Genomic DNA, 72,089 nt, shown 5'->3' with positions numbered 1-72,089 from the left:
TGCTTATTTCTAGCCTGATGGAATCCGAACGTGCTGGATGTATCATTATATTAAGAACAAACTGACATGACTTTGATATTTGGAATGCTACAAAACACTGCCTGACTAATATATTTTATCACTGTGGGAATGATTTAAGATACATTTTATTCTTTGTGGTGATGAATATCTTAATGATTTACAGCAATTGATTCATATGAATGGATACCTATATACAAAGAAGCTAGAAAATTATTTAGTCTGTCCTAAATGCCAGTACGGTATTAATTTTGTTATGTAGAATATAAAATAATCTTATTGCTGTGAAATTGATACATTTTGGTACAATGTGCTGCCTTTTTTTTCAGCAAACTCATTTAGCTTTGTAAATGCAAAAAAAGAAATAGGTAAATGATTTCAATCATTTCTAGTGGCACATTTTGCTGTTTGTCAGTAAATTGTTTTCTCCTGTTAAAACATGTGAGGTGTTTATGTATGATACAATGACTTTTTGGAATATTAAAACTATATTGTAGAATCATGTTTTTCATTGATGTGAGTCTTATAGTGTGAAACATAATTCTCACCTTCAGATGCAAGCACTACCCCTTATCTATGTCATCCATTCTTATATAATGTAGTTAACAAATTTTTACTCCAATTGATAAGGTGTCATTAACAGTGCAATGATGTATGTACACTTTTGATTGAATAGCAATGGATTCTGAAATCTCAATTTAAGTTGTTACTTTCCTTTCAATCCATCATGGCTTCTCTGAGATTTAACAGTAATTCTTCTTCATAAAGCAGAGCCTGTGCTGTAAATGAAGTTTGCATAATATCCCAGCAGTTAAAAAAAAAATGCTAATGATTCTATAAAAGCCAACTTGTCTCAATAAAAATCTCCCACAGTCCAAAAATGTACAGATTAGGTGGATTAGCCAGGCTAAATCGCCCATAGTGTCCAGGAGTGTGCAGGCTAGGTGGATTACCTATGGAAAACACGGAGATAGGTTGGGGAGGAGGGCAGGGTAGGTCTGGGTGGGATGCTCTTCAAACGGTTGGTGCAAACTCAATTAGCCAAATGCCTTCTTTCCGCACTGTAGGGATTCTATAATTTGATGATTGAGGACTTAAGGTCAGCATCTTCCTTCATCCTGTTTTGCAATTCCTTCTCCAAAAGATTATAGTGATTTTTTTGGCTGATCTCTTTAATTAAAGAGGATTGCTTTTCCAGGATAGTGCTTAAAGAGATCTCATTTCTCTCACTTATGCCTGTCATTTTGAGAGGTAAGATCATGACTTCTGGTTTGGAACAGAATGTTTTTCTCAGTTATTAGTTCAAAGTGATTTTTGAGTTATGAATATTTCAGGAAATGTAAGGCTGTTTTTCCTCTATCAAGATATGCCTTTGATGTATGAATCATGTTGCTCGTGATGTTCTTGGTTATTATTGTAAATTTGTTTTGAACCTCTCAGACTTCTTCATTATTGATTGAAGATCCTTTTCCAACTCCATAATCTGAGATTTATGAGATATTATGGACACCGTACTGTATGCAGAAAATCCAAAAGCTCAGCTAGTATTCATTTGTGACTAAAGGACTGTAAATACCTCCTCAGTAACTCTCCCTTTAACTATCTAGATAGCCATAATTCCTTGCTCTTCTTCCATGAAATCATCACTGTCAGTGGCTGGGTATCAGAAAGCATCTGTAATGGGTTTGCTAGATCCCTGAAAATAATTCATCCTTTTCTTCTTTACCATTTAAACTTCAGACACTTACTGCTGTATCTGTTTTTAACTCTGGTGCTGTTAGTGCACCTGCTGTTTTAAATTGCAACCCTGTTTAAAATAGTTTTGAGGATTCAGCCAATCCATTGCCTGGCTGCAACTGTTCTTGTGTGCACTTGCCATTGATGGGTTTTCTAGGTGTTCCTTCTTTTCCCATCCTTGTATCTTCAAATTTATTGTAAAGTTTTGCTCACTATGGTCAATTGATTTTTCTCATTACTTGTCCTTGAGGTTTCAGTTAGTTCAGTTGGCTGGACAGCTGGTTTACAATGCAGAGTGGTGCCAACTGCGTGGGTTCATTTCCAGCACTTGAAAAATTCTCTTCTCAGCCTGTCCCCTTGCCTGCAGTGTGGTGACCCTCAGGTTAAATCACCACATGTCATCTCTTTCTAATGGGACAACAGCCATATTGTCTGGTAGGAAAATGCTCACTTTACCTTTTACTAATACTTGGCACATTGTCTTTTGTGGATCTTCTACTTTCCTTTTCCAGCTTTATGCAAGATCTTCTTTTCTGCGGTTCAATGACTCAGTAGACCTTGAAGCCCGTGAGCCACTGGTCATGAACCATATTGTCACTGATCTTGTCTTCAGGCTTCTCTTGGATTTGGACTGCTGGACTGGTCTTGTGGTTCACTATACTGTTTCTGGATGTCAACTTGGGCTCACTGTTGCTTGCCTCCAATCCCATAGGTCTGGTCACTGGTTACTGCCATGTATAAAGATGTGGTTAACACTCAGCCGAGTGAACTTTAACATATTTTATGAAAATACTTATTTATAAGAGATAGCTTTGTTATTTTTTGGTAAGAGAGGACATGCTTCTGCAGTCTTACAAACATAGGCTACAGTTCCATGGGAAGTGACATAATGTTGCTTCTCTTGCACATGCTCAGTAGCTAATCATCGAGTAAAGATATAATTAATCTTTACCCTACACTTGTTAGAAAAATTCAAAACTAATGTCACTGCCCTAACAAATGCCTTTGGGTGTATATTTTCCTCTGTTTCTTTTTAATTTATGTAATCTCTTTTATTCTCTCCATTGATAATGCTTTGCCCTCAAGGCTTTAGTCCTTCATCACAGGTTCTTTTAAACATAACTATGTCTTGTTGATATTGAAAGCAAAGGGGATCAAACAGTAGATGTTTCAAAATCAGTGAAAGACAGTATGTGATTTCATTCAATCAGATTCCAGAAAACTTTTTCTTGTGATGGTTTAACTTCAGCAAGCATACCTCTTTTTCTAAAATCAAAACAAAGTTCCATTTAAAAATGGTGTATTCTCCCTTTGACTGATTAAGCAATAAGTTTTTCTGTGTCCACTTAATGATTCATTCAACCCCTTTTATTTTATTACTGGAATGTCCAACAATGAATTCAACTGATGAAGCAGAAAAATTTAAAATAAAGTTCATGAAGTACATTTACAAAGGTCATTATACAAACTAAAGTTAATAATGTTACAGGAAATGTTAAAAAACAAACACAAGAGCAGCATGTAAAATCAAGCCTGGCACCTGTGACTTGATCAATAAGCATCCATGCACTACTTTAGTAAGATTCTTTTGAAGAAAATTATGGTCTGATAGGACTCTGTTTTGTTACAAAACTTTAGCTTCTCTTTATTATTCAATTAATAGTGTCTGACATTAGGAGTAGATGAAATAATCCTATTTTTGTATTTACACATTGCACCTGCTTTCCACAAAATATATAATTATTGCTTATTCATAGATTTTTCTGTCAGCTTTGGTTTGGCAATAGCTGACTTTTGCTGTTAGATGGATTTAGGCTTGTTTCTCTTTAACTTGTTTTAGGTATTGCTATGCATTTTGTCATTGACTAGGCATCGTCCTGCAAATTCAAATCTGTTTTCAGACAAAGAATCTCACTATGCAAATAACAACGTGTAGAGCTGGATGAACATAGCAGGCCAAGCAGCATCAGAGGAGCAGGAAAGCTGACGTTAAAGCTAACTGGGGAGTTAGGGAGGGGATAGGTCGGTCAAGGGAGGACGGACAGGTCAAGGAGGCGGGATGAGGTTAGTGGATAGGAGATGGGGGTGGGGCTTGAGGTGGGAGGAATGGTTAAGGAGGCGGGGATGAGCTGGGCTGGTTTTGGGATGTGGTCAGGGGAGGGGAGATTTTGAAGCTTGTGAAGTCCACGTTGATACCTTCGGGCTGCAGGGTTCCCAAGCAAAATATGAGATGCTGTTCCTGCAGCCTTTGGGTGGCATCATTGTGACATATAACTCCCCACCTACAATCATCTTTACTGGTTCCAACGCCACCTCTTTGACCTGTCTGTCTCTTCTCCACCTATCTTCTCCTTTATCCATCTTCTATCCGCCTCCCCCTCTCTCCCCATTTATTTCAGAATCCCCTTCCCCTCCCCCATTTCTGAAGAAGGGTCTTGACCCGAAACGTCAGCTTTCCTGCTCCTCTGATGCTGCTTGGCCTGCTGTGTTCATCCAGCTCTACACCTTGTTATCTCAGATTCTCCAGCATTGGCAGTTCCTACTATCACTATGCAAATAGTTTTGCATCACACTACAAAAGTAATTGATATTAATAATGTGAGGTGACATGTTAGGAATGTTCATAGCCTAGTGGCTGATTGTTGTCATTGACATAAATATCTCTTAATGAGATTTTCCCCTTTTTTTTTCTCCTGGATGTTTGTAGTACATTAAACATATTTATATTTGTAATCTGATCTCAAAATGATTCAGCGTGATAATCAAATTATATGTAGCCAAGCAGAACACATATCACTATTAAAGAAAGAATGTTTTAATGCTTCTGTCCTTTGTTACAATCCAGTTATGGGGTTGAACTGACTTTCTTTCCTTGCCCCACTTCTACACTGGTTGCAACAAAGTTTGTCAGACTGTACATAGCTCAACGTCAGAAACAAGTCAGCCAGGTTCCTTAAGCAACAAATAAAGAACGTGTTTCCTAAAAAAAAAGGTTATTCATGAAAAGATGTAAAAATGTTCAACAAAAGCTTTAAATTGTGTAAATATATACAACCACACTCATTGAGATATAACATACGTACATCTTCCAAGTCTGCACAAAGTTCTGCAACTTGTTTTCTTAAAAATAGTTTGGCCAAGTAACAATTAAATTCAGGAAAAATAATTATTCACAGACAGTCCAAATGTTGGTCAGTAATGAGGTCACTTTTCACACATATTGTTGGTACCAGGGTGTCTTCTATATGTCCTGAGTGCTGTTGGAGAGGGAGTTCCAGGGTTTTGATCCAAGATCAGTGAAAGAATCTGATGAAGAGTCATCTAGATTCGAAACATTAGTTTGCTTTCTCTCCACGGATGCTGGCTGACTCACTGTGATTTCCAGGATTTTTTTATTTTCAGTAATGATTCCAGCATCTGCAGTAATTTGCTCCTACAACAATGAAAGAATGGTCATATCTTTCTAAGGTAGCTTGGACAGGAACTTGTAAGTGGTTGTGCTCCATGCACCTGCTGCCCTTTTCAGGATTTCAGAATGTTGCGTAAGTTAATAGATATGAAAATGTTCATTTGAACTAAGCTGAAAGTCCACTCACTCTGATATATAGTACAACCACTGGGTGGAGCATTGGACAGACTGCAGTGGAGTCTGATGCAGTTTCTTCATGGAGATGTATTGTTCTTGCCTACCTCTTGCTGGTAATAGTTAATATGTCTAACAGTTAAAGCAAGGTAGATATAACTATTACCACATAATAAAAATTATTCCATTGTCTAAGATAAGAGCCTCTTTTATGGAGTTACTCATGGTTCATCCTTCACCACAGATTACCAGAAAGATCCCAGTCGGGCATAAGGAGGAGGATAGGTGGCAGCATTCTACACCAACTACAAATGTTTAGTACATTCTCGTCACTGTTATAATGTGCAGGCAGGATGGACACTGATATGTAAAATCCTAAGGAGACCAACAGTAAAAGGAACCCAGAAAAAAATCTAGAGAAAGGAAGAGAGAAATTTCTCAAAAATTTGAGTTACTACTTTAAGTATATATGACCCCTGAGTTAGTAATTGAAAGTATTTAAATGGGCATCAGTCAGCACAGACTTGAGGAAGCTGTGAAACCTAACAGGTGCACTTTAAGCAGAAAGGCAGCCAGACTTGGGGATAAAAGCATGAAAAAGCTTTCCTATGTACATATAGTCTATATGTGTAATAGGCAAGCAGATGAAGCAGGAATCTGATGAGGTGTGATAGTACATTGAAGTTCCAACATTAAACAAGAGCTCTAAGGCAAAGAGGTTGAAAACTTACATGAATAGTGCCAAACCTAACATGGATGGCTGGCGAAATAAAACAGGAGTACTTACTGGTAAGAGATAGTAAGAACTACCGATGCTAGATTCAGAGATAACACAGTGTGGAGCTGGAGGAAATTTCTGAAGAAGGGTCCTGACCCAAAACATCAGTTTTCCTGCTCCTCTGATGCTGCCTGATCTGTTGTGTTTCTCCAGCTCCACATTGTGTTATCTAGTACTTACTGGTAAACTGAGTTGTATTGCAAATGCAACTTTCAGCTACAAATATAGACTGAGTCTATATATTGAAGTCGGGAATGTCAGAAACAAATTTAAACACTGTAATTCATTGCCAGAGAAAAGATTAAGATCAGCAAAGTATTTCAGAGGCAAGAATAAAATTATATGAAATTAGATGTCATTTGCTAGACCACGGTTTATTACCCATTCCTAACAGCCCTGCAGAAGGTAGTGGTGAGCTGTCTTCTTGAACAGCTGCAGTCTTTGGGGTGTTCGAAAATTGTTATTGCTATCAGGAATGTACAATTTTGTGAGGGGTAAAGAATCATTACGGTAGTAAGGGAAAAGGGTGCAAACTCTCCATTTTGTTCAAAATGGTGGTAAATTTCCAAGGACAAAGCAAAAAGGCAAGAAGCCTCCATTTTGATTAGTAAATCAAATCATTGGGGTTGGCACGGTGGCATAGTGGTTAGGACTGCTGCCTCACAGTGTCAGGAACCCGAGTTCGATTCAATTTTGGGAAACCATCTGTGTGGAGTTTGCACATTCTCCCCATGTCTGCGTGGGTTTCCTTTGGGTGATCTGGCTTCCTCCCTCAGTCCAAAGATGCGCAGGTTTGGTGGATTGGCCATGCTAAATTACCCATAGTGTTCAGGGATACCAAGGCTAGATGAATTGGCCATGGGAAATGTAGGGTTAGAGGGATAGGGTAAGTGAGTGGGTCTGGGTGGAATGCTTTTCGGAGGGCTCATGTGGACTCGATGGGCCAAATGGCTTACTCCCACACTGTAGGGATTCTATGATTTTACTAAATTCTCAAAAGACATACCAATACCTCACAACAAAGTATTTAACAGAATCTATAAATTTTGAATTTCAAAGACTGGTGAATAAAAGACAAACTGCAAAAATACCAGCATGCTTTACCATAATTTAAAGCAAAACTGCATTCCTGAAGGCAAGCTTATAAAGTGTCAGATTTAAAACAACACTGAAAACATACAGACTTAAAATGCTTTCACAGTAACAATAAAATTGATCGGCACATTTGAGAAGAATGGAAATAAAAAAGCACACAAAGTCCACAAGCAGGTACACAAAGAAACACATTAAACAGCAATGTATAGTTGTTACAGCATTGCAGGATGCTGCAAAGCAGAATGCATTCCTCCAAGTAGATTTAACAGACACACTTAATAATTGTTGATACATGTTCAGATGTAAAAGAATCACTAAAACATAGGATGAATTAAGGGGGAGGCAATGGCCTAGTGGTACTATTGCCGGACTGTTAATCCAGCGATCCAGATAATCTTCTGAGGACCTGGGTTCAAATCCTGCCATGGCAGATGGTGGAATTTGAATTCAAAGGTGGCTCAGTGGTTAGCACTGCTGCCTCTCAGCACCAGAGACCCAGGTTCGATCCCACCCTCAGGCAACTGGCTGTGTGGCGTTTGTACATTCTCCCTGTGTCTGTGTGAGTTTCCTCCAGGTGTTCTGGTTTCCTCCCACGCTCCAAAGATGTGTGGGCTAGGTAGATTGGCCATGCTAAATTGCCTGTAGTGTTCAGGGATGTGTAGATTAGGACGGTTATAGACGGATGGGTTTGGGGGCTGCTCTGAGGGTTGGTGTGGACTTGTTGGGCCAAAGGGCCTGTTTCCACACTGTAGGGATTCTATGAAATCTGGAATTAAGAGTTTAATGATAACCGTGAATCCATTGTTGATGGTCAGGAAAAACCCATCTGGTTCACTAATGTCCTTTAGGGAAGGAAACTCCCTCTGGGCAATTAGGGATGGGCAATAAATGCCGCCTAGCCAGCAATGCCCTGATCTGTGAATGAAAAAAAATGCGCTGTTGTTGTCATAATTATCAGATTCAAGTTGACTATATTTGAAATCATGTATCCCCGGTGTCCATTCTTTCTGATTCTGTAGAATGCCTGAATCATGACCTTCTCCTTCCTCATCATTCACTTAAGGCTCTGGGATCCATTGCAACATGATTTAAAGGATGAATGCCTGCTGCTCTTCACTACAAGGGAGTAAGCATCACCAGTACCCTGTATGTTACTCCTGACTGTTATTTCTCTTTCTTAATCGTACATGCTTCTGCAGCTTTGAATAATCCTTATTGGACAGCTAATGAGGTAAAACAGTCCTGACTGGCTGTTCCCATGCTATACAGGGTGCAATAGAGGAGAGGTTAATAATATGACCTAGGAGAATGGGATGGTACAGACAAAGAATTCCAGCAGGAAGATACAATAAGATTGAAGATGTCAAACGGATTGAAATCCAGGAGCCATCGTTCGACGTACAAGACAAAGAAGAAATTTTGGTTATTAAGCTAAGAGTTAAGATACCACAAGTTGAAGACTTAATAGGGCTTCCAAGATTAACAAAAAGAAAATTGAAATGCAGAAATAATTTATTTTGGTGTCTGAGATTTATTTCACATTATCAACACTGGAAGATAACAGAAATTTGACAGGGCTACAGAAAATGTTTTCCATCCTTATTACCACTGAAGAATCATCAGAGGATGTCTATCAGATTTGACACCGCAACCAAATACTGTTGCTAAAATTAAACAATGCAGTCTATCTGAGATCACTGGTGAATTTTTAATCCAAACAGTGCCACCAGCACAATGGTTTGTAACATCCAGTGGTGAGACAGAACAGTCAATATCATTGATGACATTAGTGCAAAAGAAATCTGCTACTCCATGATAAAGAACACTTGGCCTGATGGAAGACGTCCAACATTTCTAACTTCTTGAAATAAATCAGTCAGATGTCTGTTATGCAGTACTGAAGATGGAGCTATTTCTTTGTTTTTTCAGCACAATTGTCTTCCATAAAGGAAAGTCATGAAATCAAAGGTCCTTAATCCAGTTTAGGGATTGGGCTATCCAACAGGAACAATGTCAACAAGGTTAACCTTAATCTCAGCAGAAGATATTTGTGAGTTAAGCAAAGAATAAAAGCAAGAAAAATATTAAGGGCAACAATTCTCAATTCATCGACCTATCATTCTCTCAAGTCCAAGACAACAAAGTTTTGAAAGAATTGTGAACATTCCAGATCACTAGAATTTGTGAAATCAAACTTGGAGTTGGAAGTGAGGACAAAAGGTAATGGTAAGTATAATACAGTTCTTTAAGCCATTTGGTTAACTAAAGGGAGAGGTTGTATCAGCAGTTAGGCACTTTGGGCAGACAGCAGAGGTCTGCCTCATCTCCACATGGACACATATGTTTTAACTATCTCTTGTTTGTAATAGTGAAATAACTGCACAGAGGCTGGTATCCCATCACCAAGTCACCTTTTATTTACATGTGCATAGTACATTGACTGTGGCCAACCAGCTCAGATTCAGTCCCTGAACTGAGGTGATTCTGAATCCCTGTTTATATTAGTTAGCCAGGACTTCCTGATTGGCTCAGGTTAACAACCCTAATCAAGGATCTCACAGACAATGAGATCCGCCTGGTTCTAATCACTACATCACGTAACCCGTATATAATTACTGTGATGTAATAAATCTTGTTTTCTTTCCCAAATAAGTACCTCTTATGTTGAGAGTTACTTGTGGCTCATTGTTCACCACAAACTACTAAAACCCCCTAGAGTAGCATTGACAGAAATACTGATGGTAGCTCTATATCCCAACAACAAATTGTGGAAACACAGGCCTTCTTACCGTTGTTATAACAGAGAGGTGCTATATGAAGCTTTGGTGACTTGCTGAACTGCTCTTTTATAGACGGTACACTCTGTTGCTGTGGTGTGTAAATGGTGTAGTGAGTGAATGCTTAAGATAATGGCTGTGGCACCTATCAAGAAGACTGCTTTATCCTCAATAATATTGAGCTCCTTTGTTTAGTTGGAGCCGTATTCAACCGGGCAAATGGAGAATATTTCATTATACTCCAAATTTGTGTCTTGTGCATGGTGCATAGGCTTTCGGAATCAGAAGGTGAGCAGAAGAGAGAATAGCCCAGACACACCAGCATCTAAAATAATGGGAGAAAGATCAGTTTCCAGATAAAACCATGAAATGAGGTGAGCATAAAATCTGAGAAACATCCCTGGGAAATGATGAATTGATTCAGTATTGAGCACTACTGTTAGGGAGTTAGTTACAACTCTAGCAATTTTCAAAAGCATAAAATTGTAAACTAAAATAGGAGAAGTAAGAATTTATAGGGACAGCTGATTTGTGAGGCAGGACAAAGAATTTCTACTTTTGACTAAAGGCTGGAGATTAATACATAGTACACGAAAATGAGTAATTATGTCTTTTTAAATATTTCTGGTAATGAGATGTTCAGAAAAAATAAGAAGAGCTCTGGGATCAATTGGAATTGGTTACCTCATTTCTGATTTTTCTTTGCAGTGGTGTATATATAGGGTCTAATTCTAAGTGTTTATTGATGACCTTCTTGGTGGAGAACCAGGCCTCTAGAAATTCCTGTGCTTGTCTCTGTTTGGCCTGTCCTAGGATCCTGATGTTGTCCCAATCAAACTGGTGGTTCTCCTTATCCATGTGAATTGAGACGAGTGAGTACTGGTCGTGTCTTTTTGTTGCTAGTTGGTGTTCATGTACTCTTGTGGCCAGTTTCCTTCCTGTCTGTCCAATGTAACGTTTGTCGCAGTCTTTGCATGGGATCTTGGATATCACGTTGGTTCTGTCCATAGTGGGTAAGAGGTTTTTGGTTCGAGTTAGCAGTTGGTTTAGGGTTGACATAGGTTTGTGTGCTACTCTGATGCCCAGTGGCTGTAAGAGTCTTGTGGTTAGTTTGGATATGTTCTTGATGTACGGTAACGTGACAAGTGTGTCAGGGCGTACTGTGTCTTCCTGTTGTTGTTTGTGTGACAGGCTTCATCGGACCCAGCTGTTCGGCTATCCGTTGTCCTTAAATACTTGGTAGAGGTATTCTTCTTCGTTTTGGTTTAGTTCCGGGTTGCTGCAGTGTGTTGTCATTCATTTAAATAGTGTTTTTACGCAACTTTGTTTGTGAGTGTTGGGATGGTTGCTGTTGAAATTCAGGACTTGATCTGTGTGTGTGGCCTTTCTGTGTACCTTTGTCAGAAATTCCCTGTTGGCCCTACGTTCTACCATGACGTCCAGGAATGGGAGCTGTTTGTTCTTTTCTTCTTCCTTGGTGAATTTGATGCCAGTAAAAGTGTTGTTTATAAGTTGGTATGTCTCCTCTAGTTTGGTCCATTTGATGATGACGAAATTGTCATCCACGTATCAGATCCATAGTTTAGGTTGGATCTGCAGAAGGGCTATGCTTTCAAGTCTCTGCATCACTGCTTCTGCTATTAGTCCAGAGATAGGGTCATCATTTTCATCATCATCAAATGGACTAAACTAGAGGAGACACATCAACTTATAAACACGACTCTCACCAGCATCAAATTCACCAGGGAAGAAGAAAAGAATGAACAGCTCCCATTCCTGGGTGTCATGGTAGAACCTAGGGCCAACGGGGAATTTCTGACCAAGGTACACAGAAAGGCCACACACACAGATCAAGTCCTGAATTTCAAAAGCAACCATCCCAACACTCACAAATAGAGTTGCATAAAAATACTATTTAAACGAGTGACAACACACTGCAGCAACCCGGAACTAAACCAAAATGAAGAAGAATATCTCTACCAAGTATTTAAGGACAATGGATAGCCAAACAGCTGGGTCCGACGATGCCTGTCACACAAACAACAGGAAGACACAGTATGCCCTGACACACTCGTCACGTTACCGTACATCAAGAACATATCCAAACTGAAAACAAGACTCCTACGACCATTGGGAATCAGAGTGGCAGATAAATCTACGACAACCCTATACCAACTGCTAACTCGAACCAAAGTTCCCTTACCCTCTATGTACAGAACCAATGTGATATCCAAGATCCCATGCAAGGACTGCGACAAACATTACATTGGACAGTCAGGATGGAAACTGGCCACAAGAGTACATGAACACCAACTAGCAACAAAAAGACACGACCAGTACTCACTCGTCTCCATTCACACGGATAAAGAAAACCACCAGTTTGATTGGGACAACATCAGGATCCTCAGACAGGCCAAACAGAGACAAGCACAGGAATTTCTGGAGGCCTGGTTCACCACCAAGAAGGCCATCAATAAACACATAGAATTAGACCCAGAATATACACCACTGCGAAGAAATACTGGAAATGAGGTAACCAATTCCAACGGACTCCAGAGTTTAAATACCAGGTGGGAAAACACAACAACGCTTTATCGGAGCCTGCACTGATGATGTTACCCAGCAGGGTAATGAAACATCTGCGAACTAACAAACCAGCTCGGCGAGACAACCAACAACAGCATCTACAACCTGAGCTACAAATCTAAAATAAGAAAAAGGTAAGAAGGAGGAGGAGGTGATTGCTTTTGCTTAAGGACAGCATTACAGTGAGATAAGATGTCTGAAAGGTTTCAAGGACAGAATTGATTTGGCTAGAGCTGAGGTGAAAATACATTGTGGAATCTACAGACCACAAACTACTGGGAAGGATTAAAAGGAATAAATCTGTGAAGAACTTAAAGGCAAGTGAAAGCATCATAGAGTACTTACAATGGAGGACTTTACTTAGACGTGTATAAACTGGGATAATGGAGGTGTAAGGGGAAGGCGTTCCTAGATGGTATTCAGGAGAATTTCTTACAGCCCAGTACATATCAAGTCCAACAAAAAGATGAAGCACTGGTATCCTGATTCTTAAAAATGAAGGGGGCCATGTAGATCAAATGACAGTGAGGGGGGATAGTATTTATTCTGTCACCAAGGTTTAGGATGACAGTGGAAAATTACATTAGCCAATCTAGAGTAAGCATGATCAACTAGTGGAGAACAGACTTCAATGGGACAGGAACAAAGCTGGACCAGATTGTCTGAAACCAAAAATTGGTGGGAAAAACAATAGCGGTAGCAAATAGGAGATGGTTCCGGCACAGTCAAGGTATGTTCCCTGTAAAGGGAGAAGTAGGATAAACGAATCTGCGTTCACTGGATGAAAAGGAGATAGAAATTAAGATAAAGCAGAAAAAGTGTACTTATTACTGGTTTCAGGTAGAAAATGGAGTCATAGAGTTATACAGCACAGAAACAGACCCTTGGGTCCACCTCGTCCTCGCCAACCAGATATTCTAAACTCATCTAGTCCCATTTGCCAGCATTTGACCCATATCCCTCTAAACCCTTCCTATTCATGCAATCATCTAGATGCTTTTTAATTGTTGTAATTTTTACCTACCTCTTTTGAAAATATAATTGAAAACTAAGCTGAACACATAACATTCAGAATGGAGGTGATAAAGCAAAGCAGGATTATGGAAAATAACTATCTGCTAACCTAAAGGTCCAAACATCTTCTGGAAGCAGATTAATAGTAAAAGGCTGGTGAAAGGAGGAATATTGCTGATTAGGAACCCAAAAAAATGGTTTACAAATGGAGGTGGGAAGCATGACTGAATTATTAAATTAATACTTTATTTCTGTCTTTATTTACGTGACAGTTCTTACCCAGGGCATGGTGACAGAGGAGGAAACTTGAACGGCTTAAAATTGACAAGGAGAGGCATTGAATAAGCTTTCAATACTTAATGTTAATATTGCACCAGGACTGAATCAGATCCATCTAACAATATTGAAAGGAATGAGTGAAAATTGCAGAGATATAGGCAATAATCTTTCAATCTTCTCTGGACTCGGGGTTCATAATAGGTAATTGGAAAATTGCAAACATTTTGTCCTCATTCAACAAAGATTGTAAAGGTAGGACCATTAACTACAGCCCTGTTTAGTTTAATCTTGGTGGTCAAACTTCTATAAACAAAAATCATAATTAATAGTCATATGGAAAAATGCAGGTTAATTTGGAAGAGTCAGCATAGAATTGTTAAGGAAAAACAGTTTTTAACTTGCTGGCATTTTTTGAAGAGATAACAGAGGGCTGATGAGAGCAAGGCTGTTGATGTTGTGTCCATGGACTTCCAAAAGGCATTTGATACAGTGCCACACAACAGACTTGCGGTGAAAGTAATGGGTCATTGAATAAAAGGGATTGTAACAATTTGAACTCAATTAGGCTGATTGATGGAAAACAGAATAATGGCTAATGGATATTTCTCAGGCAAAGAAGGTTTTCTCGTGGGGTTCTGAAACAAAAACAAAACTGCTGGAGATGCTCAGCAAATCTGGCAGCATTTGTGGAGAAAAAACAGGGTTAATGTTTTTGAGTCCAGTGACACTTCTTCACAACATTTCCTGTATACTGTTCTTTGTTTTTTAGGCAAAAGGTTTCTTCAGTTTAGAAAGGTGTCATATGTCAACGTAGGCTTTGTGGGCTAAAGGGCCTATTCCTGTGCTGTACTGCTCTTTGTTCTTTATTGTTTAGATGCTGCCAGACCAGTTTAGTTTCTCCAGCAATTTCTGTCTTTGCTTCAGATTTCCAGCATCTGCAGTTCTTTATTTTGTTTTATTGTGGTGAGGTTCCCCAGGGTTCAGCATGGAGACCCATATTTTTCCTGATATATTTGTATACAAATAATTGGGATCTTGGTGCACAAATGACAAATTTAAAGGTTATAGATGATGCATAACTTAGAAGTGTAAACTGTGAGGAGGACAGTGTAGACAGAAGGTCATTGGTGGAGTGAGCAGATAGATGGCAGATAAAGCTTAATGCAGTGAAGTAGGAGTTGATACACTTTGTTATAAAGAAGACAAAGAGACTGTGGAAAGTAAAGGATACAACTGGAGACCAAGTGAGGATTGGTAAGCATCTTATTGGTAATCCCTTAAAAGCAATATTGGCTATATTTTCCATCACTTTGACGAAGTGTAAACCCAAATGGCAGTAATTGGCTGGGTTGAATTTTTCCTGCTTTTTGTGGAAAGGACATAGCTTGGCAATTTTCCACATTGGCATATATGCAACAATGTTGTAATTGTGCTGGAGGTGCAGCTAGTTCTGGAGCACAAGTCTTCAGCTGCATAGCTTGAGTGTTTTCTTGCCCGATAGCTTTTGCTATGTTATGTGTGCTTAGTTCTTTCTTCTTACCACCCAGAATGGATCAAATTGGCTGAAGACAGTTTCTGAAAATGTTGAAATGGATCGTCTACTTGGATTTCTAGCTGAAGATGTTTGCAAATGCTTCAGCCTTGACTTCTGGTTTAACCTGCTGTGCTTTGTTGTCACTGCAGATGGACTATTCATAGAACCTCTTATTCCCCTCATGTGACTAATTTGTTCTAAAAACTGTTTCACTAACCATTTCAAAACCATCTAATCCTTTAATACCCTTTTAGAACTGTCAATCAAAATGGCTGTATGGCCCCTTGCTGATATGACTAGCTCTGTGCCTTTTGAAACTCAACCAAAAATTCATAATGGGTTTAGCTACAATAGCAAACCCTACCAACTCTCAGACAATGCTGTCTATTGATATAGAAATAAAACTATTTTTGCAACAAATTATGTCAGATGGCCTGTTAATCAAAGGGTATCTGTTTCCTTACAGTCTGCAGCTTTTACTTAAGGTATTTTACAGGGCTAAAGATTTAATTCACTTCAGATTGTAACATTTAAATGGACCTTATATTCACCCTTTATAATTTTTTTTTAATGCTCTCACAATAAAATTGTGGTTTCCATACTGCAGGTTAAGGCCATTGTTGCAATGAAGATTAGGAGCATTTGTTGACCAGTCAAATCAATTTGCCCTGCTGAGTTTGAGTTGTCCTGCCTGGGGATTCACATTCACCTCTCATCTTCTGTTTGAATGATATCATCTCTTATTATTCTAAATTTCAGAGCACATGTTCATTCTATTCAATCAATTTTCATTGAATGACTCCTTGATATCTGAAATCAATCTAGTATGCTTTTGTTGTACCCCCTAAGGCTCACACATCCTTTCATTTGTGTACTACACAGTACTCCAAGTGAGGTCTCACTATTGCAAAATGCATTCATAGCAAGACTTCCTTAGTCTTATCCTCCAGCATGTTACAATAGAGACAAAAATAGCATGCCTTCTTAATTGTTTGCTGTAGTTGCACATTTATTTAAGCTACACTGCAAAGAAAATCAAAAACTAAAACTCGACTGCCCACCTAGCATCAATCTAGGCTTCAAATATATAAAGGCACACTCAGCCAAGTCCTCCTCATTAACATTTGCAATCTGGTACCAAAATATGGAGGTTTCCCACAAAATAATTAAGCAATTGTCTCATACGGCCATAATCAATGATAACTTTTGGCAAGCGTTCCAGTCTCTTCCGACAGCAATCCTAGTTATATCCTATTCCACTGGCAGGTTATGCTATAATGGCATATAGTTGAGACAGAGTAGGGCTGGGAATCCTCAACATTGACTCCAGAACCCATGGAGTCTCATGCCTCTAGGGCCCTATGTAGCTGACGAATAGTATTTCATTTTAAGCATTACTTGGAAGAAACGTTATGGGTAGCATGGGCATACAGCATACTCTGGGTATGGCACTTCAGTATTAATCATGAAGACTGGTGCTACTGAGCCAAACTGATTGAGTCTTGAAGGGCATATCAACCAGATTGGGCCTGTGGGATATTGGGAGAGAATCAATAAGTGAGAAAAATCTAATTGACTTTGTTCTCACTAATCTACCTGTTGCAGCTTTGTGCAAACATGACAGTATTGATAAAAGTGACCATCACAATGTCCTGGTGAAGATAAAATCCAGTCCACAGATTAAGGACACTGCAACGCTAAGGATGATAAACTCAAATCTGGTCATCTCGGAGCAATTATGGACAATCAGCAGTAGAAGAATAGTATTCCACCAAATTTATAACCTTGTGGTTCAGCAGATTTCTCACTCTATCATTGAAACTGAAGCAATGACGTACTGGTACTGTCGCTGAATAACAATCCAGTCCAGGCTGATGTTTTGAAAACTTGGGTTTAAATCCCAGAATGGCAGATAGTGAAATTTGATTTCAGTAAAAATCTGGAGTAACAAACTCATGGTGAGCTGATTGTTGTAACAATGCTGAAGGCATTGGTTTCCCATATTTGTGCACGGTTTGCTCATCTGCATATGCAGCCCCAAGCCTCTTGACCCTTATTCTGCTATTATTGCTCCTCCCTTTCACTCTTCCTTTTCAACCTTCTTCTTCTCAGTTTTATCCAGGTTAGTATTAATGCTGAGTTTACGGATTAGAACATAGAACTGTACAGGATGATGTACGATGTTGAGCCAAACATGACACCAAATTAAACTAATCCCTTCTGCCTGCCCTTGGTCCATATCCCTCCATTTCTTGCATATTCATGTGCTTTTCTAAAGTATCTTAAATGCCGCTTTCATATCTGTCTCCACCCCCACCCAGGCAGCACATTCCACAGTCCTACCAATCTCTGTGTAAAAAACTTGCTCCTCACATCTCCCTTGAACTTTCCCCTTCTCACCTTAAATGCACGGCCCCTAGTTTTGGACATTTCGACTCTGGGAAAAAGATTCTGACCGTCAACCCTATCTATGCATCTCATAATTTTACAGACTTCTGTCAAGTCTCCCCTCAGCCTCCACTGTTCCAGAGAAAACAACCTGAGTTTTTCTAGCCGCTCCTTATAGTTCATACCCTCTAAACCATTCAACACTCTGGTCAACCTCTTCTGCACCCTCTCCAAAACCTCCATATCCTTCCTGTAATGTGGTGACCAGAACTGAACACAGTACTCTTAATTGTGGACTAACCAAAGTCTTATAAAGATGCAACACGACTTCCTGGCTCTTATACTCAGTTACCTGACCAATAAAGGCAAGCATGCCATATGCCTTCTTCATCACTCTATCTACTTGTGTGGATTCTAACATCTGGCATGGAATTACTGATCTTGGAGTAGGTATCTTAAAGGAAATATATGATTTCCATTTGGAATGTTTATGTAGTCATTTTGCCCTTTTGGCATTTATCAGGCTGCTCCTGTCTTGGGCAAATGCCTGCTCTGCTGCCACCTGGTCATGGAGAGATGCAATCTTCACAACCCATAATTGGTTCTCCTGTTTCCAGAAGCTGGCAAGTACAAGATATTTATGCAGCTGTCTTAGCATTGTGCTTTCTAGCACATGTCTGGAGAACATGGATTTGGAAAGCTCATTCTGCATAGCTGTTGCATTCCCATGTATTTAACTTGCATATGCAGTGGCCTGTGGATGGTCCTGCAGGGTCATTTGTGCGTTAGCTCCCACATCATCAGCATTGCTATAGAATCTTAGCTGTCCTACTTGTGAAAAGTTACTGAATGATGGGACATGGCTAGCAGCTAGTCAGTTTTAGTTTGTAAATATTATTGGCCTTCAGTTTACAGCAAGTGTTTGCCTTCAATGCCAAGGCCTTAGCAGACTGCTCACAAAATCACTACATCCAGTTTTATTTTTAATTTTCTCTTTTCAGTGTGTCTTCACCCTGTATTTAAACTTCTGGGGCCCTTCCCCTTAGCACTGCACATTTGCATTATTCCTCTTTTGCAGAAGATGCACACATAAAAGTTGTTGTAAAGTATTTTCACCCCACTCCCCCCATCCTATCCCTTTTCAGTGCTCTATCCTCCCCCGGTACCTTGCCCACTTCATCCTAGTTTGCTCCCTCCAATCCAACAGGCTATTTAAATTGAATTCTCTATCTTTCCTTTGCAACCATCCACCACCGCCTCCCCCCATCTTTGTTTCAAACTCCTTTTGACCCCTTTCATTTTACACTTCCATTTAATTTGTTTCCCTTTTAAGATGATCTCCCATTGAGTTCAGAGGTTTGCTCAAGGAAGCCAGTGTGACGGTCTCTGTTGGTCAGAATAGTGTGCTTGAATGGCTTTTACTCTTAACATTGTAATCTGTCAAATTGCAGAGGCTTAAACTCCTCTAACCATAAGTTTTGAAGAACTGATCGACACAGTCAGGTTTCACCCAAGACACTGTAAGCAACTGTGCCAGACATCTGCTCATTTCTGAAAGAGCCAACCATTATATTCAATAGAGTTTGGAGCAAGCAGCCTACTCCAGCAAGTAAATATGTGTACATATATGTTTGCGACTGTGTGTTTCCTGTTTTCGGCTTACAAGATTGCACCTTGAAAGTAATTCCAATCAATGAAGTTTCACTGAGCATTCAAGATGTGCTAATAAATGAAAAAGAGACAATATTAAAGATGTTTAAAAATGTATCATAAGGAAAAGAGTGTGAGTAATGTAGGCCTCTAAATGACAGATCTAGGTGATAATATAATTATAAAGTAGGAAATGACCATCTTGCAAAGATGACAAAGGGCATCACAAAATTAAATTATCAAGGAATATAAATAGAAAATATAAAAAGTAAAATATTTTACAGCCACATAAATAACAACAAAAATGTTAGGGAGGAATAGGGTCACCGAGGGTGATACATGCTAAACTCACAGGTAATAACAGCAAAATGGCAAAAATATTAAATAATTACCTTGCACTTTTTAAAAAATCCTTACAGTGTGGCTATTTGGCCCAACAAGTCCACACCAACCCTCTGAAGAGTATTTTTCCCAGAAACATCCCCCCACCCTATCCCTGTAACCCTGCATTTCCCATAGCTAACACAGCTAACCTACGCATCCCTGAACACTTTGGGTAATTTTAGTGTAGCCAATCCACATAACTTGCAAATCTTTGGACTGTGAAAGGAAACCAGAGCACCGGGTGGAAACCCACACAGACACGGGGAAAATGTGCACACTCCACACAGACAATCGCCTGAGGGTGGAATCGAATACAGGTCCCTGGCACTGTGAGACAGCAGTGCTAACCACTGAGCCACCATGCCACTCCTATCAGGGAGATGAAAATGGTGGTCAGAGCATTATCATTAATGATCCTCTCTTCTAGAGACATTTAAGATAAAAATGTGAGAGATAATTAACCATTAGAGGAGACAATGGAATGGTGGTTACATCTCTAGACTAAAAATCCCAAGAGTTAAGCTAATGCTCTGCAGGATCAAAAACAGAAATTGCTGGAGAAACTCAGCAGGTCTGGCAGCATCTGTGGAGAGAAAGAAATGTTAAAGTTTCGAGTCCAGTGACCCTTCTTCAGACCTGCTTTGACTCCACAGATGCTACCAAACCTGCTCAGGTTTTCCAGTAATTTCTGTTTTTGTTTAAGATTTCCAGTATCCACATTTCTTTGTCTACAGAGCATTAAAATAAAACACAGGTTTAAATACCGCCATTGCATCTATAAGTTTGTAATTGATAACATAAAGCTGACACGCAGTATGCGAGGAGGGAGGTTATGCTGAACCTGTACAAGTCACTAGTGTTAGACCGCAGCACAACTATTGCATACAGTCTCAAATGCCACAGTTTAGGAAAGATGAGAATACATTGGACAAAATGCAGAAGCTATTTATGAGAATAGTAACAACGATAAGGAAATTTTAATTATGAAGATAAATTACAGAAGTTTGGAGAAGGTGAAGAAGAGGTTTGACTGAAGTTTTTCAAAATCAACAGAAGTCTACATAGGGAGAAACAATTCCTACTGTAAATGGATCAAGAATGAAAGACCACAGATCTAAAGTGACACAGATATAAAGCAACAGGAGTAAATGCAATGTGGAGAAAAACATTTTCACACAGAAAGTGGTTTGGGATTGGAATACTCTGCCTGAAATTTAGTGAAGTTACATTCACTCAAGACAGTCAAAATGGAATTAGACAATTATTTAATTAGAAATAATGTACAGTGTTATGTTGAAGGAGTGTGAGAATAGCACTAAGTTATGATGCTAATTTGGAGAGCTAGTGCAGACATGAGGATCCAAATGGCCTCTTGCTGCACCATAAAAATTCTGTGACTCTGATTCTGTAAAAGATAATCTCAGTGATGATAAATATAACAACTATCATTCATTGTTGGGAAAAAAAACATCTGGTTGACTCATTTCTTTCAATAAAGGAGTCCTACCATTCTTCCCTAGACTGATCTACATGAGTCCAACAGCAGTGTGGTTGACTCTTGTGAGTGTCTAGCAAGCCACTCAGTTTAAGGCCATTTAGTGATGGGAAACAAATATTGGCTTTGTCAACAAAGCGCAAATCAAGACGAAGAATAAAAATAAAAAGAGGTAATGAAACATGGGAGAGGATAAAACTCATAGTCACAATGGCTTGCCATCACAAGACCACAAGGAACAGAAACAGGAATAGGCCGTTCGCACCTTGAGCCTGCTCCACCATTCAATCGCATCATGGCTGATCCTACAGTCCTCACATCCACTTGCCAGCATTTTTCCCATAACCCTTGATTTTCCTACTGATCAGGAACATATCTCAGTCTTAAATATACACAAGGACTCTTCCCCCACAGCTGTCTGTGACAAGGGAAGCAATTCGTTCTCATCTCAGTCCTAAATTGGCACCCTTTATTCTGAGACTATGCCTAAAATGTCCCGTGAGAGGGAATATCCTCTCAACATTTACTCTGTCAAGTCCACTCGGAATCTTAATTGTTTCAATGTGATCACTTTTCATTCTTCAATTTTCCAGTGAGCAGAATCCCAACCTGTTTAGCCTTTGCTCATGAGACAATCCATCCCATGCAGCAGATCATCCTAGTGAACCTTCTCTGAACAGCTTAAAATTAAATTATATATATACTCCATTTGCCAAATTTTCACCACTTACTTATACTATCAATATTGCTGTAAAAGCTGTTTGTATCCCTTTCACAACCTGCCTTTCCAACAATTTTTGAATTATCTGCAAATTTGACCACAGTACATTTATTTCCTTCCTCCAAGCCATCAATATATATTGTAAATAGCTATCATCCCAACACTGATCCCTGTGAAGCCTCATTGGCCATGGTCGCCAACCTGAAAAAGAACCCTTTGTCCCCGCTTGCTGTTTCCTGCCCATTAACCAATTCTCTACAGATATCAATGTACTACCTTCAACACTATGAACTCTTATCTTATGACTTAGCTTTCTGTGAGGTACTTTGTTGAACATTTGGTCAGTCCGACCAGCAACAGGGTGAAGGAGAGTGAACCTGGGGTGAACAGTGGCAGCATGGAACTGAATCTATGGGCGGAGCTCTGGAGGTGATGTTGTGACTTAAAGTGACATTGGCTTGGCTGCTCAGGAACCAGGTGGACAATATCTGGAGAGAGATAAAGTACTTACTTTTCGTGATTGTAATCTGCTAGGAATACAGAGTGGGAATGGGTTCGGTGACCTGTGAATTGTGTAGTCAGTTCCTGGATTATTGACTGTAGTTGTTAAGGTTGACTTAGGCTATAAAGTTCACTATGACAGGAGAATTCAAGCCCATGGAATGCTCCTCCTGCAATATTGGGAAATCAGCGACATTTCCAGCTGAATCATAGCAGCTTTGCTTTTCAATTCCTCTCATAATAAAGAATAACCTGGAGACTTATCAGCCTGCCTGCAGTTCTGTCGATTTGCTCAGTGCATGATTGTAATTTCAATAAGGTTCCCGCTCGCTTCTTCCACCTCCTGATTTCCAGTTGTTACTGGACTTTGTCTGGACCCTCTATCATGAGACAAGCAAAATATTTGATCATTTTATCTGCATTTACTTATTATTAACTTCTAATATTCAAATATTGCACTCTAAAGGACTAACCCTTGATTTACTGTGTTTTTGTTAAATACCTGTTGAAATTCCTGCTCTTTTTACATTCCAAGCTAGCTTGCTCTCATATTTTAATTCTTTCCTCCCAATTAACCTTTTAGTCATTCCGCCTATTCTTTATTTTCTGACCAATCATCTGATATACCACTCATCTTTGTGCAGTTATGTTATTTTTCCATAAGTTCAATGCTTTCCCCAATTTATTTAGTCAACCATACTGGTCAGTCATCCCTTTAGAATTTTATATATAGTAAGAATATATTTATTCTGAGCATTCTGAAATATCTCCTTAAATATCCACCATGATGTCTCTGTTGATTTATCCATTAGCTTAGCACATCAGTTCAAATCAGTTAGTTCATTTCCGTATAGTTTCCTTTACTTAGGTTTAAAATATTGGTCTTAGATCCAATCCTCTCTCTTTCAAATTGGATGTAAAGTCAATCATCTTATGGCTGCTCTTCGTGAGGAGTCCTTTACTCTGAGCTAATTAATTAATCATGTCACATTACACAATACCAAGTTCAATATAACCTGCTCTGTGGTCAGGCAGCTCCACACCTTGTTATCTCAGACTCTAGCATCAGCAGTTCCTACTATCTCTGTGGTCAGCTCCTCTAAGAAACTACCTCTAAAGCATTCCATGAACTTCTCATCCACGTTTTACAGCTAACATATTTTCCCAGTTACAGAGACCAGGAGAGAAGCAGCCAAGGTGAGGACCTTATGACATAGTCAGCACTGCTGAAATGAGCAGGTTATGTGAGAATTCCATGACAAGTGGTAAGTTAGTGCCCCTGCTATATATTTAATCATCTTTAAATGAGATGAAATAAAGGAAAAGATAATAATTTGAGAGTTAGCCAATAGCAAGGTAGCTCAACACAATGGAATTCTTCCTGTGCAACATGGGAAGTCAGTGTGACCATGTGTGCTGAAAGTGTATCCACTGCAGTGTGCAAATAATCAAAGAAGAGATTATCAATCTCTCAAGGCCATGAATTGAAAGAAACAATTAAGTAAAATCTACAGATGTGATAGAAAAGGGAGCTCACTCTCTGGTATTTGAATACTGTAAACTGATGGTGTTGGCATAGATGACATTTTATTTTGCTGTGTGTTTTGCAATCTTTCAACTAGTGTTAGATGTAAATAATTTGGTTTATTCTATTTTCTCTTCAAGTCTTTTGTGTAATAAATTTATGTTCTATTATTAAAATCAAATCCCCTGCAGTGTGTGCTTTTGTTTCAATGAAAGACCACCTTGTTAAATAAAAAACAACTATCAAACAGGATTCCAGTCTGGGATCACAACAATATTCAGGGCCCAATCCTTGTCATCCTGCAGCCAGATCTTCATTATGGCTAGTACATCATATTTATTTACTTCAATGTGTGCTATCAGTTTGTTTGCTTTGTTCTGAACGCTCTGTGAATTTAGTTTTGTCCTTTTGTTATCTTCGTAATATTTCATCTTGATTGTTGATGTATTCCTAGGTTTTCTCTCTCTGTCCCTTCCTACCATTCTTTAACACTCAATTGCATGTCACCATTTTTCCTTTCTACCTTGTCTACCACTATTTATAGTAAAACCTTCTTTACTTTCCTAGATATGTAGTTTGTAAGAATACTGTCTCCAACACAGTTCAGGTGCTGACCATTCCAACAGGCTGGTCCTCACTTTCACATGATTATTGAAAATGGCCCATAGACCTGAACCCAAGTTCCTTTTCAGCCGTGAGCAGATGTTCCAAACTCTGGCACTGGGCAGGCAATGCCACTGTTTGAAGTCTCACTTTTTACTGCAGAAAATGGTGTCAATTCCTCACAGTATACTATCCCTTACTACAACTACATTCCTTGCTGCTCTGCCCAATTAAATGGCTTCCTGTACCACGGTGCCATGATCAGTTTGCATATCCACCCTTCAGACCTTGCTCTCATCCAAGCAGGCAGAGAGAACGTCAAATCTATGAGACAATTGCAGAGGCTGGCACTCCTTCATTCCTGCCTGCTGAGTCCCCCACCTGCCTCAGACACAGTCTACACACTCTATCCCTGACCACTGACCAAATCAGAAGACTTGTCGTATGTGGAATGATGGTTTTCTAGTATAAAGAACCCAGTTAATATTTCTCCATCCATGATGCATCATAGTGTCTGTAGTTCAGCCTCCAGCTCATTAACATTGATCCAAAGCTGCACAAATTGCAAACACTTACTGTAGAGATGCTTGGCTTGGATCGCATTTGTATCCTGGAACTCTCACATTTGCTGCAGTCTTGCTAAGTTAGTGTGTTGTGTCATGAGAGTAGGATGGACAGTCCAGGCTTGATTCTACTGGAGTAAGAAGAGTAAAGGGTGAGGACTGAATTGAAGAAAATCCTAAACGTTTTGATGTGGAAAGATGTTTACTCTCACTGGTCAGCCCAGAATAAGGGGCCATAGTTTTAAAATTAGGGTCACCACTTTAGAACAAAGCACATAGACATGAACAGACAATATAGAAGATATACTAGGTTCTGACCCTGTGGGTATTAGAAAATCTGGCTCATCATGTCTCCAGTGTTGACCTAATTTATCTTTAAATTTATTCTTCAAAGAATTCAATACGGTTGGACAAGCATGATCTTCCCTCTGGAAATCTATACAGACTATTCTTCATAAGATTTTGAGTTCCTAGATGTTTTTTATTATATCTTTGAATAAGGATCTCATTAATGTTCATGCCATTGACATTTAAGCTAATTAATCTACAATTCCCTGACTAGTTCGCTCTCTTTAAAATAGGAAGCACATTAGCTGTCTACCAATATTCTGACAATACTCTCTTTCCTCATGAAGTTTATATATTTGTAATAGCACCTTTCTTTTCTCATATCTTTTAACATGTAAGGAATCCACACATAACAGGGATAAATTTGTAGAAATCTTATATAAGCATTTTTTTTTGAAAGAGAGAATAGAGGGGCTTATGGGAAGTCATGACAGCAGAGCTCACACTCGTGATATTGTTCTCTGATACTATTTGGCAAATCATGGAAGTTTCAGTTGTTCCTGATGACCATATGTGCAAAAACCCTGTCCAGCTGCAGCTACCAGATGACCGTATTTCCAAGCCGGAGCTGCAGGTGAATTCACTCTGAGCACCCAGGATGCTGAGTATGTGATTGATAGCACATTCAGTGAGATGGTCATACCACAAGTGAGGACGGAACAGATAGAAAGGGCATAGATGACTATCAGGCAGAATAGAGGAAGGCAAGTAGTGCAGGAATCCCCTGTGACCACCCACCTTTCTGACAGATATAGCATTTCTGGGCCAATTTGAGCAAAGATATAGCATTTTGGATACTGTTGGAGAAGATCACTGAACAATTGGAATCAACCTCATAGCACCATGGGTGAGGCTGCCACACAAGAGTGGATGAAGTAGAACAGCAGGGCTATACTGGTAGGGGACTTGATCATAAGGGGATTGGACAGGTGACGTAAAAGATACTGCAGGATGGTATGTTGCCTCCAAGGTGGCAGGGTTAGGGATGCCACTGAATAGCTATAGGGTATTCTGAAAGGGGAGAGAAAACAGACAGAGATCATAATGCATATTGGTACCAATTACATAAGTAAACAAAGGGATAAGGCCCTGCAAGCAGAAACTAGGGGAGAATTTTACAGGTAGAAATCATAACTCCATTAGATTCAAGATTGTTATGGAAAGGAAAAGGATGGACCTGAAATCAAAAGTCAATTTTAATAAGGTATGATTTGGTCAAAGTGGACTGGGAGCAGATACTTTCAAGTAAATCTGTGTCAGAGCAGTGATATACATTCAACAAAGTAGGGAGAGTCCAGGGCCAACAATATAGAGTCATACTGCACAGAAACAGACCATATGGTCCAACCAGCCCATGACGAACATAATCCCAAACTAAACTAGTCCCACTTGCCTGCTCCAGGCCTATATCCTTCCAAACCTTTCCTCTTCACATACTTATCCAAATGTCTTCTAAACATTGTAAGTTGAAAACATATCCACCACTTCCTCAGCAATTTCATTCCACGAGGGAACAACCCTCTGTGTAAAAAAATTGCCCCTCATGTCTTCTTTAAATCTCTCTTCTCTCACCTTAAAAATATGCCCCCTAGTCTTGAAATCCCCCACCTAAGGGAAAGACAACTACTATTAACTCTATCTATAACCCTCATTATTTTATAAACTTTTATAAGGTCGCCTCCCAATGTCCTACTCTCCAGGGAAACCTTCCATACCCGGCAACATCCTGCTAGATCTCTTCTGAGCCCTCTCCAGCTTAATAATATCCTTCCTATAACCGGGCGACCAGAACTGTATACAGTATTCCAAAAGAAGCCTCACCAATGTCCTGTACCACTTCAACATGACTTCCCAACTCCTATACTCAAAGTTCGAATAAAGAGAAAGGGAAGAACCAACAAATCCAGCGAACTCCGAATAGTGAAGAATATACAGGATTAGATGCAGAAGAGAAAGGAGGCTTATATTGAATACCAGGGGCTCAAAATAGCAGAAGCCCAAGAAGAGGACAGAATATGCAGGAGAGATTTAAAAGGAAAATAGGAAAGCGAACAGGGAGCAAGAAAGGATAATGGCAGGTGAAATAAAGGAAAATCTTAAGTAATTTCACAGGTACATTAAGTGTAAAAGAAAAGGGCCCGTCAAGAACCACCATGGAAATTTGTTCATAGAGGACATTGGGTTCTTAAATGATTATCTTCAATTGGTGTTCTCTAGTGAGAGACAAAATATGGGTATAGAAAGCAAGGAGAAAGTTTGTGAATAAACTAGCATAGACAGACAAAGTTCTGAGTAGTGTGGTAGACTAAAAACTATAATAAGTCTGCAGGGCTGAATGAAATGTGTCCCAAGCTATTAATTAAGACAAGGGAGAAACACTTTACGCCAGTTTCAAAACTTCCAGTTTGCAGGTTCCAGCTGCCTCCTCTTTACCATGGATGTGCAATCCCTTTACACGTCCAAGCCACACCAGGAGGGTCTTAGGGCTCACCACTTCTTCCTGGAGCAAAGACCTCAATCGTCCTCACCCACCACCACCCTCCTCCGTTTGGCCGAGCTCGTCCTCACCCTCAACAAGTTCTCTTTTAACTCCTCTCATTTTCTTCAGGTAGGAGAGGTGGCCATGGGTATCTGCATGGGCCCCAGTTATGCCTGTCCCTTCGTGGGGTACATGGAACATTCCTTGTTCAAGTCCTATTCCGGCCCCCACCCACAACTCTTTCTCCAATATATTGATGATATCATCGGTGCTGCTTCCCTCTCTCCTCTGGAATTGGAAAACTTCATTAATTTCACTTACAATTTCTACCCTGCCCTCACCTTCACCTGGTCTATCTCTGACTCCTCCCTTACCTTCCTTGATATTTCTGTTTCCACTTCTCGGGATAGACTGGCTACTAATATCCAAAATAAACCCACTGAATCCCACAGCTACCTGGACTATACATCCTCACACCCTGCTTCCTATAAAGACTCCATCCCATTCTCTCAGTTCCTCCGTCTCCGTCGCATATGTTCAGATGAGGCCAACTTCGACAAGGGAGCCTCCGAAATGTCCACCTTCTTCTTCAACCGACAATTCCCCAGCACCGTTGTCAACAGGACTCTCAACTGGGTCCAACCCATCTCCCACACTTCCGACTTCACCCCTTATCTCCCCTCCCACAACAGCGATAGGATTCCCCTTGTCCTTACCTACCGTCCCACCATCATCCACATCCAGAAGATCATCAGACGCCATTTCTGCCACCTCCAGTGAGATGCCACCACCAGACACATATTCCCCTCCCCTCCCTTGTCTGCCTTCCGCAGGGACCGTTCCCTCCAGGACATCCTAGTCCATACTGCCTTCACCCCCAACACCCCACTTCAGCACCTTCCCCTATAACCGGCAAAGGTGCAACACCTGCCCATTTACCTCCTCCCTCCGCACAATCCAAGGGCCCAAACGTACGTTTCAGGTGAAGCAACACTTCACCTGCATTTCCCAGAATCTAGTCTACTGCATTCCCTGCTCACAACATGGTCTCCTCTACATTGGGGAAACGAAGCTAGACTGGGTGACTGCTTTGCAGAACATCTACGTTCTGCTTGCAGAAAAGACCTTGAGCTACCTGTTGCCTGCCACTTTAACACACCACTCTGTTCCCTGACCAACATCTCTGTGTCTGGTTTGCTGCAATGTTCCAGTGAAGCTCAACGTAAGCTGGAAAAACAACACCTCATTTTCCGCTTGGGGACCCTGCAGCCCTCCGGACTCAATATTGAGTTCAATAATGTTAGGGCCTAAACTCTCTCATGTCCTAGCCCCCTACCCCACACACCAGGCCTTGATATCACATAGACTGCCATTACGCACTATCTATTGTTAGTCAATAACAGTCCCCATTAACAACTATTCACCCTCCTAGTCAGATCATTATCAACTCCTTTGTCTGTCTAACTGCTCTTCTCTCTCTTCAGGCTCTATCCTATCGGTTGTACCCTACCCTATCTCCCTCCCTATTTTCTGCATATAAACTGACATCTACCATTAGTTCTGATTTTTTCTTCACAGATGCTGCAAGACCTGCTGAGCTTTTCCAGCAATTTCTGTTTTTGTTCCTGAGAAAATAGCAGGGTGCTTGCAATAATTTTCAATTCCTTTCTGCGCACAGGATAGGTGTTAGACAACTGGAGGACAACCAATCTTGTACCATTATTCAAGAAGGGAGAAAGAGATAAACCAGGAAACTGTAGCCCAGTCAATCGAGCCTCAGTGGTGGGAAATTACTGGAAGCAATTCTGAAGGACAAAATTTATTGTAATTAATTGGACAGGCAGGGATTAATCCAGAAAAGTCAGCATGATTTTGTTAAGGGGGGTCATATCTGACCAACTGATCCACCGATTGACCAGAAGACCAAAAGAAGCAAGAACAGGAGGAGGCTATTTGGCCCCTCAAGCCTGCTTTGCCTGTAATAGGATCATGGGTGATCTGACACTCTTCATGTTCACCTTCCTGTCCTTTCCTCATAACCCTTGATTTCCCCTGCTAATCAAGAATCTATCTATCTCAGCAGTGAATATAAATAAGGACTCCGACCTTGTCTGTGGCAAGGATTTTCAAAGACTCTCAACCCTCTGAAAGAATAAATTCCTCCTCATCTCAATCTTAAATTGGTGCTCCTTAATTCTGAGACTATGCCCTCTGCTCCTAGCCTCTCCTACAAGGGGAAACATCCTCTCACATTTATTTTGTCAAACCTTTAAGAATCCATATGTTTCAATGAGATCACACTTCATTCTTCTATATTCCAGAGAGTAGAGTCCCAACCTCTGTTTATTCTTTGCTCATCAAACAATCCCTCCATAGCGGGCATCATCCTAGTGAACCTCCTCTGAACTACTTCAAATGAAATGATGTGCTTCCTTAAAGAAGGGAACCGAAATTGCTCATAGTTTTCCTGATGTGGTCTCACCAGCACCTTATACTGATGCAGTATGACTTCCAAACATGTATATACCAACCCCTTGAAATAAGGGGCAACGTTCATTAGCCTTCCTGAATGCCTGCAGCACTTGTGTAAGAGCTTTCTGTGTTTCATGAATAAGTACCTCCAAGTCCCTTTGTGTTGCAGCTTTCTGCACTTATACTCTATTTAAATTATACTGTTTTATCATTCTCCCTTCCAAAATGAACAACATCACATTTTCCCTGATCGCATTCCATTTGCTAACTTTTTGCCAAGTTACTTAACAGATCAATACCTCTCTGTAAACTGTTTGTATCCCTGTCGCAACTTGCCTTTCCACTGATTCTTTTGCTGTCTGCAAATTTGGCTACAGTGCATTCACTTCCTTCCTCTAAGTTATTTATATATACTGTAAACAGTTGCGGTCCCAGCACTGATTCCTGTGGAACTCCACTGGTCACAGATCAGCAACCTGAAAAAGAACCACTTATTCCTACTCAATCTTTCCTGCCCACTACTTCTGCAGTGATGGTGATGGTGTTTAATTCTACCCGCCTATTTGATAGTATTAATGGAATATTCGAAGTATCATCCACAGTAACGACTGATGCCAAATAATTGTACAACTCCTCTGCCATTTCCTTGTTCCTCATAACCATCCACCCACACTCATTTTCTAAGGGGCTTATGATCACATTAACTTCTCTTTTCCTTTCTTTATATTTAAAGAAACTAAATTGTTCCAGCATTGACTGAGTGGTGGGAAGAAATGAGCGATGATCGAATGGTGTTTTGTGACTGGAAGCCCAAGTCCAATGGGATTTCGCAGAGACCAGTATTGTCACCCTTGCTGTTTGCGATACATATAAATGATTTGAGTTGCATGTGGCAGGATGATCAGCAAGTTTGTGAATGATACAAAAACTGGTAGTGTAGTAAATAATAAGGAGGATAGCCCTAGGTTAGAGGAGATGGACTGATCAGTGGCAAATAAAATTCAATCTAGATAGATGTGAGGTGATGAACTTTGGCAGGACAAACATGGCAAATGAATACATGATGAATGGTAGTACCCTAGGGAGCATTGAGGATTAGAGGGACCTTGAGGTGCATGTCCACTGGTCCCTTAAGGTAGAAAGACTTGTAGATAAAGTGGCTAAGAAGGCATAAGGGATACTAGCCTTTATTAGCTGAGGCATAGAGTTTGAGAGCAAGCAGGTTATGCTGAAACTGTATGAAAAGTTAGCTTGGCTACAGCTGGATTATTTTGTGTAGTTCTATGCACGAGGCATGTGATTGCACTAGAGCGAGTGTAGAGGAGACTTAGTAGAATGTTGCTTGGGCTGGAGAGTTTTAGTTAAGCGAGATTTTATAGACTGCAGTTGCTTTCCTTGGAGCAGTGGAAACTGAGGAAGGACATGATCGACATGTGTATAATTATGAGGGGCATAGGCAGGGTGGTCAGAAGGGAGCGTTTCCCCTTGATGGAGAGATCAATGACTCCGGAGATTCAAGGTAAGGGGCAGTCATTTTAGAAGGGATGGGAGGTAAAATAAAATCACCCAGAGGGAGGTGGGAATTTGGATCTCACTACCTGTAAGAGTGGTAGAGGCAGAAAACCTCATAACATTTAAGAAGTATTTAGTTGTGCACTTGTAATGCCAAGCTATACAAGGCTATGGGCTATGTGCTAGAAAATGGGATTAGAATAAATTGAGCCTTATTTTTGACTATGACATACCCAATGGGCTGAAGGGCCCTTTTCTGCACTATAGATGTCTATGACCAAAATACCTTAACCAATTAAAGGAAAAAGACGAAAATGTTAAAAATAATTACTGAAGTTTAAACAGTTTTTAATACAACTGAAAATTCTGAAAGGCATGAAAACTCTACAATGCCATTTTCTTCAGTTAAAAAGGGCAAGAAGCAGAAATGGCGTGTGTCATTCATATTGTTTCCAGGGCTGGAAATCCAACAAGATGAAAAGTAAAATGACATTAATCCTTCATCTTAGCTCTATTTATTTTAAAACTTTAAAGTGAAGAGTAATCAACAATTTAAAGTGTTTTAGGAGCTTTTAAGTGTTTGAAAATAATTTTCACAGTATTAAGCAGATACCTTCAGATTTAAACATATTTCAAGTTTCAAGTTTAGAAAAGAATTCAAAGACAATATCTTTTAAATTTATTCTCAGGATGACGGCATCACTAGCTAGGCCAGCATTTATTAATTGCCAGAGGGCAGTTAGGAATCAACCAAATTGCTGAGAGTCTGTAATGACATGTAGGCCAGCCCAGGTAAGGATGGCAGTTTCCTTCCCTAAAGGACATCAGTGAAACAATGGATTTTTCTTGACAAATCAGCAATGGATTTACAGTCATCATAAGACTGTTAATTCCAAATTTTTATTGAATCTAAATTTCACCATCTGCCATGGAACAATTTAAACCCAGGTATCCTGAACATTACCTGGTCGCTAGATTAACAGTCCAGCGATAATACCACTGACTGCTGTCAAGATGCATAAATTAGTTTGAAAACACTGTCAAACAATAACTAATTACAATTTAAAGTTTAATTAGAAGATCTTAAAAAAATTTAAATTTGGTAATTTTCCAGCAAGCTTTACAGCAATTGAATTGAAGTCATGATTCAAACATAAAGAAAAGTTGAAAATATAGCAGAATTTATCTAATTTTTAAGAACTATCAGAATTTAAAGTGAGCAATTTAATTTAAACAAACAAAAAGGAGAGTGTTAATATGCCTCCAGGCAGGATCAAAGTTGCAAATATTTTGGACATAGAATTACTTTGGTCAGCATGGAAAAAACAATTCATGAGGCACAGAATTGCTTCAGTCTACACATCAAGTTACAAGCAGAGCAAGCTAAAGTATTGCTTTATTGTGTGCGACCATTGGCTGACCATGTCATTAGCAGGCAAGAAGTTAAAGAAGATATTCACACCATTGATGTTGTGATGATGCTGTCACTTTAAAAGGTTATTTTGTCCTTTTTTTTGGAGCAATTGTAAAGCAAAGGTAGAGAATTGGCTACTGAAGATGATTTGTGTTAGCAAATTGTGAGGCCCTTTTGTTAACAGCCTGAATGGGTGTGGCCAGCTCTCACAGATCCAGATTTCTGGGTTTTATTTTTGTCAGTAATATCAAAAGCACTTGGGAGTCTCAAAAAAGATGGAAACTTCAGTGAATGCCTCCGGGCTGCTACACTCTTAATTTTCTCTTGATGTTTTTTCCTCCTGGATTGGAGAACTGCATGTGAGAATCTATGTCTGAATTTGCCTTTTTGACAAGGTGTGTGTTTATGCAATGTTACATATTGGAACAGTTAATTAGTAGTAGTTACTATATATATTATTTGGTGAAGTTTTCTAATAGTTAAGTTATTCTAAATTCCCCTTTCTTTTATTTGTATTTTAACTGTAGTGTTTAAATAATTTGGGTTTTGCTTAATGTTGAGTAGTTTGACCAGTCTCATTGCATCTGGAACATGGTACTTCACATCTGCCTTTAAAATAAGAAAATGTTAGGGTCTAGGCTACCTTTGAAAAATATTTTGAGGGGTTCAGGTCTGCTCCTTAACAATGTATTAAAAACATCTGACAACTATTGTACTTTGAAAGTCAATTTTATTATGAAAAGAACAAGATTCAATAAAATAATAGTTTCCAGGAGAAGCTGTTAACAACTTTAGCAATGATCTTTATACATTATCTGAATCTTGTGAATATGGAGCATTACAACAGAACTAATTGGAGATATAATTACAGCTCTTTTGAGTTTCACTGTTGAAGGAAGATCTCTCTGCAAAAGGCTTTCTTGATTATGTAAGGAGCTGTGATTTGGAAAAACTATTAAACAGAGGACAAATTTATCCCAGAAGACCATCAAGAAGACTATCAGAACCAATCAATTTCATATGATGGAGACACTTGAAGCACCATATGACAACCAAATGAAATCAAATCTGTCGATGCTCTGAGTCAATATCTAAGATGTGAAGCAACAAGAAAACACAAACAAAATCAATGTCAATCTCAAGAATATCACTTTTGCAAGAAATTGGCACATTTCCAAAATATATGCAAAAGTCAAAAACAATACTGAAACAACATTGTGGTGACATCCAGAAAGAATCAAAATTTTATACTAAATATGATGCAGAAAAATTCTCATCCTATCTTATTAATTCACCTACCCTTCCCCTTTGGCATCCAACATGTTCAACTCTGGCCCCATCTTTCTAAGCACCATTCCCAGAACAACTGGGTATTTGGTGAATATTCACTGAAAGACCAGAATCGTTTGTGTCCACCGTCATACTTAAAAGATCACGTGCACCTGATGAGCACTGGGATCCCAAAGTTGCCCTGATCGCTCAGGGATAGGTTCTGAACATGTCGGAGAAGCGGAAGATGGCACCGTGATTCTCCAAGAGGAACCTGGAGGTTTTGGTTGAGGAGATGGTACTCAGGTGGCTCATCTACTTGATGGAGGAGGCTGTACTACCAGATGCTGTTAGCCTGGTCAGAGGTCACCACTTGGTCAGTGCTATCTCCACAGCCTTCAGAAATGGTCAGCAGTGCCATTGGAATATTAGTGACCTTCTCCATGGTAAGTGTCATGTTCTTCTTTCCACTACCTCATACTTGCTGTATCTCTGCTATTCACCTACCTCCCAGCAATGCTCATGCTCTGCCACTCTCACTGTTGCCTAAAACATCTTCCCTTGCTCTCACTTACTTCACTCAACCTCCCACACTACTAAACCTACAAAGCCTCTGTCCTGTCTCCTAACTACCCAGGTATGCCTCAACACCTTTTGCTCATCTGCACCTACAGCAATACCAATGCTACCCATTTAGAGCTCACCCAACCACTCCCTTTCTCTCATTATTGGAGAATACAGCCCATAACAGGGCAGAGCAAGCCTCTACAGATGGAAGAGTGCCAGACATTATGCTCCTCAACCCATATGGAGGAAAGAATGCTTGCTCTTGCAAGAGATGACTGATACTGCTCCTGTAGGGATGCTGCGACATTCATGTTCCGTCAACAGAGTATGCACCATTCCTCATTCCACTGTTACTCTGACAATAACTTCACTATCGGTGTCCTTCTTTACATACCAATTCTAACCATTGGCCATGACACCTCTCTCCTATACCTTGCAGGTATGGGAAGCTTTTCTACCACTTCCACAGAGAAACAAGCTGGCTCTTCCAGTTTGACTACATCCAGTTGAAAAGGTCATTCAGGAAGTGATATATTTTAATTTCTTCTACCACACAACAGATCATTTTACTCAAAAGGCATGTAAAGTTGTTTATGACAAAAGATCTGAGCAAACCTTACAAAGTACCTGAAAAGAGGTCTTCAGTGACAGTCTAATAAATGTATTTTGATTTTTCCAAAAGTCCTAAAACGTAATGCTCAGTTCATTCAAATCCCTAAATTCAAATTTTTTTGGAGACTGAAGTTAAAATATGCTGCAAAAATTTTTGACACTTTAATTATGTGTGTGTTTTTATTTGATGCTCCAAGATGGTCTTCACAAAGTTAAAAGACTGGATGCCTTCTATGAAGGATATCACACCATGTTAATTAGCATAAATTACCAATGTAGTGGCTTTTAAGTGCACACAATTTAGCTATTCCTGAGGTTGTTTTTTAATGTCTAATTAGTCTTCAGCAGATCCTATTAACAATTAGAAGTCAGAAGAAACTGGCAGGAAATGACTGACTTTCTTTTTCCACACTGTTCGAGTTTTTTTTATTCATTTATGGGATGAGGATCTCACTGGCTAAGCCAGCATCTATTGCCCATCCTTGATTGTCCAGTGGGCAGTTAAGCATCAACAACATTGCTGTGGGCCTGGAATCACATGTAGACCAGATGAAGTAAAAATGGCATTTTCCTTCCTGAAAGGATATTAGTGAACCAGGTGGGTTTTCCCTAAAATCAACAATGGATTCATGATCATCATTAGACTCTTAATTCCAGATTTTAAAAAAAACTGCTCCTGTACGAGATAATGGGCAGCACGATTCTGCCACTAGAACCAATCCACCACAATCTCCTTCTCTCTGTGGAGTTTGACTCTTGCAGGTCCTCCTTAAATTGACTTCACCAAGTCTTTTCTTGGCCAGCCCAGCCTTCCTTATCCACGTAGTAGTGTCTATTCTACTGCTACTCTAATGGGCAAACATCTGGAAGACAAAATAAACATCCAGCCAATCTCAGTCATCTCTCAGCCCAATGGTACATAGGAGCCTCTGAACAGTCCAGTTAAGCACTCTGTCATTGGAAGGATATTGCCTCTCCATGTGATGCTCAGAATCTTACAATAGTAACATTGGTAAAAGACATCTAACTTGTGCAATATCTGCTGATGTAGATTGTTGTTGGACATATGGAGTCACAGAATCATCCCTGTGTTGACACTGTTGGATGACAAGATTTTGGGAGCTGCTTGAAGACCAATGTGTTTTATTGATTCTTATGTGAATGGTTGATAACAACATCACCATCCCTGGAGATTTTTGTAAGATTAACATCATCACTGCTCTTCACATTATATTAGCTGTCTGATAGATTTGCTGCCATCAACCTCAGTTCTGGTAGTGATAGTGTTAAGTGAAAACCAAGATTTGTCTTAAGCAATATATAGTTTATTGCATGAAAGCAGCTAGTTACAAGTTACTCTGTTATGATAAATACTGTCACTGAGATTATGAGGAAAACTTGGTTTGACTCCTTTGAGATCCAAACCTGTTCTTCCACCAATCTGTGACATTGTCTGGCGTACTGCTTACGGGACTCCATCTTCCTTTCAGATTCTTACACAACATCTGTTAAGCTTTTATTTTCCCATTAATAATATTATATATTTTTGTTCATAGCTTATTTACCACTACCCTCTCTATCCCCACCAACCAAGCAACACTCTTTCTAATTTTCTACCCAACTGTGCAGGCCTCCAAGGTCTATCAACAGCAGTGACTTCTAGAACCAGATCTCAATGCTGCATTCAGTGTGCCAACACTGATCACTGTGCACACAGCCTTGGAGTGGCTGCATGTATGTTCAGCTTAGAGGGAATGTTGCCCCCACGTCTCTGATTTCACAAATTCAGATGGTACTGAGGTTTCACTGTTCTCCCAGAATGCAGTCTCTATCAACCTGGCCAATTGGTAGGTCTCTGGGATGAAGACTGTTGATTTTAATTCTGTTCTTTACAGTCTGAGGTCTGCAAGTCCCTTACAACTGTAGGACCTCATCAATTTCCCCTACAGACTCCATCTCAGTCTGGGTCTTGCCAGCCATTCCAAAACAAAACATTGCAAAAAGATTTCAATTCATTGTATTGTAAAACCAAGAATATGAAAACCAGCTGTTCAACTATCAACGGTCCATTCTGTACTCTTCACAAACCTCCCAGAGATACTGATCCATAAATCTTTTAACTTCTTTCTTTTCTTGGACTCACTTCTTGTTCCTAATCTGTGTATCTGTCTTGTGTTTATTCACTCTTTTGATAACTCAAGAAAGCCTGGTCAAACTGATAGTTTTTAAAACATCAATTCATTGTGCTGAAGAAAAACAACCACAAGGAGAGTCCCTTTTTAAAATAATCTTGTTGCAATGAGTGGTGGGTAGGTGAATAATGAGCCAGTTCATCCATCCTCATCCGAGATACCTAATTTAGAGAATCCATCCATAATAACTTGGGGAATCTTGGCAAGATTTAGTCATAACAATAGCACAGGTGCTACTGCGTACTGCCGAAATGGAAGATTTTCCCAAGTATAATGGAAGCTTTCTACCCTTTTCAGAGCTTGGCTAGATAAATCCTGCTAATCACAGTCTGAATAAATGACCCCATTTCCTTAATTGCTTTTCAGAATGACTCCCATTGTTTGTGCCTTTAATAATGATTTGTGTTCTCTTAAAGGCTTTACCAAGTGAATCAAGTTATTTTATTAGCTTTTTAGCAAATTTTTCCTGCTTTCTGTGGCCCTATGGAATAAGCCCTGTTACTTTCATTTTTTTTCATGGATTTTGCTGCTGTGCGCACATTAAATAGATACTTCCAACCGTTACTGCAGTTTGCGTAATTGATCTTGCACTTTTCCTGTGGCCTCAGTAGTCTCCTACTTTACTTGTTCCGTTAAACTTTGTCTGTATTAGCTTCTTAAAAGTGTTATTGAAATCAATTAAATTGCTTAAAAAAAGAGGCTTCTGATGCTTTAGGCCTTGCACTCTGAACTTACTGATCTTGAAGACCTGCTCACAGCATGATCTGTCACCCTGAAAACCTGCTTGCTCTTCTTCAGGGACATTATCTAATTCTGCTTTCAATCACTTCAGTACAATGCTGAAGCCTTGCCAGGTACTGACAGCAATGTTATACCCCTCCAATTGTTGCAGTCATTGAGATTTCCTTTTGTTGGGAGTTTAACAATTTAGTCCTCACCTCCAGTCACCCAGAACACCCTCCACAGTGCAAATCTTGCTGAACTGGTCTGTGAGGTCTCTTAAGTGAATGTGCATCCAATATTTCAACCACTCAGCTGGTATTTCATCGATCCCAGGTTTTTTATTGTTCTTTAGGCTCACAGTGGCTCTTTGCACTTTTGATCTGCCAATTTATTTTAGATAGACATTCAGCTACTAAGCTGCAATGTTACTGTTGAACTCAAATATGGAGTTGGAGTTTGAGCTGGGCTGGTTGAGGAACTCCTGAAAGTGTTCCACCCAATTTGCATTCTTATCCATGTCCATTAATAGACATCCTTGCCTCTGATCCAGTCAGTGTTACTTCTTGTCCAATCCTGTACATTCTCTATGCTGTTTTGATTTACTGCTTCCCTGCCTTTTAACTCCATCTATTCCCTTTCATTTCTCCTCGAATTTCTCTTTACAGATTAATCAATCTTCTAATAGAGTCATAGAGTTGTACAGCGTGGAAACAGAGTCATCAGTCTAACTCATCCATGCTGACCAGATATCCCAAATTAATCTAGTCCCATTGGCTAGCATTTGGCCCATATCTTTCTAAATCCTACCTATTCATATACCATCCAAATGCCTTTTAAATGTCGTAATTATACCCACCTCCACCACTTCCTCTGGCAGCTCATTCCATACACAGACCACCCTCTGCATGAAAAAGTTGCCCCTTAGGTTCTTTTTAAATCTTTCTCCTCTCACTTTAAACCTATGCCCTGTAGTTTTGGACTCCTCCACCCCAGGGAAAATACCTTGGCTTTTCACCATATCCATGTTGCTCATTATTTTATAAACCTCAATCAGGCCACCCCTCAGCCTCCCATGCTCCAATGAAAATAGCTCCATCCTATTTAAACTCTCCCTCTAGCTCAAACTCTCCCAACCCTGGCAACATCCTCGATATCTTCTGAACCCTTTCAAGTTTTACAACATCCTTCCTATAGCAGGGAGACCAGAATTGAATGCAGTATTCAGAAGTGGCCTAACCAATGTCCTATACAGCCGCAACATGACCTCCCAATTCCTATATTCAATGCACTGACCAATAAAGGAAGCATACCAAATGTTTTCTTCATTATCCTATCTACCTGTGATGCCATTTTTAGAACTATGAACTTGCACTCCAAAGTCTCCTTGTTCAGCAACACTCCTGAGGACCTTATCATTAAGTGTATAAGTCCTGCCCTGATTTGCCTTTCCAAAATGCAGCATTTATTTATCTAAATTAAACTCCATCTGCCACTCCTCGGCCCATTGGCCCATCTGATCAAGATCCCGTTATACTCTGAGATAGCCTTCTTCATTGTCCACTACACCTCCAATTTTGGTGTCATCTACAAAGTTACTAATCATACCTCCTATGTTCACATCTAAATCATTTATGTAAATTATGAAAAGCAGTGGACCCAGCGTTGATCCTTGTGGCACACCGCTGGACACAGGCCTCCACTACCACCCTCTGTCTTCTGCCTTCAAGCCAGTTCTGTATCCAAATAGCTAGTTCTCCCTGTACTTCATGTGATCTAACTTTGCTAACCAATTTACTATGAGGAATTCTGTCAAACGCCTTACTGAAGTCCATATAGATAATGTTTACCACTCAGCCTTCATCAATCCTCTTTGTTACTTCTTCAAAAAACCCCATCAATTTAGTAAGACATGATTTCCCATGCACAAAGCCATGTTGACTATCCCTAATCAGTCCTTGCCTTTCCAAATACATGTCCCTCAGGATTCCATCCAACAACTTGCCCACCACTGATGTCAGGCTCACCGATCTATAGTTCCCTGGCTTTTCCTTACCACCTTTCTTAAATAGTGGCACCACGTTAGCCAATCTCCAGACTTCCGGCACCTCACCAGTGGCTATTGATGGTACAAATATCTCAGCAAGGGGTCAGGCAGTCACTTGCCTAGCTTCCCACAGAGTTCTAGGGCACATCTGATCAGGTCCCGGGGACTGAGCCACCTTTATGTATTTTAAGATGTCCACCAACACCTCCTCTGTAATATGGACATTTTTCAAGATGTTACTATTTATTTCCCTACGTTCTCTATCTTCCATATCCCTCTTCACAGTAAACACTGATGCAAAATACTCATTTAGTATCTCCCCCATCTCTTGGGGTTCCACACATAGGCCGCCTTGCTGATCTTTAAGGAGCCCTATTGTCTCTCTAGTTACCCTTTTGTCCTTAATGCATTTGTAGAATCCCTTTGGATTCTCCTTAACTCTTTTTGCCAAAGCTATCTCATGTCCACTTTTTGCCCTCCTGATTTCTACTCCTACTACCTTAATAGACTTCTTGGGATTCAGTCAATCTCTGCTGTCTATACCTGACATATGCTTCCTTCTTATTCTTGACCAAAACCTCAATTTCTCTAATCATCCAGCATTCCCTACACCTACCAGTCTTGCCCTTCACCCTGACATGACTCTCATTATCTCACTTTCAATGGTTTCCCATTTTCCAGCCATTTCTTTGCCTGCAAACAATTTCTGCTTGATCTCTTCCTGGCCATTGTTGCTGTTCACCAGCATTCTTTTGTCAATCAACTTCCACGTTGGTCAGTGACCCATCATTCTTCATTGCTTTCTCTCTTTTGATGAACTGATTGATGGTGCGTTTTGCAGGTTGAAGATTTCCCTCCCATCAGTCAGGATGCTGCCTGATCTGCTGGTTATTCCAGAATCTTATGCATTTTGAATTTTTTTTGTCCTGGCACTGCTTACAGCATACTCATTTACAAATGTTCAAGTATCAGAATAGTGGTATTAAAATTCCAATGATGTACTTGATGACTACACTGACTGAAGCATAATCTTCTTATAGCACTGCTCGGAAGCTGTACATGGTGTTTCTTAGGCATTGCAAATTAGATCAACAATGAGTAATCTTAGTCTCCAAGAGAGCCTTGCAGTCATTGTCTGGATTATACAATGAAACATGGATGTTGACCCTAAAATAAGGGATCAGGGCAGCTGCCGAGAAAACATCTTTGAGCTGTACAAATTTGTGTAAATGGTTGCAAATAAGCTGATCACTAGAAATTCTACTGATCTGCGAAGGCTTTTTGGAAATAGTTTGAGATGAGAAGCGTGCAAAGCTCCAAACATACATCCTGTGCCACCTAGACTTAGAAAAATCCTGCAATATATGTGTATAATGCACAGATCTCCCTGGAGAAGGTAATAAAGGAATTTCATTCTACAAGAATGTTTTAGGCATCTGCTTGGCACTTCTACAGGATGCACTGAAGTTACTTACATCTTTCGGGGCGAACCTGAGGCAAAATTATCCGGAGCTGCAATAACCATTTTAGTCTGTTACACATTTGTGCCAGAAATGGAAACATAATGGAAGACTAAAAAAAAGTCAGTGTTATTTAACAATTTTGCTACTGGGACAGTTAAATTCATATTTTTAATGTAACTGCTGAATGTGTATATTTCATCCCAGCCTGGAGACAGTTTACTGAATCCAACATGTCAATTAGCAACAAATGTAGGAGAATTCCAGATGCATTGCTTGCAATTTTCTGAAATGCAAAGGCAGCACAATCTCATAACGAAACATACTCTGAAACTGACTCCTTCCAGTGTAACAAAATGCACATGAAAAGAATATCTCAACACTAAAAATAAAGTGTTCAATACTGAGAAATGCATAAACATTCAAACACAGTACAATTGCTTTGTTAATAGATAGGATTTACCAGAGGGCATTTACTCTAAATGAAGAAGTTTAAGGGAAAATATAATTGAAGTGTTAAACGTCATCAGTAGTTTTAACAGAATAAATAAGAAACTGCTTTCAGTGATGGAAAGGTTGGTAGTCACACTTCAATTTAAGAAAACTGGCAGATGAACTGGAGTTAGGATAAGGATAAATTGTTTTATGCAACAAGTGCTTCTGTTCTGGAATGAACTGCTTGAAAGTGTAGTGGAAGCAGGTTTAATAATAACATTCAAAAGGCATTTACTAAATATTTAAAAGGAGAGAATTTGCTGAGTTATCGGAAAATGTTGGTAAAACTGAAATCAAAACAGATTGGGAAGAGTTATTCCAATGGTTGGAATTGATATCAGTGCAGAGTTAAGATGGTTGTAATTTCTGGAGGGTGTTTTATCCTTCCTTCAAGACATCATGTCAGGAATAACTGAGGGTTTGTGTCCTACTCACAGCTATTTTTGCAGGATGGAATTAATTGGATAGCTTTTACCAAAAGTCAGCACAAGGGTAATGGGCTTATTAATCTTCTTCTAAGCTATATTATTCAAGATTCTTTGACTAAATTTTGAACTACCTTATGGAGTCAAAGAGGTGAAATAGCAACAGCAATATAGCAGAACAAATTGCATCAGCATAAATACATTTCTCATCCCCTTAAACAAAGTACCATATTGTGGTTGGTTGGGCCGCCAGGCTGGCTTGTTGTTCCGCAGATGTTTCATTACCCTGCTGGGTAACATCATCAGTGCAGCCTCCGATGAAGCGCTGTTGTGTTTTCCCACCTGTTATTTAAATAATTCAGCGTTTAAATACCCACCAAGGTAATAAAATATCTGCTGAACAACGAACCAGCTCAGCGAGCCAACCAACCACAACATCCACATAGTATTATGTGAAAGGAGTCAAAGAATCATACAGCACAGTAAAAGATCCTTTGCTCCAACCAGGCAATGCCGAACATAATTCCAAACTAAACTAGTCCTATCTGCTTGCTCCTGGCCCATATCCCTCCAAATCTTTCCCCTTTATGTACTTATCCAAATGTCTTTTAAAAGTTGTAATTGTACCCACATCAACCATTTCCTCATGAAGTTCATTCCACATGCAAACCACTCTCCATGTAAACAATTTGCCCCTCATGTCTTTTTTAAATCTCTCTCTTCTCACCTTAAAAATGTGACCCTTAGTTTTGAAATCCCCCATCCTGGGAAAAGACAACTACAATTGACCATATCTATACCCCTCATTATCTTATAAACTTCTATAAGGTCACCTCTCAACTTCCTATGCTCCAGTGAAAACAGTCCCAGCCTATCCAGAAATAGTAAGAATTGCCAATGCTGGAGTCTGAGATAACACAATGTCAAGCTGGAGGAACACAGCAGGTCAGGCAGCATCAGAGGAGCAAGAAAGTCAGTGTTTCAGGCCAAAACCTCTGCTCCTCTGATGCTGCCCGACCTGCTGTGTTCCTCCAGCTCCACACTGCGTTATTCCAGCCTATCTTTACAACTTAAACTTTCCATACCCAGAAATATCCTGGTAAATCTCTTCTGAACCCTTTCCAGCTTAATAATATCCTTCCTATAACTGGGCAATGAGAAATGAACACAGTATTCCAGAAAAGGCCTCACCAATGTTCTGTATGACCTCATCATGACTTCCCAACTCCTACACTCGAAGGACTGAGCAATGAAGGCAAACGTGTTAAACTTCTTCAAGATCGGCAGCCTCAGAAGAGACTTCGCAGTCTTAGTTTTCAGTCATCTGGTGACAATAAGGACTGCAGACACTAGAAGCCAGAGTCTATAGATGTGAGGCTGGAAAAGCACAGCAGGCCAGATAGCATGAGAGGAGCAGAGGTTTTGGCCTGAAATGTTGACTTTCCTGCTCCTCTGATGCTGTCTGACCTGCTGTGCTTTTCCAGCCTCAAACCTATAGACTCTAGCTTCCAGCATCTGCAGTGTTTATTGTATCCAAGCGTGCTAAATGCCTTTTTTAACCACCCTGTCTTTTTATGATGCAAACTTCAAAGAATTATGTACCTGAACCCCTATTCTACAGCACTATCCAAGGTCCTACCGTTGATTGTATAATTTCTGTCCTTGTTTGTTGTATCAAAATGTAATATCTCGCATTTATCCAGATTGAACTCCATCTGCCATTTTTCAGCCCATTGACCCATTTGATCAGAATCCCTTTGTAATCTTAGAAAACCAAATTCAACGTCTACTATGCCACCAATTTTGGTATTGTTCACTAACTTACTAACCACGCCTACTATATTCTCACCCAAATCATTTATATAAATGACAAACAAAAGAGGAACCAGCACTGATCCCTGTGGAACACCAAATCTTGTCTGGTTGATCAAGAACCATTGTTACCTGTTCAGCAGTACATGTCAAGATGCCATTAACAATTTTTTGTAGATACCTTGCAACAAACTTGCACTTGTGCCAAATTAGCAACAATTAACTTGGATCATCTGCATGGAGACTCCCATACTAACTGATCAGGTATGCGTGGTAGCTCCTGCAGCATATCTTCAGCTTTTAACATCGAACAGTTGGGTTGACCAATAATAGTATGCAGTATCATGTCTATATACTCCTGCTTGTATTAAAGGCATCCATTCTCTTAGACCATAAGATGGAACAGCCATTCAGTAGATGTAGGTCATTCAGCCCATTGAGTCCACACCATCATTCAATGAGATCAAGGCTGAACTAATAATCCTCAATTTCACTTTTCTGCCTTTGCCCCATAATCCTTGATTCCTGTGCTGATTTAAAAAAAAGTCCTCAAGAACCCTCTGCCATAAAGAATTCCACAGATTAACTGCCCTCTAAAAGACGGAATCCTTCCTTATCTCTGCCTTAAATGTGCAACACCTTATTCTGAAATTATGTTGTCTGGACTCTCCCACAAAGGAAACAACATTTCTGCGTCTGCTCTGTCAAGTCCCCTATGAATCTTGTATGTTTCAATAAGGTCACTTTTCATTCTTCTATATTTCGATGAGTACCGACCCAATCTACTGAACCTCTGTTCATAAGACAATCCCCTCATACCTGGTTTCCAACCTAGTGAACCTTGTCTGGATAGTAGCCTCCAATGCCACCATATCTTTCTTTGGATAAGAGATTCAAACTATTCACATTATTTCAGTTCTGGTCTGACTAGTGCCTTGATAGGTTTATCAAGACCTTCCTATTTTTATAATCTGTCCCCTTTGAAGTAAAAATCAACATTCCACTTACCTTGCCTATTACCTGCTGAATTAGGAAGCTGGCACTTTGTGATTCATGGATAAGGACTTCCAAATCCCTTTGCACCACAGCTTTATGCAATCTTTCTTCATGTAAATAATAGTCAGCTCCTCTTGTCTTCCTACCAAATGCATAACCTTATATTTAAACATATTATATTCCATCTGCCAAGTTTTTGCTGATTCGCTTAACCTGCCTTTATCCCTCTGAAGACTTTTTCCGTCATCCTCATCACTTGTCTTTCCACCTATTTTTGTGTCATCTGCAAACCCGGCCATAGTACATTCGCTTTCCTCATACAAGTCATTAATATGCATATTGTAAATAACTTTGGCCTTAGCATGGTCCCTGTGGCAGAAGCTTACGAGATTGGTGACAAGATTAGTCACCCACGATTGATGTACCACTTTTGTTACGTGCCCTCATTATCTCCTGATTTATTCTCTGTGACATCTATAGTGACTCTTGGTGGGGGGGGGGGGGATAATAGACTGCACTTACCACTGTCTTTTTTCCCTTTTTATTTCTTACTTCTACCCAAATGGATTCTGTCTTCTCATTCAAGATCATTTCTTGCTATGGATTCTGTCTTCTGATTCAAGATCATTTCTTGCTGTTGTACTTATTCCATCCCATACCATATTCATTGTAGATTGCTATTTAATTCTCCTGCTCCTTCAGCAATGACAGAGCCAGTGGAAGAGCTGAGAATGCTTCCAAGACTTCCAAGCTTTCTGAATCTTTTTTTAAAATATTGTTATACTCCCTTCTAAATCATTTGCTCTCTTTAAATTCCATGCATGTAATTCTCCTCTCCAACCATAAATGTCAGCTCTAGTCCTGATTGAAATTAGACCCAGAATTGTCAGCGACTTTCCAAATATGTTCGGTCTGAATAATTGAGTGCTAGTAGCATTTGATATTCAAGTGTTCAAGTAGTACAAACCAAATTACTACTGACATATACCAACAACCCTTACAAAAAGACCAAGCCTTCTGCAAAAGCAAGGTCAAAGCAATGGTATGTTTAAAGTTTGATTAACATGGGACGTGATCTGAAACTTTATTTTTAAAGAAACACTAAATACACACAGTCCAAATAACACCATAGAGTTTCAAATAGTTTTGTTTTGGTAAGTATGTAAGTTTAGCATTCTGCAAAAATATGGTAGGTTGAGAATGCCAGCTTTTGCTCATTTATCTAACCATTATCTAAACTAAGTCCTTGAGAAGGTATGTCAACATGGTAATTCACCATAATCTCTGGCATACATTTAACATGTACAAGCAGCATGCTTAAACGTACTGAAAGACTAATGCTTAACATATTTCTTATTTTTTAAAATATCAATATTTATAATCAAATGTGTTACTTACAGACTTTCTTACAGATTAATGTTATCAGTTATTCACTTCAGATTTTTCCAGAGTGTCACAGTAAAATCTCCTCAGGCAGTTCTTTTATTAGTCAGAACTGTTTGCTTGCCATGGGTGTGAGTTTTGCAATCAGTTATTTACATATTAATCATTTATTGTAGCCTGCAGAAACTTTCAAAAAATAATTACAGAATTGCTCCATAAATAAAATTGCTCATGTGCAATACTGTTTGCCTTTTCTTCTTTTGTTCTTTTAATCCAAACACATCAGTTTGAATTGTTGTCCTATGTGGAATTAGTTGAGCACAGTTAAGCCAGCTATAATTAGCCTGCATGCAGTAGATTGAAATGGGGATGAAAGTCATTCTGTAAGGCTCTTCTGGACATTGTCCAGCGTCCTTGCCAGTCATGAATGTGGATATCAGCTGATGATAACATTAGGCTTATTAATGAAGCCTGTCAACAGTCACTCTTCAGGCTCATTAATAAGTAATAGACAATTCAGTAGAATACAAGATCTGTGAAACAGGCTGATTGTTAGAGACAGATCCCAGAAAGGAGCCAACACTTTCAGGTGAGAAAATAAGTTGTCACTGAAAATGTGAACTGAAATAATTTTGCCCAAACAAAATACAGATGTATATGAATTTTTCATATTCCCATTAATAGCCAGAAACCATATTATACAACATTTTAAAAGCTAAAGCTGCCTTGGTCTTATATGAAAGATGAAATGGAGTGACGATGATGTCATAGTAATATCACTGAACCAGCAATCGAGAGGCTCAGGCTAATGGTCTGGAGATGTGGGTTCTATTCTCACTTGGCAGAATTTGAATTCAGTTAACTATTCTGGAGTCGTAATTGAACCTTGACAATGGTGACCAGAATCAAGATTATCCCTTTTTTTAATTAAAGTGTTGGGGCATCATGTTAGACGGCAACAAGCAGGTTGGTACCACTGGTAAGAGAATGTTCCATTTGTATGTTTTCCAGCTCATTAATAGGTGAATTCCTTACCGTTACAGATACCTTGACCCGGGAAAGTCAGGTTACTTGAAGTTACCAGCCAAAGGCCTGCAGCTTCTGGGTCTTAAGGACTGTCAGTCGAAATCTATTACAGAGGTGATGCAGCAGTGCGAAGTTAAATATTTTCTCTCTTCCTGCATGGGGTTGATGAGGGGAGACATCTCAGGGACTCTGAGGGAAGCGCAGGGTGCTGACTTTCAAAGGTCACTTTTGCCTCCCACCAACCCCAACATGCATAGGATTGCCCCATGGCAGAGATGTCACCACAGTTTGCGAGTTGGGAGTCTAGCCGTACTTCTGTTCAGCTGATTGATTGCTTTGATTTATTGCCATGTATACCCGAGTACAGTGAAAAGCTGGGGAGGCAGGTGTTCAGGGACATGGTGGGTTAAGGTCCATGAGTAGCTATTAGTTGACACCATGTGCCTTCATGGCTGATGAATCAAAAAAGTCCTAAATTGACCTTCCCATTGACCCTGTGCAGCAGAGTAGTGAGAAGGGGACAATATTTTCTCCAGAGTAAACAGTCCTGAGGAAGGGTCACCGGACCCAAAACGTTAACTCTGACTTTTTCTTAACAGATGCTGCCAGACCTGCTGAGCTTTTCCGGCAACTTCTGTTTTTGTTCCTGATTTACAGCGTCTGCAGTTCTTTCGGTTTTTATTTGGTGAGAAGGGGACAAGATTTTCTCCAGAGTAAACTTGCCCAAATATTTAACAAATACAAAGAATGCTAGAAACATGAAACAAAAAAAAACAGAAATTGCCAGAGAAACTCAAAAAGTCTGGCAGCATTTGTGGAGAAAAAGCAGAGTTAACATTTTGGGTCCAGTGAAATTTTTTCAGAACTGTTCTAGTTTCTCCCGTATTTTCTGATTTGCCCAATTATTTTCTGTTTTTTAACACCCCTCTTGCCAAATACAGGGAGGTGAAAATTCCACTGTATAAAACTATCATCAGTTTTTGTCATAAAAACCAATCTGGAATGAAATCTGCCATCCTTCCATTGGAAATGGCCTAGCAGGATGCTCAGTTCGAGGGCAAACATGAATGGGCAACAAATATTGGCCTTGCGAATAATGGCCACAGCCGATGAAAGAATACAAATGAATATTCTCCTGTCAGGGATTAGAGAATAATTAAAATTGCATAATGCAAAGCCAGTACTCACATCAAATGTTTACATTTAATTGAAAAGATAAACGAGATGAAAGTTTTCTATTCACTGCCGAGCACATTTATTGCTATTATATATTTTGACATGTCCAAGGTAATTTGGTACCTGTTGATAATCAGTGCCTTGACTGTAAAGTTGATTTATGGTGAAACCTTTCAGGCAGTCAAGATGGATATTCTAGCCCCTCATACCCCCCTTTGTTGGGAAATTAGAGTTGGTGCCTAGCTGTACACTGTTTGCTCCAAATAATCTCCGTGTCACCCACAAGCAAACTGCAGAGCAAGGCATAACCCAGGAGAAGCAGCCATTCACAGCCTTTCACCATGCACACTGGCACCTAATTTTCTGGGAGCCATCGCCAACATCCTGGCATCTGTGCAAAGCCCTGGCAGTGTACCCTGCAAGCACACAATTGTGTAGGAGCCACACCAGCAATTAGTAGTACTCCTCTGCACCATGCACAATTGCTGCATAAGAAGAGGCACCCAGTCCACAGCATGACTCATGCTCCCCAGGGCTGCCATTTTGCTCTCTCAGTATACATTCACTGCTGCATACCAGCATGGCCTGGCTATATTTTGCAGTGGCACTTATCTCTATTACATAACCAAGCAGGTGGCTGTGCTGTGCTCAGTCAAAGGCACCTCTATCTCCTCGCACATCAGGTTGTCATCTGTACCATGTGGCAGTAGCATTTGCACCAAACTCAATGCATATGCAGTAAGCAGTGGTACATGTATGAAAGTCTTCAGGCATGGTCTGCATTCAATCTGCAATCCAGTCAGGAGTCTGCGCAGGTAACCAGTCAGATTGCTTGAGGAGATGGGCAACAGTGGACTTCATTGTTACTGTTCTCATAAGTTAAGGAGGAGTATGGATGGGGAAGATTGCAAAGTAAGACAGGAATTGGTGCATTTACCCAGCTTATGTGATGGTCGGAGAAAGTGTGAATTCCGTGCACACAGCCAGCTGAACATTAAGCAGCGTTGAAAGGGAACCTAAGGTACCAGAGTAAGCGAGTGCCATGTACAATTTTTAAATTCATTTACAGGATGTGGGCATCACTGGGTCCATCAGAATTCATTGCCCATCTCTAGTTATCCAGAGGTCGGTTAAGAGTCAACCATTTTGCTGTGCGTCTGGAGTTACACGTAGGCCAGACCAGGTAAGGATAGCAGTTTCCTTCCCTAAAGAGCATTAGTGAACTAGATGGGTTTTTCTAACAATCAGCAACAGTTTCATGTTCATTTGTAGATTCTCAATTTCAGATTCTACTTTTTTTTTAATTGAATTCAAATTCCACCAGCTGTTGTGACCGAATTCGAAACCAGAACATGAGCTGAGTTTCTGGATTAATAGTCTACCGATTATACCATTAGGCCATTGCCTCCCTCACGTATTGCCAACCCTGCTGTCACATTATATAATTGACACTCATTGTATATCCCCCAACATAGTGCATCCTTAGGCACCAAGTTGTGTTACCACAGAGCACAATGAAGCATCTAAGTCCCAAAACCATGGGCAGCTACATGATCAATGAAAAACAAACCTTTATCACAACTTTTTCTGAAGAAGGGTCTCGACCCAAAACGTCAGCTTTCCTGCTCCTCTGATGCTGCTTGGCCTGCTGTGTTCATTCAGCTCTACACCTTGTTATCTCAGATTCTCCAGCATCTGCAGTTCTTACTATCTCTTTATCACAACTATTTACATTAGTATCAGTCATGGACTGCAACTGACCCAACTTCCAAGGATTGGAGGGAGGTATGTAGCAACGACGTGGAGCGCCCAGCCTCTGCAGTCTCCTAAGTGTACACTGCCAAGGGACCAGTGTAAGGCTCCATATGCAACTGGGTGCCCTCTGTTTACATAAGAGGATGGTGCACCTGGACCAAGGCTCCCTGTACTCCTTTTGCCTTGGTTTCGGACCTGAGAACCAATACCTGGCGTATTGGAGTGCAGATGTAGGTGACTTTTCAGCATACCCAAAGGGGCTGGGACTCTGCTTCTCCACGGCAGCTGCCAATTTCTCGATGGAATCAGCCAGACAGTCATTCGACTGGCTGCATCGCTGCAGCTTATCACTGAGAGAAGCCATAGCAACCTGAACTCCTGCCTGCTGATCTTGCTCATCTCTTAACATGTCTATAAGCCCCTCATTGATGGGATCACAGAGTCTTTTCCCCTCAGTTTCTGATGGTCTTCCAAGTGCCAATGTCCTGGGACGATTCTCCCTCACTCATCTGGCCAGCACAATGGCTCAGTGGTTAGGACTGCTACCTCACAGTGCTTGCAACCTGGGCTCAATTCCCCGTGTTGTCCAGGAATGTGCAGGGTAAATGGATTAGCTTTGGTAAATGCGGACTTATGGGTATATGGTAGAGGGAGTCTGGATGGGACGTTCTTTGGAGAGGCTGTGCAGACCCAATGGGTCAAATGGCCTCTTCGACACTGAAGGGATTCTATACTATGATTCCATGATCTGCATTACTGTGTGTTAGATTCTCAGCAGACTCTCATCCTACATTCCCTTCCCCTATCTGGCCCACTAACATTTTGGTGTTGCTGGCTGCAGCTGTGAGAGGTAAAATTCAGAAGCTGATGTGGCCCATGTTTGCCAGCAATGCCTGATGCATCACACTGACTGCCTGGTGAATGGTCATGTTTCAGTACTACAACAAGTGGTACTTACTTGGTTGTGGGGACATGGATGTCTCTGTATCCCCACCGGACAGGTCCTGGTTCTTTCCAGACAGAATAGTAGAATCCCTACAGTGCAGAAAGAGGCCATTTGGCCCATCAAGTCTGCACGAACCCTTTGAAGAGCATCCCACCCTATCCCCATATTTACTATGGCCGATGCACGTAACCTGGAATTCTTTGGAATGTGGGAAGAAGTGGAGCACCTGGCAGAAACCCACACAGACATAAAGAGAACATGCAAACTCCACACAGTCACCCAAACTTGGAATCAAACCAGGGACCTGCTGTGAGGCAGCTGTGCTAACCAGTGAGTAACTGTGCCACCCACTGCTTGACAGTATTAATTCCTTTTGCAGGGTGAGGTCTTGGAAATCAGCCATCCCCACCTCAACTAGGTGGCTTCACTCAGCCCTATTGTGGGATGTCTTTACCTATAACTATGTAAAGTAGGAGAATGAGTCACCCAAATGGATAGCATGGATGTTACTGCTGATGCATGAAGGAGAGAGGTATTGAGGCATTCTGAATAAGTGAGGAGGCAGTGCAGTGGGGATACAGGGTTAGTGGTATGAGAGGATAGGGTGAAGGGGATCAAGAGATGGAAGATGTGGCATACAACAAAGTGTGTGTCAGAGCAGAAGCCTTGGTGGGAGTTGCGTGCAATGGCAGGGGTAGAGTGAGTATGAGGTTGCAATTCACAGAGTTTGGTACTTACTGTGGTGTATACGGCAGAGGGAGGCCTACTCATGTCACGATTTGTGGAACAACTAGATTGCTGACTTCAAGGCTCATGTGAAAAATATACTTTGGCACCTGCCACATCATTAGCTGTAATATTTAAGTGCTTAACTATGGAAAGCACTTGAAACTACAGAATATAGAAATCAAACCTAAGCATATGTACATTGTTAATAATACTTTTAAATACCATTGGTACCAGGAAGCAATGGCTTTAAAATAATTCATGTTCTACTGTAGTTTATGTTTTCATAATATAAAAAATTAACTATTGGAGAATGATAAATGACTGGTTACTGCTACAATATTATAAGTTATTAAGCTTTGTCAGTCTGTAGAAAGCTTTTAAATGTGTGTTTCTGCACAAACAAAGCAACACAAACATAATATGGGGATACAAGTCAAAGTAAATTCAAAATTCCAATAATGAAATTGATGTAACCTGACCTGAAGGCAAAATATCCAGATTTGTCAATTTAGAACTTGGCAGATTTAGATTAATATTTGCTTTCAGAAATAGCCTGCTGGACCCAATATTCTTCTGTATGCATTCACCATATTTCCCTGGTCCCTACCTAAATTTACTCTGGTATAAATTACTGAGTTTGTCAAAGCTGAAAGAAAGAGTTCATTCCAATTCTGTAAACTGAACAATTTTAGCATAAACCATCCTCCAAGCACTGGGACGGACAAACTGACTGCCTTTATATTTAGGTTTACCACACACTCCATGGTATGCTGCATTACACATCAGACTTCATCTCCACCAAACCAATCATCTTTGGTTTTTTGTTTGCCATGAATCCAATTACTTTACAAACATATCTTAGAAAGAGCTATTCTTCTAAAAAATCTGAACCAGTAAAATCCTGATCTTCAGCTTCATCAACCAACCTGCAACATGAACTGACTGACTCTTCAACAAGTTTTTCTCCTTTTTTCTGCACCACTCCTCACTTTGTTTTGGCCATGGTGAAAATGGACTATCAATAACTCACATTCATGCTTTTACTTTAATAACTAAGATTTTCATGGACTAAAAATGGTTTTAAAAATGACACTAACAACATAAAATAGCTGCTATGATCACCTGACAGGCCCAAGCAGTACACATGAAATATACAAACGTGGATGCCTCAGAATGACCATTTTAAGGACTTAAACTCCATGAGAGTTCAAAAGTTCACATCTCTTGTTCTACTTTCACCTACGAGATAACATTCTGCTCAGTCCTTTGAGTATAGGAGTTGGGAAATTATATTGAGGTTGTACAGGACATTGGTGAGGCCTCTTCTAGAGTACTGTGTCCAATTCTGGTTGCTGAGTTATAAGAAGGATATTACTAAGCTAGAGAGAGTTCAAAAGAGATTTACCAGAATGTTGCCGGGTATGCAAGGTTTGAGTAATAAAGAAAGGCTGCATAGGTTGGGACATTTTTTTTACTGGAGCGTAGGAGGTTAAGAGGTGACCTTATAGAGGTTTATAAAATAATGAGGGGTACAGATCAGGTTAATAGTAGTTGTTTTTTCCCTAGTATGGGGAATTTCAAGATTAAGGGGCACATTTTTAAGGTGAGAGGAGAGAAATTTAAAAAAGACATGAGGGTGGTTTAGAGAGATAGTAGGAACTGCCAATGCTGGAGAATCTGAGATAACAAGGTGTAGAGCTGGATGAACACAGCAGGCCAAGCAGCATCAGAGGAGCAGGAAAGCTGACGTTGTGGGTCGAGACCCTTCTTCAGAAATGGGGGAGGGGAAGGGGATTCTGAAATAAATAGGGAGAGAGGGGGAGATGGATAGAAGATAGATAAGGGAGAAGATAGGTGGAGAGGAGACAGACAGGTCAAAGAGGCGGGGTTGGAGCCAGTAAAGGTGAATATAGGTGGGGAGTTAGAGAGGGGTTAGGTCGGTCTAGGGAGGACAGACAGGTCAAGGAGGTGGGATGAGGTTAGTGGGTAGGAGATGGGGGTGGGGCTTGAGGTGGGAGGAATGGTTAGGGAGGCGGGGACGAGCTGGGCTGGTTTTGGGATGCGGTCGGGGGAGGGGAGATTTTGAAGCTTGTGAAGTCCACATTGATACCGTTGGGCTGTAGGGTTCCCAAGCGAAATATGAGATGCTGTTCCTGCAGCTTTCGGGTGGCATCATTGTGGCAATGCAGGAGGCCCAGGATGGACATGTCATCCAAGGAGTGAGAGTGGGAGTTGAAATGGTTCGCGACTGGGAGGTGTAGTTGTTTGTTGCGAACCGAGCATAGGTGTTCTGCAAAGTGGTCCCCAAGGCTCCGCTTGGTTTCCCCGATGTAGAGGAGGCCACAACGGGAACAGCGGATACAGTATACCACATTAGCAGATGTGCAGGTGAATATCTGTTTGATGTGGAAGGTCTTCTTAGAGCCTGGAATGGCGGTGAGGGGGGAGGTGTAGGGGCAGGTGTAGCACTTCCTGCGGTTGCAGGGAAAAGTGCCGGGGATGGTGGGGCTGGTGGGGAATACGGAGCGGACAAGGGAGTCACGGAGAGAGTGGTCCCTCCGGAAAGCAGATAAAGGGTGGGGAGGGAAAAATGTCTTTGGTGGTGGGGTCAGATTGCAGATGGCGGAAGTGTCGGAGGATGATACGTTGGATTCGGACGGTTGGTGGGGTGGAGGGGTATCCTGTTTTGGTTGTTATTGCAGGTAGGGGGTGTGAGGGATAAGTTGCGGGAAATGCGAGAGACACGGTCGAGGGCATTTTCGACCACTGTGGAGGGGAAGTTGCGGTCCTTGAAAAACAAGGACATCTGGGATGTCCGGGAGTGGAATGCCTCATCTCGGGAGCAGATGAGGTGGAGGCGAAAGAATTGAAAATAGGGGATGGCCTTTTTGCAGGAAGGTGGTGACAGGAGGTGTATTCTAGGTAGCTGTGGGAGTCGGTAGGCTTGAAATGGATATCGGTTTCTAGGTGGGTGCCATAGATGGAGACAGAGAGGTCCAGGAAGGAGAGAGAGGTATCAGAGATGGTCCAGGTGAACTTAAAGTTGGGGTGGAAGGTGTTAGTGAAGTGGATGAACTGTTCGAACTGGTTTACACGTGGAATGAACTTCCTGAGGAAATGGTGGATATGGACACAGTTACAATGTTTAAAAGACACTTAAATAAGTACATGAATAGGAAAGTTTTGGGGAGAATAAGCCAGGAGCAGGCAGGTGGGACTAGTTTAGTTTGGGATTACGTTTGGCATGGACTGGTTGGATTGAAGCATCTGTTTCAATGCTGTATGACTCTATGACTCTAAGTTATGAGTTGTAAGGCACATATGGAGCAGTCATTTAAAAAAACTTTAAAGTTTGACCTGGAGCAGAATTTTACCAAAATATAGTTTAGTGTTAATAGGGTCAAGTTTCATGGAGGGTTTCCCTCATGAGCTCTAGCAGGTTTTCCTGTGCAATTATATGCTTCCCACCTTTTAACCACGCACCATCCCTGCACAGCGGCACTCTCACCCTATCTGACATGCACTAGTGGCAGAAGTGCTCACTACTGCCTCCACCAGTGCCATATTTAAAGTCCAGCAGTGTATCAGTTCACAAATTGCAAGCCAGGAAATAGTCTTCACAACTGCAGTATTGGACAAATCACCTCAGAGATGGCCAAGACCAGTTAATACCCCAGTTTTTTGACAGGGTGCTCAAAGATGGCATAGTAGAAAGGAAGGCTGTTCTTTCTCCTCAGGACCACCAGAGGAGACCATAAGATCAAACCTGGTCAGCCTGATTTCTGGCACTTCTTTTTTTTCTCAGACTTCCATCATCCACAGTTGTTGTTTTTATTCTAATATTTAATTTAATCTGCACCTTTTCAGCATCTCTAGTCTAATATAGTTGATCTAGTCTATGGTAACTGCTCTGCCCAAGACCGCAAGAAATTAGTTATGAACACAGTTGAGTCCGTCATGCAAACCAAGCTTCCTTCTATTGACTCCAACTATATTTCCCACTACCTCAGGTGGCACGGAGGCTCCGTGGTTAGAAAAGGCTGCCTCACAGCACCAGGCTTTCTTAAAGCATTTCAGCTTGTTCTAACAACAAAAAAGCTGTGTCCATAGTAGTGTAAGTTTGCTATTGATTGAAATCTGCATGTTTTTAGTTTACTATGAATGGGTTTACATGACATTGGACCAACCCTTTATCTATGGTATATTGCATCAGAGATCACGTGGGTTCCAGTAACATTTTTCACTTGACTCCGAGAGACAATGGGTACCACAATGTTAGACCACTATACTCAGGACTGAAGTATTGTTAAGCTTCACACAAGTGAGAGCATAAAGACATAGAAATAAACTGGCAATACAATACCTGACTTCCACAGGAGATAACTTGCATCAAAGGCCCAATCGTTGCTAATTCTTTTTAGTAGCTGAATTGCTTACAGTTTTTTTTGTTTTTTAAGAATCCCAACAGTGCGGAAACAGGCCATTCTTCCCAACAAGTCCACACTGACCCTCCAAGGAACATTCCACCCAGACTCAACACCCCCATCCTATCCCTGTACCCCTGCATTTCCTATGGCTAATCCACCTAATCTACACATGCCTGGACACTATGGGCAATTTAGCATGACCAATCCACCTACCCTACACATCTTTGGACTGTGGGAGGAAACCAGAGCACCCAGCAGAAACCCACGCAGACACAGGGAGAACGTGCAAACTCCACACAGAGAGTTGCCCGAGGCTGGAACTGAACTTAGGCCTCTGGCACTGCGAGGCAGCAGTGCTAACCACTGAGCCACCGTGCCACCAAAGGGAATGATTATGGGAACGTTTGGCCAAGCATGGAGACTTCATTAGACAAGACTGGTGCCTGGGGAGGTGCAATGGAGAGAACTAAGAATAAAAGGATTGTTCCTGAATTATTACATCTGTTATGATTTTTATGTTATGGCAGGACAGTTGGATTACAAAACAACATTTTCTAAATGCCCAGGTAGTTCAAGTATTAATGTAAATATTTCAAGGAGTGGAAATCATTTGACCCTCACTCTTCTTCATTACCTTCCGATGCAGCTGTGCCTTTTTAGCCTAAGCTTCTAAATGTAGCCTTTTCAGAAATACAGAGTGTAACTATTTTCAGATTCCATACTTGTGGTGTGAAATTATTAGGCCAGACTAAGCCATATCCCTAGTTTTACAACACTGCTGCATTTCAGTAAAGCACAGTTTAAATGTCCCATTGTAGTGACTGTAATAAGATCAACCAGGTGGGGGGACTTCATAGAATATGAGTTCCCTGATTGGAGCTGTTAACCTGGTCCAATCAGGGACCCTGACTGACAAATAAGAACAGGAGTGTCATACATCCTGTTCACCCTGAGAGCTGGATCAGCGTCAAGGACTCTCCTCTTGCAAATAAAGGGTGATTTGGTGATAGGATACTGGCCTCTGTGGAGGTAATGCAAACAAGTGAAGGTGTAGGGTGGCAGGTGGATAGGTGAGAGGGTAAGATGATGGGTGAGATAATGAGTAAATGCATGGTTTCAAGTGGGTGGATTGAATGGCAGGCAAGTAGGGGTGAGAGTGGCAAGAGGGGAGATGGGTTGTTGGCGAGAAAGGAAGGTAGGGTATGGGTGGATGTTTGAGAGAATAGGTTGGGATGGATGGGTTGTTGGATCTGGACAGGGATCAAGTTTAGTTGGGTTGTGGAAGTGAGTCAGAGGCCATGTTGCAGATGGGAATGGTGGGTGTGGATAGTGAGTTGGTATCAGATGTACAGTTACCTAGGAGGTGGAACTAGTTTTAAACCATCTAACCTTTTCTTGGTCATTATCTAGGTAAGAAATGCACAGAATTCTCTAAAGTCCCTGATTGCAACTCTGTGCTGGAGGCTTCTTTACAAGCTGCTAGGCACTGGGTAATTGCCCATTAGAAATGTAGACTTCCTGCAAAATTTCTGCTTTGTCACTGCCATGGAAACTCTGCGGGGTCCCTACATGTATCTTGCAGGGCTGTGCTTGTATATCTACTTATCCATTTCTAGTACATAAAAATGTCAAATATGAACAGGAGCCACACGGTCAGTGTATTAACTCTAAAAGGATTGGCACCCAAAAAATGGCAGGCTGAGATGGGAACACATGTTCAAATTTTAAAAATCTGAAAGCTGCCTCCAACCCTTCCCATTTTTGGGCTTAATGGAGGTGGGATATGAGTGGACAGTAGCTAACATGTTCCAAAAAGGCAAGCTTACAAGTTAACTAATGAGACAGGTAAAATCTGTTTTCAAATTAACTTTTCAGATTTTATAGCGGTTTCTACACCTCTGCAAACCCAGCAGCTAAAGGAAGGCAGGATAACATTAGGAGAAATCTGTGCTTTTACAGCCCTGTTTGTGGATAAGGAGGAGTAGGAAAACTTCCTCAAACTCCCTTGCTCCTGGCCTTATCAGGTCCCCTCTCCATAGAAGGGCCTATAGGATTATACTGCCTCCATCTGAATCTGAAAACCCTGTTCAACAACCCACCCCAGCCACTGGCAGAACTGCTGATTGGACCCTCCCTTCCTAGGTTATGATTGCTCTACTTCTTCCTGTTTCCTGGTCCCAGATGCTCCCTATCAAACTAGCCTCTAATCTTGTCAATCAGGTTGACTTTCAGGCAGGGACCCTGTCAAGCATCGAGAACATCATTCTTCACTGTGTCATTATTAGATTGCATTTCTGAAGGCGATGAGTAGATTTCTAATGCTTTTCCCATGAACAGGCTTTGCAAATAAGAACATCCAAGTCTCCAGTGGCTACTGTAACTTGGTGTCAATTCTTTTGTATCACACAAAATACATTTTGACTCCTTGCACACTGAATTTAGGCATGAAGTGGAAGCTCGCTGTCAAATCAAAATAAGGAGTTTAATCTGAATTGCTGTATCCCTACTACACTTTGAGAGGATGTTCTCATTTTCAGTTTAAGTATTTTGTCATGCGAGATTCATGGTTCCTGATTGGTCTTGGCTTGGAATTACTTTTCTCACACAATCTGACACTCATCACCTTAATAATTATACTACTGGGTTCATGGTGTCTTTCTTGTAGAATTATGCTGCCAAACAGACAGAAGCACTCATCTTTCTGCCTTCACACCTCTGGTGCCATGTTTAAACCCCAAATGTCCACTTCACTGACAGGGACTGGAGGTCTTTATGGACAGGACGGTGGAGTCCATTTTCCAGCTGACCACCACAGGAGGGCAACACAGAAATTGCAGCCGAAGTCAATGCAGTGTCCCAGGTGAAGTGGGACATCCAGCAATACAGGGAGACGAATGATCATCTGCACTCTGTAAGGGTAGCTATAATCATCTTCTCTCTGCTACCTCACACTTATAGAGCCATCACTCACTCTAACTCTGTCACTGCACACACATTTCACCAAGAATCATAGAACATCACTCTCTCAATCGAATAAATCACGTCCGCTCAATAGCTCTCAATCTCATCATGCCAAACTACTAATTCTTCCTTCTCGCAGTGATTTCTACTCGCTCAATGAGGTCGCCTTACCACTTCTCACTTGATTCTCTTCACTCATAGACTTAAACAATTCAGCAAGTGACAAGGATCAATGAAACAGATTAACAAAACAAACATAGAACAATAAAACCATTGAACATTGCTCTACCCTCTGTCAGCTATTCTTGTCATTGTTTAGAAAAGTAGACATCTTGCAGTTTCTTCCCAGCAAGTCAGCTGAGCCGTTTTGTGTGTGTGTGTTGATTCATCTGTTATACATTTTATTGTTACTGTAGAACTTAATGGCATACCTGCACGGCTGAATATTTCTGATTTTTCTGAGATGGCCCAGTTTTTCTAGCTTGCCTTTTGTCTCTTCCTGTCTGTATTTTTGAGATAACCATTACTTGAGATTTCTCCAGTATAGTTTACCATATACATTGTTTTTCTTCCAGTCTCTAGTAGACATGCCACATTTCCTAAGATTTACCTACAAGAAGTCCTTTGTCCTTAATATCCATCCACTTGCTCGGCAGTTTCCAAGTTTATGCTGTGAATACATTAGCATCTTAGGAATTTTATTGTCAGTCATAACTCAATCTGAGCAGTAACACAGTCATCAGTAAATAGCAATTCCTGTGTTGTCTCTTTAATACTGTAATTGAGAATTTCAGTCTTCTCAGGTTGAAGAGACTGCCAGCTATTATGAATTGGATATGTATTCCATCAAATGCCACAAAGAATGGTAGCAAAAAATAAACAGAAGAGCACAGCAGTCATGAAATAGCCCTGCTGCATACAACTTATTAATCAAAAGGGTTAGTGTATTCACCAGTCAGTCGCTCAGTGCATTATTTGATCAACAAACTGTTGTATCATATTCAGACATAACAAGGCATTAAAGCTTAGCTTAAACTTTCCACAAGACCTTTGAATGTGTCAAAGGCCTTCATCTTGTCAACAAAGGTACAGCGGAGTCCCATCTCTTGCTGACCGCATTCCCCGTGTATTTGACAAATGGTGAAGATTATGTTGCAAATGCCTTTCTTGAACCCACTTCAACTTTCTGACAATGCAGATTCTGCTACATGGGGCATACCAGTCCATTCAGTAGAACTTCTGCTAGAATCTTACCAGTTAAGAAACATGATTCATCTGTAACAAAAAAAAAAATTATGGATGCTGGAAATCAGAAAAAAAGAAACAAAAATTGCTGGAAAAGCTCAGCAGGTCTGCCAGCATCTGTGGAGAGAAATCAGAGTTCATGTTTCGGGTCCAGTGACCCTTCTTCAGAACTGGTTGATTCATCTGTAGTTGCCAGACAATTTTTTGTCCTTTTTTCTTTACAAGCAAACAGTTATGGCATCTTTGAAATCTGGAAGGAGTCTGCTGGTCTCATGTTCTGTGACATAGTGTGAATTAAATGGTTGGCTGGGGTCTCCCACATTTGTAAATTTCACTTGGGATCCTATTTGAGCCTCAGGCTTGCGTCAAAGTTAGGAATCTGATGGAACAAGGACAGAAATTGCTAGAAAATCTCAGCAGGTCTGGCAGCATCTGTGGGGAGAAATCAGAGTTAATGTTTCAGTTCCAGTGACCCTTTTTCATAAGAATTTTTCCAGCAATTTCTGTTATTTCTTCTGATTTCCAACATCTGCATTTCTTTTGTTTTCTTTTATTTAAGAATCTGATGGCTTCGTCAACCTCCACAACAAAAGGTTTCCTGTCCATGTCTTCACATTTGTGCCGATCTGGAAGTTGTCTAAATCAGCCTCATTTACACTGGATGGGAGTTGAACGTACCCCTCACATGCTCAGCTCAGAAGTCTTTGAACACTGTCTGTCAAGAGAGTTTGCCTAACAGGACTGAGAACAGGTGAGTTTCCATGTGAGGGAGGACCATACACAGTCTTCAGGGCATTATAGAATGTCCTCATGTTGTACTAATCAACACAGACTTGAAGCTTTTGGGTTTGATTGACCTACCATGCTTCTTGCATCTAACACAACTTCACAACTTTTGCTGAACTGGAATGACTTCTTGGCAGCAGATGCATCTTTGTTCCCCAACCATGCTGTATATGCTGCATTTTTCTCCTGTAATAATTCTAGGTCATTGTTTTCATCAACCCAATCTCCACTAATGATGTCTTAGGAGCACAAAAGAAAGTTTCCAGAATTTCTGAACTGAATATTCACAATTCCACTTCGACATTGTGATTTGATTTTCCTGTAAAGGACAGCTATTGATCAAGTCTGGGTCTGGATTGTTTGCAGCACTGTACAGATACTCGTTGCAGAATGTTTTCTTGAGGCTGTGGCACATTAGTCATTTGGTGAGATAGTAAATTTCATCCTGAATCACAGCTTTATTGAGTATGTAGAACACTCAGCTCCTCTCTAACACTGGCTATCATAATAGTATTTATATTCATCCATTGGTTAATGATAAAATAAGTCTGACGCCAGTATTTAGATCTTGGGTATGCTCAAGTATTTAGTGCATCTAAAGGTGGTATTGGTGATTGATATATTCAAGTAGGGACAAAGTCTCAGGAAAAGCATGCTATTGCTGTTGCACTTTCCCATATGGTGATTCTCCAAGGCACAATACCATTCCTGATGTCTGCTGCTATCTTCGTCTTGAGGTCCCTCATCACAATAAGAATGTCTTCATGTGGAGTACTTGCCAATAGATTTGTCTAGGTCCTCACGGAGTTTGTTCTTGACATCCTCAGGATTAAGCATTGTTGGAGCATAAGCACTGATATTTATTGCTTATCTAATGTTCACATGAGGTAGGTGATCATGAGGTGATCATTTATGCTTCTCGGCACAGCATTCAGACTTATTGCAATGTCAGACTTCATAATAAAGTATAAAACTACCTCTCTCCTCCACTATTTAGCTTGCCTATTGAGAAGAATGTGTGAACAGTGAATAATTTGTTATGCTGGTCTCGCTTAAATGCCACTATTGTATCATGATAGTTCATTACCTACAAGCTCTTTTACTTTGGGGTCAGAAACTGTTCTCTTTATCAAGTATAATGTGTACATTTCAAGAAGCTAAGTTCCTGTTTCTTCTTCTTTTTGTCTCACCTGCAATATACTGTAATGTGCGAGTGGGTATTAAAGGAATGCATTTTGGTAAGTAACAGGAATGTGTATGAATGAATTGCTAAGCTGTGCACACAAGAAACGTCTGTGCCTGAGTTAATTATTGTGGAGCTAAGATTGCACTTGGCCAGTCCTAGCCTGGAGCTTGCACACATGAAGACAATTGGACATGTGGTTGACTGCAGTCAATGATCTGTATCTCCATTTGTGGCTGGCCGCATTGTGGTGCTGCACTGCATTCAGTACCAGTAAAGGAATACCATTTCTTCTGCTGCATCCATCAAAACAGCCAGAACCAATTCTGTTCCTCTCTCGCATGTGCTCCAAGATTTTCTGAGTATTTCTAGAATTTTCTGCCTTCCAGAAACTGGCTTTTGGCACACAGGTAGACTTGGTCTTCTTGCCCTCAGCCAGCATTTGCTGTTTCAAATTATACCAATCTTGCAGTTCGGCCTGAAACAGGCTTTAGAGCCCATAATGCATGTAAAGGGATTAATGCCTGTCTTACTTTTTTTTTGCCACTGGAGATGATTTGTTTTGGCAATTATCAATATGGCTATTAGGACATTTCCAAGTTCTACACGGTTGTATTTCCTTCCTGATCTATAGGAAGCTTAGCAGGCAAATTAACACTTGAAGAACATGCAAAATACACTGACTTTCTAGGCAATATGTTTAAATCAAATAAGATGATCCATTGATTTGAAGAAGTGTGTTCCTTGCTTTGCATTCGTATACAAAGATAAATTTAATTACTAGATGTGAATGAGTCTGATAATAAGTGCTGTTTTGAATGTTCACTTAAATGTAAAATAGTTTAAAAAATTCACACTGGTTCCATCTCACCTGGTGTGTTTGCTGGCCAACATTTGGCGAGAATAGACATGCAAAAGACACAGCCACCTTTTTCAGATTATCAGGGCATAATCTAAGGGAAATACAAGTTAAATGTCAAAAGTGGGATGCTCTGAATATTGAGCCATGAAGGGTACCACTGATCTTGAGAATGTATCTATAGCTGACTCAAAATTATAAAAAGCAACAACTAGAAAATCATGGGTATATCCTTCTTTTTTTCAGAAAATGTATCACTTTAATTTTCTTTCAAGAGATCTGAAATTCAATAAAAACTCCAAACATGGTATTTTCCAATAAATAAAAAATCTGTGACCAAGGAGTTCAGTAGTTTGAAAAATGCATACTTGAGGCTCTGAGAGAATATTTCTTTCAACACTATAGGCAAATTATTGTTCAGAGACTATGTAACAGCTTCACACATCATAATTGATTACAGATTAAACTTTTTGATATCTAAACATTATATTTTCCCAAATATTTCATAGCTTTAATGTAAATTCTTTCAAGATTGACTTTTTTCACAGCTTTGAAATGTGATGTTTGGGTCATGTGGTTCTACTGCTTCTAAATTAAGTACTGAGCCCTTATTTTGCTTAACACTAAAGTTAATAGAATACAATCAGAGAAATTATGATAAAAACCGAAAGAACTGCGGATGCTATAAATCAGGAACAAAGACAAAGTTGCTGGAAAAGCTCAACAAGTCTGGCAGCAGCTGTGAAGGAAAAAACAAAGTTAATGTTTCGGGTCCGGTGACCCTTCCTCAGAGCTGATGGGTGGGAAAACGTCAGTTTATATGCAAAATAAAGGGAAGTGGGATGGCGTCAGGAGTAAACGATAGGATAGAGCCTAAAGAGAGAGAAGAGCAGTTGGACAAAGAGTTGATAACGATCAGGCTGGGAGGGTTAATGGGGACTATTGGTGACTAATAACAGGTAATGTATAATGGCAGGCTATGTGGTAACAAGGCCTGGAACTCCCTCCTGACTGTATATCATGTTCAACCACATCTGGTAGGTCTGTCCTGTCAGTGAGACAGGATATACCCAGGGATGTGGATGGTTGTCTGGGATATTGTTTGTAAGGTATGATTCTGTGAGTATGACTGCATCAAATTGTTTCTTGACTAGTCTAATGACACAGCTCTCCCAGTTATGGCACTAGCGCCCATATGTTAGTAAGGATGATTTTGCAGGATCGAAGCGTTTACCGTTTCCATTGCCTTAGTTGATGCCGAATGCTCTATGTTTTTTAATTCTTTTTCTCCATAGTTGTTTGAAACAAATGAATGGCTTGTTAAGCCATTTCAAAGGGCAGTTAAGAATCAACAATATTTCTGATATTCTGGAATTACACATAGGCCAGTTCAGGTAAGGAGCAAATTACTGAGATGCTGGAGATCAGTTGGTCAGGCAGCATCCACAGAGATAAAGCAAGCTAATGTTTCGAGTCTAGATGACCTCCCTAAGCTCTCCAACTATTGAAAACTGAAAGAACTGCGGATGCTGTAAATCAAAAACAAAAACTGAAATTTCCAGAAAAGCTCAACAGGTCTGGCAGATTCTGTGAAGAGAAATCAGAATTAATGTTTCGGGTCTGGATTCGTTAACTCTAATTTCTCTTCACAGATGCTGCCAGACTTGCTGAGCTTTTCCAGCAACTTCTGTTTTTGTTTCTCTCTAACTATACTCTTTATAGCTTGAGTGCTGACGCAATCAAAGTGTTTAAGAGTCAACTGAGTGGATACAGATAAACTATTTCTTCTGTTGTGTAAATCCAGAATAAAAGAACACAATAGTTAAATGAAACACTGGCTGTTTCAAAGTGAAATTAAAAAGCATCATTTTTAGATAAAGAGAAGAGGATTTACTCCTTTAAAATTAGGTGCATTCTGAATCAAGTGAAATTTTCAAGACTAAGATTTGATGAAAATTATTGGATTAATACGTAAATGAATTGTGAAAGAAAGGCTGGTATATAAGATGGGTCATCTGTACCTTAATGATCTGATCGTTTGGCAGAACAGGTTTGATGGATTCAATGGACTATATCTGCTCCTATTTTCCAAATTAGACAACACAGTGTCCTGTGCTGCAGTTACATCTTCCCTAATGATGGTGAAATTTATAAAGTATTCCAGAAAGTTCAGCTAACATCACACTTCAAAAAATATATAAATGCAAGCTTCATTTTCCATTGCAAAGGAAATATTCTGTGTCTGCAACATGGAGTAAGTATATTTGGACCTGCATGATCACTGGCAAGTGCACCTGCAAATGGTCAGATTGATAACTCTGGTGCAAACATTGTGATATACGGGCAGGGAGAGGCTTACCTGAACATCTAATTCAGGAGGCAGTCACACCCCTTAGGGAAAGTGATTGTTTAGAGTTGGGAACAAGAGCAGGAAGCTGCGACTGTCAGACAATTAAAGGTACTTTTAATGCAGTGCTGGAAGATTCTTAGCCCTATTTTTGTCCAACAGGAATGTTGGGATTGTTGTGGGCAAAAATAAAGATTGCAGCATGACTGGTTAAATTGACTACTGTATCATAGTGCAGGAGGCCATGCAAGTCGGGGTGAATGAAAAGGAAGATAGTAATGCTGAGGAAAATTTAATCAGGTAGACAGTTTATTTTGATCGAAACTGTGTGCTTGTGAATTAAGCCATTCAAAATCTTTTGTGCTGGCTGGAGAAGCTATTTTGTTGGAATGGACTTCCGGAAAACTGCATCAGGACCAGTGTCTGGTAAGGACAGCATGGTGCTCAGTGGTTAGCTCTGCTGCCTCACAGCACCAGGGACCTGGGTTTGATTTCACCCTTGGGTGACTGTATGGAGATTGCACATTCTCCCTGTGTCTGTGTGGGTTTGCTCCAGTTTCATCCCACAGTCCAAAGATATGCAGGTTAGATGGATTGATGATGCTAAATTGCCCGTAGTGTCCAGGGATATGTAGACTAGATAGGTTAGCCATGGGAAGTGCAGGCTTACAGAGTTAAGGAAGGGGGGTGGATTGGGCCAAATGGCCTGCTTCCACACTATGGTTCTAAATCAAGTATTGTGGGTGGAAAATAGAGATCTATTAGAGATTAATAGAGAAGGGAGGGTTTGGATAATGGTAAACCTATAAGATAGAACGCTTTCTCTTTCTGCTTCCCTCCCTTGGTTTTTTCCACATTATATCCAAGGAGAAGAATTTGGAGTTGGACCTGCGCAGGATCCTTACTCTGAGCTGCTGGGCTGAGCTTGAATAAATCTGAGGGTGACATCTCAGTGCTGCTGGGTCAAAATCGAGGATCTCCCTCCCTAATGACATTGTGGGTATAACTACAGCACATGGACTGCAACAGTTCAAGAAGGCCGCTCACCACCATCCTTTCAAGGACAACTAGGAATGAGCAATCAATGCTAACCCAGCCAGCAATGTCCACACCTCATGAATGAATGAATAAAATTTTTAAAAATATAATGTGATATCATTATTCCAGAATGGTGGTAGGGATAAATCAGGCCAGTTAGTCTAGTGGTAAGGAAACTTTTGGGAACACTTCTGAGAGACTGAATTAATCTCTACTTGGAGAGGCAAGGATTAGTCAAAGATAATTAGCATGGCTTTGTCAGGTGGAAGTCATGTCTGACAGGTTTAATTGACACTTTTGAGGAGGTGACTGGGTTGTAGACGGTGGTTGTCGGGTTGGTATATTTTACATAGACATGAGTAAAGGTTCTATAAAGGTTTCACATGAGAGACTAGTCAAGAAGGTCAGAGCCCATGGGACCCACAACAATTCAGCAAGCTGGATCTAAAATTGTCTTAGTGGCAGGAGAAAGAGCATAATGGTTGAAGATTACTCTTGTGACTGGGAGCCTGTATCCAGGAGCCTACCATAGGGTTTGATGCTGGATCACTTGCTGTTTGTAGTTGATTGTAGATGATCTGGACAAAAATGTAGAAGGTTGGGTCACAAAGTTCACAGATGACATGGAAATTGATGGTGTGGTAAATAGTGAGGAAGGAAGCCTTAGATTAAAAGATTATATAGACTGGCTGGTCAGATGGACAGATCAGTGGCAAGTCAAATTTAATCCATTTAACTAAAGTGTGAGGTGATGCATTTGGGAGGACCAAGGCAAGGGATTACTCAATGAATTGTAGGATCCTAGGTCGTACAAAGGATCGGATGAACCTTGGTGTACATGTCTACAGATCCTTGGAGGCAGCAGAACAAATGAAAATATAAATTACTGGAGAATATCAGCAGATCTGGCAGCATCTGCAGAGAGAGGAACAGAGTTAATGTTTTGAGTCCAAAAATTCTTCTTTGGGGCTGGTCCTTAACACCATGCCAGTTCCAATGAAGAATTTTTGGACTTGAAACCTCAACTTTTGTTTCTCATTCCACAGATGCCGCCAGACCTGCCGAGTTTCTCCAGTATTCCCTGGTTTTATTTCATATTTCCAGTATCTGCTTTGTTATGCTTTGATTTGAGCGTAAGATTCACTGCCAATTTTCTTCCAGGTTTGCCCTCCCTAAAGAAGCTCTGCTCTTCTCTGTAAAAGGTCTTTTGTTAATCTTTTGGTCTGTTCACCTTCATTGCTTTCTTTTTCTCTCCTAGTTTTTCATAGACTGTTTGCCAAAACTCACTTTCACAGCCACAAGTCCTTCCTCAGTGCCTGTCTCTGACTCTGCCTTACCCTATGGATCCAATTGAAGTTCCATTCTTCATGTTTTGAATCCACCTAGGATAAGAGTTATCTCCAAAATGTACAGCACTCCTCAGCCAGCTGCTTCCACTGCATCTTGAGATCCACACACAGTGCTATGCATTGCCATATACAAGTAGTTCTCCTATAACATGATAGTTGCGTTCTTGTGTGACCTCATGCTATAGGAAATTGCCATAGAAAGTTGCTATACCTGTACATATGAAAGTTTGCTTTATACAAACAACATCCACTATTCATCAATCGCGTTACAGCCAATTTGTGTGAACGAAACACGCGTTATAGCAGAACTACCTGTCCAGACTATCAACCTCTCTCTCCATCCGCATTGCCTCACACTATCTCAAAGCTGTCCTGGTCCCTAGTTCTATTTCATTCTTCAACTCATTCGATGCCTTAAGAAACTTTTTCACTTCTTTTCAGGTGTTAAATACTAGTTCTGAAGAAATGTCTTTCAATTCAAAACTTTAACTGTTTTCTCTCTCCATAAATGATGCCAAACCTGCTGAGTTTCTCCAGCAGTTCCTGACAGAATTTCAGATTGCCAGCATCCATAATATTGTGTTTTTATTTGAAGACACGGACCAGGTAGATAAGGTGTTTAAGAAGGGATGGGATGCTTGCCTTTATTAATCAATGCAAGAGCAGAAAGGTTATGATGGAACTGTATATAACATTATTTAGGCCACAGCTGGAGTACTGTGTGCAGTTCTGGTCACGACATTGTAGGAAAGATGTGACTGCTTTACAGAAGATACGAAGGAGATTCACCAGGATGTTCCCTGTGCTGGAGTGTTTCAGGTATGAGGAGTGACTATAAAGGCTGGTGTTGTTTTTCTTACAGCAGAGAAGGCTGGGGTGGTAGAACTTGATTGAAGTGTGCAAAATTCTAAGGAACATTGAATAGGTTAAATAGCATAAATAGGAAGAAACCTTCCTCCTTACTAGAGAGGTCAACGAGGGAAAAGTGCTAGAAAATCAGTCTAAAGGAGACAACTGCTTGATGACCAACATGGACCTGATGCACCAAAAGGGCTCTTTCTATGCTATTAAACTCTTATGATTCTACTTTCAGCGTGATTGTTGGTAGAGTTTTACTGGTTGTTGCTGTGTTTAGTAGTTTGGAGAGTTTTTTTAAGGTTGCCAAAATCTACAGGGACTGAACATTCCACATGTCATAGACCTTTTTTGCCCCTGACTGCACAGAATTGTGCACAGACCATTTGTTCTCAGACATAGAAAGCATAGTATTATACAGCAAGGAAACAGACACTTCAGTCCACTTCATCCATGCCGACCAGGTTCCAAACTAAACTAGCCCCACTTGCCTGTGTTTGGCCCATAACACTCTAAAGCATGCCGCACTGCTACTTAGCCACTTGTGTTGCCCCTTTCGGGGAGCAATGGGCTTGCACCCTAAGATCTCTCTGTAAACCAATGCTCCTATGGGTCCCGCCATTTACTGTATACTTTTCTCTTGCATTTGACCTCCAAAAATGCATTGCCTCGCACTTGTCCAGGTTAAACTCCATCTGCCATTTCTCCGCTCAGCTTTCCAACTGATCTATATTGTGTTGTATCCTTTGACGACTTTCCTCACTTTTCACAACTCCAACAATTTTCATGTTGTATGCAACCTTACAAATCAGACCACCTACGTTTTCATCCAAATCATTTATAAATGTTACAAACAACAGATCTGATCCTTGCACAACATCACTAGTTTCAAACTCATGACTGCTTCCACCTAGAATGATAAGGGCAGCTGATGCATGGGAGCACCACCACCTGCTAGTTCAACTACCATCCTGTAATGCAAAAATATATTGCCATTCCTTCAGTGACACTGGGTCAAAATCCCTAACAATATTGGAAACCTAATGAAAACCTACTGAAAATCTGCTCACCATTAACTTAGACTATAAGACCAGAAGTAGGTCATTCAGCCCTTCAAGTCTGCTCCATCATTCAATGAGATTGTGGCTGATCTGATAATCTTCAACTCTACTTTTCTGTCTTTTCCCCATAAACCCTCTATTCCCTTACTGATTAAAAATCTATCTACCTCAACCTTGAATGCACCAGCCTCAACAGTCCTTTGTGGTGAGGAATTCCAAAGATTCACAACATTTAAGAAATCCCCCTCATCTCTCTCCCAAATTTGTGACCCCTCATTCTGAGATCATGCCATGTGGTCCTAGACTCTTTCCCCCATGGTTGTTTCCTTCCATCTTGCACTACAGCATGACCAGAAGAATGGGGACGGTGACATGCAGCAAGACAAGTTGCTGGAAGACAGAGATGTATTGCTGCAGTCATGCATAGTTTTCCTGAGACTGCATTTGTTGTAGTGTGTACTAGTTTTGGTTTCCTTACCTCAGAAAGGGTATGTCTGCTTTAGATTGGGTGCAGTGAGGGTTCACACAATAATTTCTGGGGCAGTTGGGGTGTCCTACAAGGAGAACTTGAATAGTCTATATTAAATGGTGTTTAGGAGAGGTGATATTATTGAAATGTACAAAATTCTTAAAAAGGCTTAATGGAGCAGATGCAGTGAGACTGTTTTCCCTAGTTACCGAATCTAGGACTAGTGGTCTTGGTTTTAGGATAAACTCTTTAGGGCTGAGAAGAGAAGACAATTTTGCTAAGTGGAAGGCTGTAAATCTTTGGAATTCCCATGCCCGAAGACTTTGGATTCTCAGTTAACTAAATACATTAAGGCTGAAATTGACAAGATTTTTTTCGGTACTAGGAAATGAAGGTGAATAATGCCGAAAAATACGATTATTTAGTATATCAGCCACTGACTA

The sequence above is a fragment of the Rhincodon typus genome, chromosome 6, assembly GCF_021869965.1.
Source record: "Rhincodon typus isolate 14 chromosome 6, sRhiTyp1.1, whole genome shotgun sequence".
Lineage (NCBI taxonomy): Eukaryota > Metazoa > Chordata > Chondrichthyes > Orectolobiformes > Rhincodontidae > Rhincodon > Rhincodon typus.
The sequence above is the reverse complement of the archived record's forward strand: the minus strand, read 5'-3'. Positions refer to the sequence as shown.